General features: G+C 35.9%; 1 non-coding gene and 1 pseudogene across 1 annotated transcript; both read right to left on the bottom strand.

The window, feature by feature from the left end:
- Nucleotides 1–28,067: 28,067 nt before the first annotated feature.
- Nucleotides 28,068–28,166, bottom strand: LOC132310783 (small nucleolar RNA R71; annotated as a pseudogene).
- Nucleotides 28,167–51,723: 23,557 nt separating this feature from the next.
- Nucleotides 51,724–51,848, bottom strand: LOC132310950 (small nucleolar RNA snoR111). The gene has a single exon (XR_009482778.1). It is a non-coding gene; the product is annotated as a small nucleolar RNA snoR111 (small nucleolar RNA).
- Nucleotides 51,849–72,089: the final 20,241 nt, after the last annotated feature.

Here is a 72,089-nt window from a genome sequence, read left to right as displayed (position 1 = left end):
AAGTAGAATGAAGAACACTAGACCAAGTCATACATGTTTCATTTGAGGCACGATGAGAATGGTTAAGGAAGGAAGATACTTGGTTCGCCGAGTTTTGGTTAATAAAAAATTGATCAAACCTTTGAGATAAAGACTTCATTTCGGCGGCTATTTCATTCGAATGGTCGACTTGATATAAGCCAACACTCTTCCTACCTTGTGAATTTCTACCATTCTTGGATGATAATGTTCTATGCAAAGAATTTTCACTCATGCTCTCATAAAGACGCCACACGTCATCCTCATGCCTATCAATGTATGAGCCACCCATGGAAGCATCAACCATACCCTTATAATTATCCGATCAGCTCTCAAAAAAATATTGAACTAATTGCCATTTGGGCATGTCATGATGTGGACACTTCCTAAGCAACTCATTGAAGCATTCCCGTGCCTCATGAAACGTTTCTCCATCCCCATGTGAAAATTCTCGAATTAAGGTTCTCATAGCATTGGTCTTTGAAACCGGATAGTACTTCTTCAAGAACTCTTGTTGCATTTCTACCCAATAAGTGATTGAAAAAGGCCTAAGATTGTTAAACCAATACTTTGCCTTATCTTTTAAGGTGAATGGAAAAAGGTTGAGTCTTAAAACCTCTTCCGGCATGTCCGTATATTTTACGGTGGAACATACTTCAAAAAACTCATCCAAATGCTTGTAAGGTTCTTCACTTGGAAGTTCATGATAGTTAGGAAGCATTTGAATGGTTTGTGGCTTAATTTCATAATGATGTGCTCTAAATGGAGGCAATTGGATGCATGTAGGTGCATTATACTCATTAGGCACATAATGGTCTCTTAAAGCAAGAGGTGGATTAACTACTTGACGTGCAACATGAACACCTTGGTTTTGAATTCCTTGATTGATGATAGGAGGTTGTGGAGCATACATTGGCCTTGGCATTCCATATGGAACTTGGCCTTGTTGTTGTGGTGGTTGGTGAATGAATGGCCTAGGCCTAATGGTACTTGTATGTTCTCATTGTGCACATTAGGATGAAGGATACCTTGTTGGTCTATGTGACCAAGGTCCTTAACATGATCATCATTATGGTCATCCATTGATAGATTGGTTCTATTTGAACTTCCTCTTCCCCTAGGATTTCTAACGATGGATTCAAGATGCAAATCTAAAGGGACAAGAGTGGGTCTCAATGAACGACGTCCATGCATGCACAATGCAAAACACAACAAGCACAAAGAATGACAAACACTATGCCTTCACAACAATGCAATTAGACTTCTTCCACAAACACTTAATTCATACTCCCATGCTTTAACAACAATGATGCAAAGAACAATTAAAAGCAAGCCTCTACGCGGGCCAACGATTTTACTAAGGGATTGAGTAAAGAAAGTCTCATAAAGGTCCTTTAGCACTTCAACTCCAAATTTAAAGCTTAGCTTTGCAATTTTTTTTTTAAATTTTTAGCTTTTTACTTTCTTTGCTTGCTTGAATGCTCCTTTGCTTGCTTCCTCTCCAACAATACACCTAGTCAAGTAAAAACAACACAATAAGTAACCAAAAAGAAAAATAAAAATAAAGTAAAGACACGATCAATAGAGTACTAATCCTAATTGATTCCACAAATCCGACGTTGCCAAATCAAATCAATCAATCCCCGACAACGTCGCCAAAACCTATGGTCGTCATCCTACCATAAGCTTAAAGAGTGTGAATTTTAGGCGAGGGCCAAGAGTTTTACATTTATAAAAGCCATTAATACCTTTCACTATAAATATAGCTAGGGCGAGTAGGGATCATCCCAAGGGATTGTGAGGGTCGAACAAGGTTGTGGAATTACAATTAGGGCTAGTTGGTCGAGTGATCAAACAATTGGTTGGTTGGTTGATTAGACTAGAGAGCAACTAAATTAAACTAAGTGATAACAAAAGAATGCAACTAGGAGTAAGTAAGAGAGAGAAGAGTCTTGGGGTTTAGAGATCACCACCAAGTAATGCATTTCTATACCATTGACAAGTGATTAATGAGGGCAAATAGCGTGTTGCAATATTGGTGTGTGTGTGTGTTTGGTTGATTCAACAAGCAAGGATGACTAGTTAGGCATGTATTGTCTAAGCATCATGTGAAAGGCACAATATATCTAAGCAATGAAGCATATATTGTCTAAACAACATGTGAAAGACACAATAGATCAAAACAAGTCATTGATCCTTTCATTAAGCTCACAATCCAAATACAACACTAGATTAGAGATATATGCTACTTGTATTCAAAAGCTTGGATCATCAAACAACAAGCATGGATTATCCTCCCATTTAACACTATATTACAACTATACTACATCTACACTACTAGCATCAAATTATAAACTAGAGGAGAGGCACAATCCATCAAGGATTAAGTATGAACCATCAAGAAAATCACAAGAGCATTCTTTTAAGCACAATATTTCGACAATCTCTGAATCTATAACATCAATACACATAGAGATGCATCAATAACACAAAATCTAGAGACAAGCACATGAACATCTATTCTAGCATACATAGACATATGGATAGAATGAAATGATCAATTGAAATCATTTAACCACATAAATCATTGAACAATCAAGATTTATGTATATCAAAGTGTCAAAACATTAATTATAATACTAATCCCTCAATAATACACAAGATTAAGATATAGAAGCATGCTTGGGGCTAACTCTAGCCCCAAGAGGATGTCTAGCCACTCATGGTGATGCTCCTCCAACCCTCAAGGGCTAACTCCATGGTTGAAATCTGCTCCTTGGATGATGAAGAGTCTCCAATGGTGTCTCTAGCCTCCTCCTCTTTTCTTCTACATTAAGAATTGCCTCTAAAGTTGTATATACCAAATGCTAAGTATATCCCCAAAAAGTGCATCATATTCCTTTTATAGGTAGGTCAAGTGACACACAAAATGTGCTGGGGTCGTGCAAAGAATATTCTCTAATGATTGGATAGAGGACGGATTGAACAAGCTGGCTTTTTAACTTTTTCACACTGGAAGAAGTTCGATCGATCAAACCTTAGACTTGGATCGATCTAAGATTGCCTTAGATCTATCGAACTTAGGCTGGATCGATCCAACTGGTTGAGCTTTTCGGGAAAAGACAAATCCAAGATATTTTGGGAGATATTTTTGGGAAAAGGACAAAAGTGGTTAGTGGGTGGTACAGCTGTAGATAGGATCAATCATTTGAATAAGGACAAAAGTGTTTGATCAATCGAAGGGTGGTGTTGGATCGATCGAACTTTGGACTTTATGCTTTATGTCAAGGTTTAGATCTATCTTGAAGTACTGAAATTGATCAGTGTTCGATCGATCGAACCTTAAACTTGGATCGATCGAACTTTGCTGCTTCCCACCTTTGGCTTCATTTGCTTCTTTCTTTCTCCACTTTGCTCCTTTCTTTGTTTAATCCCAGAATTGCTTCAATTAAGCTCTTATTTGACTGAGTTAGCTTATTTTCGGGATAAGTGCCTGAAAATGGAAATAATACGAAATCAATCTAAAATGGTAAAGTAAGATAGATAAAGGTACTAGAATGCTTAAGCTTAAGGGGTTTAAATACGCACTTTTCAGCGCTCATCAATTTTTAATTTTAATTCTAATTTTTAATTTTAGTTTTTTATTTTTCAAAAATTTCAAAAAATTAAAAAAAAAAAAAAATAATACTTTGAGGAGAGTTCATCAAAGTTCGATCGATATGAAATCTCAGTTTGATCGATTGAACTAATAAGGAAATGTTTTAAAAAATAAAATCGAGAGTTGTGAGATCGATTACAAAGATCGATCCAACAACTTCCTAACCTAACCCTTGCTTCCCTCATCGTCGCCGTGAACCCCAATCACCCTTTCCATTTCCGGCGAACCTTCGACATCATCTAGCTCGCCCTGAATCATTCTCTCTCTTCATCGCAACTCGGATTTCATCTTTCCCTCTTCGCATCCACTTCTCTCCTTCAGTTGAGGTAAGATTCGAGGCACCATGTTTGATTTCGGCTTAGGTCTCATGTTTACATGCTTTATATGTTGAATCCATGTTATTTTTATGATCAAATCTCCATTGTTGACCTTCGAAGCACTGTATCTCCATATCCATATATATGTGTTGCTTCGTGTGTATATTTTATATATTTTGATGATGTTGATTTCGATTTAGGGAGTATGGGCCTTGTTTGGCTGATGGTAGTTGCTGATTTGTTGTGTTGATGGGCCCACGACCTTGTTCATGTTACCCCCGTTCTTCCAAAGTCACAGATCTGTGACCTTTAAGTTTTCACCTTCGCACAGTTCAATCGATCGAACTTCAATCTCAGATCGATCAAAGTTTTGAGATCAATCTTAAACCTTTTTGTGATCGATCAAACTTTACAGATCTCACACACACACTTCATTCATCATGCCTTATGTTCATGCTATCTCATTGGATGCATTTCATACTTATATTGTTTAGCATGTTTCATATCTTGTCACTTGCATAGATTCATGTCATATATGTTTTGTCTATTTTATTTGACATGCATGTTTCTATTTTGTGCTTTCAATTCTTAATTCTGGCACTAACTCCCCTTGCAAGTTTTTAAATTATTTTTCAGGCTATGACTAAGCACAAGACTATTGCCAAAAGGCAACACGGGCCTCAGAGACATATTAGACCACGGATAAAGGAGCCAGTAGAGCCCTTTCATGCACAGGAGGAGCCAGTACAGCCTACTCCACCTCAGTTACCTACTCATGAGGCTGAGGATGCTCATATTCCATCCACCTCTGCAGCTCAGCCTACATTTACACCATCACCATCTCCATCACATGCTAGAGCTGAGCATTCACCAGTACCATCTCCACCACGCCAGCCAGCTCAGCCAGCTCAGGAGCGTGATAGGCCCGCGCCTAGATATGCACATATGGCAGTGGATCATGAGTCGGTGTTCGACACAGACTTTTTCTCCATATCGGTGCTGACCCGATCAACTTACCACGACATTATTCAGAGGGGCCTTGCAGCTATTCTTGCCCCAGTTATAGAGCCAGTCTACTCGCGGCTGGTACGCTTGTTCTTCCAGAACCTCCAACCGTCCCCGCGTACCACAACAGAGCTGGTCACTACCATAGATGGCCATCAAATCACTATCACTGTGGACTCGCTAGCCTTCTCATGCCATTGTCCACATAGATGCCTTCCGGAGCTACAGGAGTTATATCCGAGGCTATACAGGCCTTCTTATGCCGACATGGCAGTATTTCTTACAGGTCACCATGCTGATGATGAGACTTTTGCCACCCGCACATTCCTTCCAAATGACCTATGGTTCTTCGATTCCGTTCTTTTTCGGAATATATATATGGCCATGCACAAGATCCAGCGGCGAGGAGACTATTTGACAGCTCTCTATGCATTTTATATAGGCCACTGGGTATCTATTCCCGCTCTCATCTGGAGCGTGATAAGGAAGCTATTTGATGAGTATATCAACAAGGAGAAGCCCGGAAGGGCTAAGTCTCTCCCATTCGGCCACCTCATTACCCAGATTCTGATCGACCAGCGTTACCCTATTCATCCTCGGAAGCACCCTGAGAGAGGTTCCTGTCACTTCTTGAAGAAGGACTGCGACAAGAGCTACAGTGCTATCATTACTAGACTGCAGGACCACACAGTAGTAGCTGCAGAGGAGCTAGAGGTTGAGGAGGCAGAGGCAGCAGCTCCGGTAGCAGCAGCAGATCCCACAGCGGACGATGTACCAGTCGGTCCAGCTGCCGAGTATATAGACATCGATTTGGAGTGACCTGCAGATGACACAGAGCAGCACTCTCTAGCTGGGTCGCCAGTACATGAGCAGGAGCAGACTCAGGAGCTTTTTTTCTGATTCATCGCTACCTAAGGCTCCTAGTCAGACCTCTGGCTTTGGAGAGCATCTTCAGGCTCTTGAGGATGTAGTAGTTGCTATCAGAGCTGATATTGTTGCCATTCGAGCCGATGTTGTAGCCCACCGAGCTGATTTTGCTACATTCCGCACGAATGTCATGACTGCACTCCGAGACTTATCTCGCGATATCCGTGGAGCTCGTCGTGCCCAACCTGCCTTCTCCACCTGAGATTTCCAGTTCTTCTATCTTTTTATATTACACCTCTGTGCTCTATAATTCATTTTCATCACTGTATATTATTGACGGCCAGTCTGTCGGCTTTGATCTTTTGATGTACTCTATACCCTATTTTCCTTATATATGCTTTTGTTATGGATGTCATGTGCTATATTCTTAACTCTGTATGTTTGACTCCATCAAGTACATCATAGTGACTTCGGTGAGGGAGCGCTACTCGATTTTAAGGACCACCCTTATACCCCTCTCACTGTTTTATTTCATTTACACTTGTATATCCACTGTGCACTGATTATCCCTTTTTGTTATCTGATGAGTTTATCCGAGTGCCAAATTTCAGGACCACAGTTAATCCCAAGTTTGGGGGGGGCCATGGCACCCAATTTGGATACTTCAGTCCCGATCATTCTTCGCCTTAATTGCACCGGTATACTCTTTCCTTTTGTTCTCTTTGCACATTGAGGACATTGTGTCGTTTAAGTTTGGGGGTAATGGTGCATGTTACAATGTTTGCTTTTAAATACAAAATTTTGAGCATAACTTGTGTACTTGAGAGATTTTCTATGATTGGTCCATATCTAGCTATGATTTTGATCTTTTGAGGACTATATTGCTTAAAATTTAAAAATTGCTTGACTTGAGAGTTCAATACTCCTTGTATGCCTTGTGGATGCCATTTAGGAGTAAATTTTTTCAAAAGATTGATATCTTGCTTGCATTTGTGGTCCACATCATCTTGATTTTGTGATTGTTTTGAGATTCACTTTAGAATTCTACACTAGCACAGGCACACACTAGCATTCATTTGTGGGGTACATGCATTGTTGATTATTGAATTAGTTATATCCCAATTGGGCTAGTAGTGCATTGAAAGATTTCATTCTTGATAAAGGTGGATAACAACCCCTTTTCACTAAATAGTCGGGATTCTAACCTCATCAAGCACTGAACTTCTCGCTCTGAAAGGTGAAAGGCCCAAACTCTAGGTTAATAATTGAATACAAAAAAAGAAAAAAAAAAAAGAAAAAAAGTTGCAAAAGCAATAATAAAGTGAGGACTTCTCCCAAATGGTAAGAAGTGGGAAATGATTAGATGGAGGTTGTCTTGATTTGTAACCTAGTTGATTTGAGCTTATAAGTCCGTAAGGGTGTTTGAACACCTAGTGCCCTAAAGCCGTCTGGTTTAAGAGTCACTGACCTAACGCTCGACCTCATGAATCACTAGAAGGCTTAATAGATCAATTCATTACACCATGCTTCCATCTTTGATCCTATAAAAAAATAAATAAATAAATAAAAAATCGAGTGAAAAGAATAAGCGTACCTAGAATAATAAAGTTTAAATAAAATATCCACTTTTTGTCATGATAATCGATACTAGATTTGTGTGCTAGTTTGAGGGTAAGGATGTGATTAATTCTTTAGTTGGCTTAGATAGCAACATATTTGATGCCGGTCCACTCAAAAGGATTTCAGAGTTGTTTTGATTTACATGATTATTTTCTTGATGTGTGGAGGACCATACTTGCTTGCTTGATGTTGAGATTTTGGGAGATTGCTCGGAAATGTTTGAAACATTGCATACTTGAGGTAGTTTTCTCCCAATGCTTGTTTGCAATATTGGTACCTCTTTTGAAAGAATGAGCTTAATGTTTGTGGGTAACATTTCTGGCAACCCTCACGAGACTTCACTCGTCCACTAGGGGTAACCTAGGGGTTTAAAAGGCCTGTTGCATATGCTAAGTGTAATCGTATTCCCTACGAAAGTGGCGTTATCCATTTATTGTTTTCTAGTTCATAGTTGTATAGTTGTTTATTTCATTTCTTTACTTTCTAGTTCATTGCTAGGGACTAGCAATATTTAAGTTTGGGGGTGTGATGAGCGCTGAAAAGTGCGTATTTATACCCCTTAAACTTAAGCATTCTAGTACTTTATCTACCTTACTTTACCGTTTTAGATTGATTTCATATTATTTCCATTTTCAGGCACTTATCCTGAAAATAAGCTAACTCAGCCAAACAAGAGCAGAAATGAAGCAATTCTGGGATAAATCAAAGAAAGGAGCCTAGTGGAAGCAAAAGGAAGAAAAATGTGAAAATCAACATCTTCGATCGATCTCAGATCAAAGTTCGATCGATCCAACATAATCGATCTCAGCACTCCACGATGGATCAGAGCCATGATGATATTTTCAGAGATCCCAAAAGTTCGATTGATCCAACATCATTCTTCGATCGATCAAACTGCTTTGTCCTTATCCAAATGATTGATCTTATCTAGTTGTACCACCCTACCAACCACTTTTGTCATTTTTCCAAAAATATCTTCAAAATATCTCAGATTTGTCTTTATCCAAAAAGTGCCACCAATGAAGATCGATCCGGCCTAAGTTCGATGGATCTCAGCCATGTTCGATCGATCCAAGTCCAAGATTCGATCGATCGAACTTCCTCTAGTGCGAAAAAGTTAAATTTCTAGCTCATTGAAAGTTGTCCTTTATCCAATCATTAGGGAATATTGTGTGCACAACCCCAGCTCATTTTGGTGTCATTTGACCTACCTATATAAGAATAAGGATTGCTTTTTACAAGGGGGAGCCAATATCATATCATATCATCTCTTGGAGAGCTAGCTTAGAGGAGGAGGAGGCTAGAGACACCATTGGAGACACTTTATCATCCAATGAGCAAATCTCTACCATGGAGTTAGCCCTTGAAGGTTAGAGAAGCACTACCATGAGTGGCTAGACATCCTCTTGGGGTTAGGGTTAGCCCCAAGCATGCTTTCTACATCTTAATTTTGTGTATTATTGAGAGATTAGTGTTGTAATACATGTTTTGGCACTTATATATATATATCTTGTTTATTCAATGATTTATGTAGTTTAATGCTTTCAATTGATCATTTCATTCTATCCATATGTCTATGTATGCTAGAATAGATGTTCATGTGTTTGTCTCTATTTCTTGTGTTATTGATGCATGCTTATGTGTATTAAGGCTATAGATCTAGAGATTGTCAAAACATTGTGCTTAAAAGAATGCTCTTGTGATTTTCTAGATGGTCCATGCTCATTTTTTGATGGATTGTGCCTCTCCCTTAGCTTAATTAGTTTAATTTCATGTCATTAGCTTAATTGTAGTGTAGTGGTAGCATAGTTGTTAGATGAGAGGACAATCCATGCTTGTTGTTTGATGTTCCATACTTTTGAATGCAAGTAGCATATGTCTCTAACCTTATGGTGTATTTGGCTTGTGAGCTTAAAAAAAGGATTTATGACCTGCTAGATATGTTTTGCTTTTCATATGCTATTTGGACAATATATACTTAATTGCTAGATATATTGTGCTCTTCACATGTTGATTAGACAATGTATGCTTAATTGGTCACCCTTGCTTATTAAATCAACCAAACAAACACACACATCAATATTGCAACACACATTTCCCTCATTAGTCACTAGTCAAGGGTGTAGAAAAGTATTGCTTGGTGGTGACCTCTATATCCCAAGATTTCACTCTCTCTTACTTACTCTTTATTGTATTCAATTATTTAGTTTAATTTGCTCTCTAGTTTAATCAACCAACCAACCATTTGTTTGATCACTAGACCTACTAACCCTAATTGTGATTCCACAAGCTAATACAATTCCAATCCCTTGGAACAATCCCTACTCACCCTCGCTACGTTAGTAGTGGTGGTAGTGTTTTTTATAAATTTAAACTTGACCAAAAAGGGTTTTCTTGAACCGCACATTCACTACATCAATTTGGCGTATAGGAACGGCCCTCCATCAAAACATAACCTAGAGGGGGGTGAATATGTTTTATTTGCTCATTTGTCTAATTTTTACTTATTTTAATTTTACCGAAATAAAATTAAAATCGAATCCACAGAGCAAAAATAAAGTTGAAGTAAAGTAAATAAAGTTTAAGAGATGACAGCTGGATTTTTAGCTAGGAAACTCCGATTGGTTGAAGAGACCAATTATTGTTGGAAAAACTTCGTGGATTATGTGACGGGTTAAAGCCGTTCCTATACGCCAAAATTGATGTGGTGAATATGCGGTTCAAGAAAAGCCTTTTTGGTTAAGTTTAAATGTATAAAAACCACTACTACTAACGTAGCAAAAGTGAGTAGGGATCGTCCCAAGGGATTATGAGGATCGAGCAATGTCGTGGAATCACAATTTGGGCTAGTAGGTCGAGTGATCAAACAATTGGTTGGTTGGTTGATTAAAGAGCAACTAAATTAAACTAAGTAATAGCAAAAGAGTGCAATTAAGAGTAAGTAAGAGAGAGAGAGAGAGATCGTGGGGTTTAGAGATCACCACTAAGCAATGCATTTCTATATTATTGACAAGTGATTAATGAGGGCAAATGGTGTGTTGCAATATTGGTGTGTGTGAATTAGGTTGATTCAATAAGCAAGGATGACTAGTTAAGCATGTATTGTCTAAACATCATGTGAAAGGCACAATATATCTAAGCAATGAAGCATATATTGTCTAAACAACATGTGAAAGGCTCAATAAATCAAAACAAGTCATTAATCCTTTCATTAAGCTCACAATCCAAATACAACCCAAGGATAGAGACATATGCTAATTGCATTCAAAAGCTTGGATCATCAAATAATAAGCATAGATTATCCTTCCATTTAACACTACACTACATCTACACTACTAGCATGAAAATAAACTAAGGGAGAGGCACAATCCATCAAGAGATAAGCATGAACGATCAAGAGAATCATAAAAGTATTCTTTTAAGCACAATGTTTTGACAATCTCCAAATCTATAGCATCAATACACATAGACATGCATCAATAACACAAAATCTAGAGAGAAGCACATGAACATCTATTCTAGCATACATAGACATATGGATAGAATGAAATGACCAATTGAAAGCATTAAACCACATAAATCAATGAATAAATAAGATCTATATATATCAAAGTGTCAAAACATCAATTACAACACTAATCCCTCAATAATACACAAGATTAGGAAATAGAAAACATGCTTGGGGCTAACTCTAGCCCCAAGAGGATGTCTAGCCACTCATGGTGACGATGCTCCAACCCTCAAGGGCTAATTCCAAGGTTGAAATCTGCTCCTTGTTGATGAAGAGTCTCTAATGGTGTCTCTAGCCTCCTCCTCCTCTAAGTTTCCTCTCCAAGAGATGATATGAAAATAATGTTGGCTCCTTTTTGTAAAAGCAATCCTTATCTTTATATAGGTAGGTCAAAATGACACCCAAAATGAGCTAGGGTCATGCACACAATATTCCCTAATGATTGGATAAAGGACAACTTTTAATGAGATGGAATTTTAACTTTTTCGTACTGGAGGAATTTCTATCAATCGAACCTTAAACTTAGATCATCAAAAGTAAGTGTGATCGATCAAACTTAGGCTGGATCAATCCAACTAGCTGAGATTTTTGGAAAAAGCCAAATCCGAGATATTTATGGGAGATATAAATTTGAAAAGAACAAAAGTGGTTATTTGAATAAGGACAAAAGTGTTCGATCGATCGAAGGATGGTGTTGGATCGATCGAACTTTTGGAACATTATGCTTTTGGGTCAAGGCTTGGATCTATCTTGAAGTGCTGAGATCGATCATTGTTCGATCGATTGAACCTTGAACTTGGATCGATCGAACTTTGTTGCTTGCCACCTTTGGCTTCATTTGCTTCTTTCTTTCTCCACTTTGCTCCTTTCTTTGATTAATCTCAGAATTGCTTTGATTAAGCTCTTATTTGGCTGAGTTAGCTTATTTTCGGGATAAGTGCCTGAAAAAGGAAATAATACGAAATCAATCTAAAACGGTAAAGTAAGATAGATAAAGGTACTAGGATGCCCAAGCTTAAGGGGTTTAAACACACACTTTTCAGTGCTCAACACACCCCCAAACTTAAATATTGCTAGTCCCTAGCAATAAACTAGAAAGTAAAGGAATGAAATAAACAACTATACGAGTATGAGTCTAGAAAACAATAAATAGATAACGCCACTTTCGTAGGGAACACGATTGCATTTAGCATATGCAACAAGCCTTTTAAACCCCTAGGTTACCCCTACTGGACGAGTGAAGTCTCGTGAAGGTTTCCAGAAATGGTACCCACAAACATTAAGCTTATTCTTTCAAAAGAGGCACCAATATTGCAAACAAGCATTGGGAGAAAACTACCTCAAGTATGCAATTTTTTAACCCTTTCTAAGCAATCTCCCAAAATTTCAACATCAAGCAAGCAAGTATGGTCCTCCACACATCAAGAAAATGATCATGCAAATCAAAACAACTCTAGAATCCTTTTGAGTGGACCGGCATCAAATGTGTTGCCATCTAAGCCAACTAAAGAATTAATCACATCCTTACCCTCAAACTAGCACACAAATCTAGTACTAATCATCAAGACAAAAAGTGGACCTTTTATTAAAGCTTTATTCATCTAGGTGCGTTTATTCTCTTCACTCATTCTTTTTTTTTTAGAGGATCAAAGATGGAAGTATAGTGCAATGTGTTGATCTATTAAGCTTTCTAGCGATTCATGAGGTCGAGCGTTAGGTCAATGACTCCCAAACCAGATGGCTTTAGGGCATTAGGTATTCAAATACCCTTACGGACTTACAAGCTCAAATCAACTAGGCTACAAATCAAGACAACAACCATCTAATCATTTCCCACTTCTCACTTTTTAAGAGAAGTCCTCACTTTTATTGCTTTTGCAACATTTTTTTTTTAATACAATTATTAACCTAGAGTTTGGGCCCTCCACCTTTCGGTATGAGAAGTTCAGTGCTTGATGAGGCTAGAATCCGGCTACTTAGTGAAAAGAGGTTGTTATCCACCTTTATCAAGAATAAAAGCTTTCAATGCACTACTAGTTCAATTGGGATATAACCAATTCAATAATTAACAAAGCATGTACCCCACAAATGAATGCTAGTGTGCGTCGGTGCTAGTGTGGAAGACTAGAGTGAATCTTAAAACAATCACAAAATCATGATGATGTGGACCACAAGTGCAAATAAGATATCAATCTTTTGAAAAATTTACTCCTAAATGGCATTCATAAGGCATACAAGGAGTATTGGACTCTCAAGTCAAGCAATTTTTAAATTTTAAGCAATATAGTCCTCAAAAGATCAAAATCATAGCTAGATATGGACCAATTATAGAAATATCCCTCAAATACACAAGTCATGCTAAAAATTTGAATTTAAAACTAACACTGTAGAGCACTATTCCCCCCAAACTTAAATTGCACAATGTCCTCAATGTGCAAAGAGAACAAAGGAAAGAGTATACCAGTGCAACTAAGCAAGAATGATTGAAACTGAAGTATCCGAAGTGGGTGGCATGGCCCCCCAAACTTGGGATAAACTGTGGTCTTGAAAATTAGCACTTGGATAAACTTATCAGATAGCAAAATGGGATAATCAGTGCACAGTGGTCATGCAAGTGTTAATGGGATAAATAGATAACGAAATGAGAGAGGTATAAGGGTGGTCCTGGAAATTGGGTAGCACTCTCTCACTGAAGTCACTGTGATGCACCTGATGGAGTCAAACATACAGATATGAGAATATAATCATATGACATCCATAGCAAAAATAGATATATAAAATAAAGAAAGTGCAGGTACAACAAAAATATCAAAGCCGACAGACTGGCTGTAAAAATAATACAGTGACAGTAATAAAGTATCAAAAGGAGAGAGGGATCATAAGATAGAAAGGACTGGGAGCTCAGGAAGATGAGGTAGGATGGGCAGGTCTGGCTCCGCGGATGTCTCTGGATAAATCTCTGAACATGGTTGCGACATCCGTGCGGAAGGCAGCAAACTCAGCTCTGTGGGCTGTGAGGTCAGGTCGGATGGTAACAACAGCATCCTCGAGCATCTGCAGACGTACTCCCAAGCCGGGGGTCATATCTGGAGTCTCAGGCATAGATGAATCAGAAGAAAGCTCCTGAGTCTGCTCCTGCTCATGAATGGGCGACCTGGTTAGAGAGTCCTACTCTGCATCGTCTGCAGGGCGCTCTAAGTTGATGTCTAAATGCTCGGCAGCTGGATCGACTGGTGCATCATCCGCTGTGGGATGTGCTGCTGCTGCCTCTGCCGGTGCCTCTGCCTGTACCTGTGCCTCTTCCAGCTCCAACTCTGCTGCAGCCAGTACCGCGTGGTCCTGCAACCTGGTAATAAGGGAGTGGTAGTTCTTGTTCCAGTCTTTCCTGAGGAAGTGACAGGAACCTTTCTCGGGGTGCTCCCGAGGATGGATGGGATAGCGCTGGTCAATGAGAATCCGGGTGATGAGGTGGCTAAAAGGAAGAGACTTAGCTCATCCGGGCGTCTCCTTGCTGATGTACTCGTCATACAGCTTTCTCATCATGCTCCAGATGAGTGCGGGAATGGACACCCAGTGCCCAGTGTAGAAAGAGTACAGGGCCGTCAAATAATTGCCCCTTCTCTGAATCTTGTGCCCCGCCATGTAGATATTCCGGTAAAGGATGGAATCAGTAAACCATAGGTCGTCTGGAAGGTATGTCCAGGTGGCGAAAGTCTCGCCACTGGCATGGTGACCTGTGAGGGAAACTGCCAGGTCGGCATATGAAGGCCTGAATAGCCTCAGATATGTGTCCTGAAACTCTGGAGGACATCTATGTGGACAGCGGCAAGAGCGGGCTAAAGTGTCCACTGTAATAGTGATCGGATGGCCATTGATAGAAGTGACCATCTCGGCTGTGGTACGCGGCGATGGTCGGAGGTTTTGGTAAAATAACCGAACCAGCCGTGGGTAGACCGGCCCTGTAACGGGGGCAAGAATAGAGGCTAAGCCCCTCTGAATAATATCCTGGTAGGCGGATCGGGTCAGTACCGATCGAGAGAAGAAGGCCGTGTCAAACTCTGACTCATTGTCGAGTGTCATGTGTACATATCGAGGCGTGGGCCTATCACGCCGTAGATAAGCTGGCTGAGCTGGCTGAGGTGGTATATGTGAATGCTCAGCTCTAGTCTGCGGTGGAGATGGTGATGGAGTGAAAGCAGGATGAGCTATAGAAGTGGATGGTATGTGGTCATCCTCAGGCTCATGAGATGGTGGCTGAGGCAGGGTAGCATGTGGTTGCTCCCGCTGTGCATAAGAGGGCTCTGCGGGCTCCTCTGTCCGTGGCCTAGTATGGCGGGTTGGCCCGTGTTGCTTGTTGGCAATGGTCTTCCTCTTTACCATGGCCTGGAAAAAGAAAAAGAAAAACATGCAATGGGAGTTAGTGCCAGAGTAAGAAATTTAAAAGCACGAAATAGAATCATGTATGTCAAGTAAAATAGACAAAACAAATATGACATGAATCTATGCAAGTGGTAGAATATGAAACATGTTAAACAATGTAAGTATGAAATGCATCCAATGTGGAATATCACAGGCATTGGGCATAGATATGATAGCATGAACATAGGATATGATGAATGAAGTGTGTGTGTGAGATCTGTAAAATTCGATCGATCATAAAAGAAGTGAGATAGATCACAAAAGTTGGATCGATCGAAAGTAAGTGAGATCAATCTTACTACTTTGATCGATCGAAGACATGAGTTCAATCGATCTCTCCAAATCGATCGGAGATATTAGTTCGATCGATCGAACTGTGCGACGATGAAAACCCAAAGGTCACAGATCTGTGACCTTAGAAGCATGGGGCCCACACGAACGTGTTCGTGGGCCCATCAACACATTAAATTAACAATTTCTAACACCTAAGCATGGCCCATCCTTCTAAATCGAATCAAAATACAAAAATATATATGCATATATACAAATATATACAAATATTCTTCAAGCTTCAACCATGGAGGATTTGATTATGAAAATGACATGGATTTGGCATATAAAGCATAGATACATGAGATTGAAGCTTGCAATCAACTATGGTGCTTTGGATCTTACCTCAACCGAATGAGAGAAGTGGATGCGAAGAGGGGGTGAGATCCGAAATGCAAGAGAGAGAAAGAGAGTCAAAGCTCATTGTGTTTCGCCAGAAAACACGCCGGAGATGATAAAGATGGTTGAGGCTCACAACGGCGCAGAAAGGGAGTGAGGGATAAGGTTTGAGAGGGTTGGATCGATCTAAGGTATCGATCTAAAAACCCTCGGTTCTATTTTTAAAAACATTCCCGACAGAGTTCGATCGATCGAACTCAACTGTGATCGATCGAACTTTGATGAACTCTCTTCAAAGTTTTTTTTTTTTTTTTTTTTTTTTTTTTTTGAATAAACACTTAATAATTAAAAATTAATTAAGATATTTTGGGATTTTTGAAAATGTAATAAAATAAATGAAAATAAAATAAAGTAAAATGAAAAAAAAATAAAATAAGGAAAAAAAAAATAAAAATGAAAATATTTTTGGATTTTTGAAAATTTGAAAAGTCAAAATAAAGTTAAAATAGTGAAATGAAGACTGAGATAGATCGAAACAAGAGTTCGATCGATCAGACAGAGAGTAAAAATATGGAGGTTTTTGGTTCAAAAATTTGGCTAAGTGTTGGAACATGAGATCGATCGAACTGGAAAGTTAGATCGATCGAAGAACTTTCAGATCGATCTTGGAATGTTTCGAACGATCAGACAGAAAGGTGATTTGGATGCAGGTTGGTGCAGGCTCAAAATTTTTCTAAGTGTTGAGTTATGAGATCGATCGAACTTGGAAGTTGGATCGATCAAAGGTCTCTTGATCGATCTTGGAGTTGGTTCGAACGATGGGACAGAGAGGTGATTTGGATGCAGGTTTCTGCAGGTCGAAAAATTTTCTAAGTGTTGGATGTAGAGAATAGTTCGATCGATCGAACTCAAGTTTGAGATCGATCGAACTTTGCAGAATGCTCAATAATGACATAAAAGCTTATGCAATCCTCACCAAAGTTCCTTAAAATGCATATGAACCAAAAAAAAGTATCTAGACTTCGCAAGAAATGAAATGAAAGCTAGAAATGGGGAAGGAATAGGGTTTTGACACCCTATGAATGCTTTTGCTAGTCTTTAACGTCTCTAGCAAGAAATTGGGCTCTTTTAGCCCGGATTAAAGATCTTATAATGCATCCCCTCCTTGTTGGGGTGATAGATGCTTTGAACTCCATCCAACAAATGGTTCTTTAAAGAACTTGTTAGATTAAGCTCAAAAGAAGTCTTTGGTCCCTTGTCTATGCAATTACAACCTTTGGGCTTCCATGCCCTTTCAAAGAAAGAATTTGAAACAAGACTTTTAGAATGCAAGGTTGAAGATGATCCTTTGGAAGTTTTGGTTTTACACAAAAGCTCATTTCCTTAGCATTGAAGATCATGACATTCATCTACAACATTAACTTCTCCTTCATATTTGTCAAATGAATTGGGTGTAGGATTAAAGATATTCAACTTCACCTTCATGTGGCCAAATGAAATCTTCATTATCCCCATCCTACAATTGATGTTGGCATTAGCGGTTGCCAAGAAAGGATGGCCAAGGATAACGGGAATTTGGCTCTTATGATTGGGAACTGGTTCCGTGTCTATGACAACGAAATCAACCGGGAAGAAGAATTTGTCAATCCTTATCAAAACATCCTCAATTATACCCCTAGGCTTCTTAATGGATCGGTCGGCAAGTTGCAAAACTACCGACGTCGGTTTCAATTCACCTAAGCCCAATTTGACATAAACCGAGTATGGAAGAAGGTTAACACTTGCTCCTAAGTCAAGAAGCCCCCGATTAATGATATGATCACCAATAATGCATGATGTAATGGGTGAACTGGGGTCCTTAAACTTTGGAAGAGTGTTATGTTGCAAAATTGAGCTTACTTGTTAGGTCAAAACCACTTTTCTTGGTGCTTGGCTCTTGTTCTTCCGCTTTTGGGTGCACAAGTCTTTCAAGAATTTGGCATAAGCCGAAATTTGCTTGATTGCATCCAATAGTGGAAGATTAACTTTCACTTGCCTAAACTTGTCCATGATTTCATTGGTTTTTGCCTTTTGCTTGTCTTTTGAAATGGATCCTTGTAAGGCATCCGGAAATGGAACCTTTGGTTCAAATACTTTTTCAAAATTTTCTTTTGAACTCTCTTCAACACAAGAAGTTTTCAAATCATTTTTCAATAAAACCTTTTCAACATCATTTTTCAAAACTTCTTTTTCAAACACATCTTTTAAAACTTTCTCATTTACAAGATCATGTCTATGCAATGAAGGAGCAATGGGATGTGAAACGGGATGGGTGACAACTTGAGGTTGCACCGGTTCACTCTCTTCATTTGACATTCCAACTTGATTATCCACAATCCTACCACTCCGCAAGGTAGTCACCGCATTAACATGTTCAATGGTGTGGCCTTCCGATGAGGAATGGGTTTCCACAACACATTGTTGCTTAGGTGGGGCATTTATAGGCATTTTTCCCTTCTCTCTTGCATTGAGAGTGCTTGCTATTTACCCTACTTAGGTTTCTAGCTTTGCAATAGATTGAGAGTGAGAATGAAGCAATTAAGTGTTAGCCTCTAAAGTGCCCAAAGCATTCAAAACTTTCTCTTCAAAGGCGGGACTTCTAGTATTACCTTGGGAATATGATTGGTTAGGAAAATGAGAATGAACAAGTTAATTCCCTTGTGATTGATAGGGTCTATAACCTTGGGATCCTTGGTTTTGAAGTGGAGGTGGAATGTACTTCCCTTGAAAACTGCATTGGGAAGGGTTTGAGCCCTCTCCTTGGTTTTTCCAAGAGAAATTCGGATGATTCCTCCAACTTGGATTATAATGAGTACCATAAGGATTGTTCCATTGGTTCACAAAAGCCGCATTGACTTGTTCATTAGGTTCACTTTGCACTTGTCCGTGAGGACAATGAGAAGTAGAATGAAGAACACTAGAACAAGTCATACATGTTTCATTTGATGCACAATGAGAATGGTTAGGGAAGGAAGATACTTGGTTTGCCGAGTTTTGGTTAATTAAAAATTGATCAAACCTTTGAGACAAAGACTTCATTTCGGCGGCTATTTCATTTGAATGTTCGACTTGATGTAAGCCAACACTCTTCCTACCTTGTGAATTTCTACCATTCTTGGATGATAGTGTTCTATGCAAAGAATTTTCACTCATGCTTTCATAGAGACGCCACATGTCATCCTCATGCCTATCAATGTATGAGCCACCCATGAAAGCATCAACCATACCCTTATAGTTGTCCGATAAGTTCTCAAAGAAGTATTGAACTAATTGCCATTTGGGCATGTCATGATGTGGACACTTCCTAAGCAATTCATTGAAGCGTTCCCATGCCTCATGAAACGTTTCTCCATCCCCATGTGAAGATTCTCGAATTGAGGTCCTCATGGCATTGGTCTTAGAAATCGGATAGTACTTCTTCAAGAACTCTTGTTGCATTTCTGCCCAAGAAGTGATTAAAAAAGGCCTAAGATTGTTAAACTAATACTTTGCCTTGTCTTTTAAGGTGAATGGAAAAAGTTTGAGTCTTAAAACCCCTTCCGGCATGTTCATGTATTTTATGGTGGAACATACTTCAAGAAACTCATCCAAATGCTTGTAAGGTTCTTCACTTGGAAGTCCATGATAGTTAGGAAGTATTTGAATGGTTTGTGGCTTAATTTCATAATGATGTGCTCTAAATGGAGGCAATTGGATGCATGTAGGTGCATTATACTCATTAGGCATATAATGGTCTCTTAAAGCAAGAGGTGGATTAGCTACTTGAGGTGCAACATGAATAACTTGGTTTTGAATTCCTTGATTGTTGATGGGAGGTTGTGGAGCATACATTGGCCTTGGCATTCCATATGGAACTTGGCCTTGTTGTTGTGGTGGTTGGTGAATGAATGGCGTAGGCATGCCTAATGGTACTTGTATGTTCTCATTGTGCACATTGGGATGAAGGATACCTTGTTGGTCTATGTGACCAATGTCCTCAACATGATTATCATTATGGTCATCCATTGAAAGATTGGCTCTATTTGAACTTCCTTTTCCCCTAGGATTTCTAACGATAGATTCAAGATGCAAATCAAGAGGGAGAAGAGTTGGTCTCAATGAATGACGCCCATGCATGCACAATGACAAACACTATGCCTTCACAATAATGCAATTAGACTTCTTCCACAAACATTTAATTCATACTCCCATACTTTAACAATAATGATGCAAGACAATTAAAAATAAGCCTCCAAGCGGGCCGACGATTTAACTAAGGGATTGAGTAAAGAAAATCTCACAAAGGTCCTTTAGCACTTCAACTCCCAATTTTAAAGCTCGGCTTAGCAATTTTATAATTTTTAGCTTTTTGCCTTCTTTGCTTTCTTGAATTGAATGCTTGATGGCTCCTTTTCGTGCTTCCTCTCCAACAATGCACCTAGTTAAGTAAGAACAACACAATAAGTAACCAAAAAGAAAAATAAAAATAAAGTAAAGACACGATCAAAAGAGTGCTAATCCAAATCAATTCCACAAATCCAACATTGCCAAATCTAATCAACAAAATCCCCGGCAACGGTGCCAAAATCCGTTCCTATACGCCAAAATTGACGTGGTGAATGTGCGGTTCAAGAAAAGCCTTTTTGGTCAAGTTTAAATTTATAAAAACCACTACCACCACTACTACTAACGTAGCAAGAGTGAGTAGGGATCATTCCAAGGGATTATGAGGATCGAGCAATGTCGTGGAATCACAATTAGGGCTAGTAGGTCGAGTGATCAAACAATTGGTTGGTTGGTTGATTAAAGAGAAACTAAATTAAACTAAGTAATAGCAAAAGAGTGCAATTAAGAGTAAGTAAGAGAGAGAGAGAGAGATCTTGGGGTTTAGAGATCACCACCAAGCAATGCATTTCTATATTATTGACAAGTGATTAATGAGGGCAAATGGTGGGTTGCAATATTGGTATGTATGAATTTGGTTGATTCAACAAGCAAGGATGACTAGTTAAGCATGTATTGTCTGAAGATCATGTGAAAGGCACAATATATCTAAACAATGAAGCATATATTGTCTAAACAACATGTGAAAGGCACAATAAATCAAACCAAGTCATTAATCCTTTCATTAAGCTCATAATCCAAATACAACCCAAGGATAGAAACATATGTTAATTGCATTCAAAAGCTTGGATCATCAAACAACAAGTATAGATTGTCCTCCCATTTAACACTACACTAAATTTACACTACTAGCATGAAAATAAACTAAGGGAGAGGCACAATCCGTTAAGAGATAAGCATGAACCATCAAGGGAATCACAAAAGCATTCTTTTAAGCACAATGTTTTGACAATCTCCAAATCTATAGCATCAATACACATAGACATGCATCAATAACACAAAATCTAGAGACAAGCACATGAACATCTATTCTAGCATACATAGACATATGGATAGAATGAAATGACCAATTGAAAGCATTAAACCACATAAATCATTGAATAAACAAGATCTATATATATCAAAGTGTCAAAACATCAATTATAACACTAATCCCTCAATAATACACAAGATTAGGATATAGAAAGCATGCTTGGGGCCAACTCTAGCCCCAAGAGGATATCTAGCCACTCATGGTGATGATGCTCCAACCCTCAAGGGCTAATTCCAAGGTTAAAATCTGCTCCTTGTTGATGAAGAGTCTCCAATGGTGTCTCTAGCCTCCTCCTCCTCTAAGCTTCCTCTCCAAGAGATGATATGAAAATAATGTTGGCTCCTTTTTATAAAATCAATCCTTATCCTTATATAGGTAGGTCAAAATGACACCCAAAATGAGCTGGGGTCATGCACACAATATTCCCTAATGATTAGATAAAGGACAATTTTCAATGAGATGGAATTTTAACTTTTTCGTACTGGAGGAATTTCGATCGATCGAACCTTGAACTTGGATCGATCGAAAGTAAGTGTGATCGATCGAACTTAGGCTAGATCGATCCAATTGGCTGAGCTTTTTGGAAAAAGACAAATCCGAAATATTCATGGGAGATATAAATGGGAAAAGGACAAAAGTGGTTCGTGGGTGGTACAGCTGTGGATATGATCAATCATTTGAATAAGGACAAAAGTATTCGATCGATCAAAGGATGGTATTGGATCGATCGAACTTTTGGAACTTTATGCTTTTGGGTCAAGGCTTGGATCTATCTTGAAGTGCTGAGATCGATCATTGTTCGATTGATCGAACCTTGAACTTGGATCAATCGAACTTTGCTGCTTGCCACCTTTGGCTTTATTTACTTCCTTCTTTCTCCACTTTGCTCCTTTCTTTGATTAATCCCAGAATTGCTTCAATTAAGCTCTTATTTGGCTGAGTTAGCTTATTTTCAGGATAAGTGCCTGAAAAAGGAAATAATACGAAATCAATCTAAAACGGTAAAGTAAGATAGATAAAAGTACTAGGATGCCTAAGCTTAAGGGGTTTAAACACGCACTTTTCAGTGCTCATCATTATGCAGTCTAGATTAAAATGATCCACTATGTTTGAAGCAAAGTAAACTGGATTTCGACTCAGTCTCACACCCTTATCGTTCTTCCAAAAACCAATTGCTAGTAATCCCTGGTTTTATGAGTCCCCCGTGCAACAGCTCTCGACCTCAGGCTTACGATCTTGATCTCTGTAGAAGGATTACTGGTAGCTAGATCAAACAACACTCCATAAATGCTTTGCCTCTTCAAAGTGTGATCAAATCGCCAATTTTCTTTAATTCTAAATTTGATGAAGAACAATTAAAATCTTGCTTCTCAGAATATCTTAATCTTCAATTATTCTCTAATTCTGATCAGATAGAGAACACCACTCCTAAATAACTGATGTGTATATGTTTGTGCTTTCAAAAATAAAATTAGAAATATTTGATTTGATTTTCTGAACAAAAATATCTCTCAAAGGCTCTAAAAAGAAATTCTGAATTTTTGTTCCAAAAAACCATAAAACCCTAAGTGAGAAAACATGTTTTATAGACTCTTGAAAACCTAATTATACTTGGAAAACAAGTCAATCTCGTGCATAACCAGTATGGTAAAAGTCTATGCAAATTAGGAAGTTTAAACAGAGTAGGAGACAAAGTTACTAAAAACATCTGCTGAACTTGAACTGGTTCAGATGCCCTTAAACTAGTTTAAGTTGGCTTTAAGAAAGCCAAATTTAACACTTGAACCAGTTTAGGGGTACTTGAATCAGTTCAAGTTGGCCAGACTTGAATAGAAAGGTTTACACTTGAAATTTTTTTGGCAACGCTCAATTTTTGAAAACATGGAAGTCTTGTAAGGGTCCTAACCCCTAACCTACCTTCATTGTTCTGATCATCACAGAGTGTATCGAAATCCAAACATGGTCACTTTTTCAATTCCGCTTCCGATGATGAGTCTTGATAAATCAAAACTAAAATTTACAACTCGATTAGACTTATTTTGAGAACGAAATCTACCAATTACAAATTTACATCTCATAATCTCTCCTTTTGGCAATTTCGTGATAAAAACCCTAAGACAACATGTAATATACTGAAGCAGAAAAAGTAAATTACAATGATTTTCTAAAAATAAAAACAAAAAGCGGAACTCTTCTTGAACCATATGAAGCTTCATCACTTGTATTTTTCTCTCCATGTAATCTGTGAATCAGCTCAACAAAACTACCTGTGAAGCTTAATTAGATTTTATTTCAAATTAGATTTTATTCACGTGCAACACACATGCTATTCTCTTTATGAGATAAAATATATATATTCTTTGGAAGATTTGAAATGGAGATATTTGAATTTTAGGCAAAATTTGAAAAATAAGATATTTTACAAGAAAGAAAATGAAATTAATGAGGTTACACAAGAAAGAAGCAATAACATATGTCTAAGTCTCTACTTGAACTTATATATAAGAGACTCATGCGCAGTCTTGAGTGCTCGATCTAGACCCTGACGATGGTCTTGAGGCTTGAGGAGTTAGGGTTTCTATTCATTCTTAAGGACTCGATTAGATCCTAAAATTTGCGGTTAGGGATTATCTTTATTTTTGAGTGCTCGATTTATGCCCTGACGATGGTCTTGTGACTTGAGGAGTTAGGGTTTCTCTTCGTTCTCGAAGGCTCGATCCGATATAGACGATGGTCTTGAGGGTTCTATGGTTTTGAGGGTTCCATTCAATTGGTCTTGAGGGTTAGGGTTGGACTCTTAGGGTCATTTTGAGGGCTCGACCTAGATGATGCTCTTGAGGGCTTATGGTTTTGAGGGTTCAATCTTTTGGGGATCGATCCAAATATAAGTTGCTTAAATATGAATAAAAGGTAAAACAATCCAACTTAGGCAATGCATATGCATTTAACATTAAGGGTTTTTAATGAGCCAAAATAATATGATATGAAAAATATATATTAACCCTTTCTATTGCTCAATCCACATGATGGTCTTATTGGAATCAATCCAAATGAATGTTTCTTGATGGTTTGATTTATATGATAATCTTGAGGGTTCTACTTACATTTTAAAAAAAAAAAATTTCATAAATGCAGTATATTTAACTCATTTGTTTACCATTTATCAATCTAACTCTTTTTCAGTATTAGTAATTTTGTAAGGTGGTAGGTTGTTTTTGGCATTTTTGGTACGTATACTCTAATTTTTGAAGAAAAATGCATGTCAACATTTGCTCAATTTACCCTTTATGATTTTATTTCAAATTAGATTTTATTCACTTATAGTGCGCGTGCCTTATCCTTAATGAGAATATATATACATATATATATATATATATATATATATATGTATATATATATGAAAAGTGCATATTTAAACCACTTAAGCTTAGGTATTCTAGAACCTTTATCTATCTTATTTTACCATTTTGTATTGATTTCGTGTTATTTCCATTTTCAGGTACTTATCCCCAAAATAAGCTAACTAAGCCAAATAAGAGCATAATTGAAGCAATTCTAGGATGAATCAAAGAAAGGAGCAAAGTAGAGCAAAATGAAGCAAATGGTGGAATTTCAGCAACTTCGATCGATCTCAAAAAAAGTTCGATTGATCCAACTTTCATCGATCTCAGCATTTCAAGATGGATCTGAGCCATGTTTGTCCCTGTTCAAAGATCTCAAAAGTTCGATTGATCCAACTTCCTTCTCCGATCGATCGAACATTCTTGTCCTCATCCAAATGATTGATCTTATCCAATTGTACCACCCTGCCAACCCCTTTTGTCCTTTTCCCAAAAATATCTTCCAAATATCTCAGATTTGTTTTTATCCAAAAAGGTGCCGCCATTGAGGATCGATCCAACTTCAGTTCGATAGATCTCAGCCATGTTCGATCGATCCAAGTCTAAGGTTCGATCGATTGAACTTCCTCCAGTGCGAAAAAGTTAAATCTCCAGCTCACAAAAAGTTGTCCTTTATCCAATCATTGGAGAATATTTGTTGTACGACCCTACCTCATTTTGGGTGTCATTTGACCTACCTATATAAGGATAAGGATTACTTTTTACATCATATCATATTGTAACACATCATATCATATCATACCTTAGAGAACTCTTAGGGAGGAAGCAAAGAAAATGAGGAGGCTAGAGACACCATTGGAGAATCTTCATCAACCAAGGAGCAGATTTCTTCCATGGAGCTTGCCCTTGAGGGTTGGAGGACATCATCCATGAGTGGCTAGATATCCTCTTGGGGCTAGAGTTAGCCCTAAACATGCTTTCTACTTCTTAATTTATGTATTTTTGAGGGGATTTGTATTGTGATTCATGTCTTGACACTTATATATATATATATATATATATATATATATATATATATATATATATATATATATATATATATATATATATATCTTGTTTATTCAAAGATTTATGTGGTTTAATGCTTCCAATTGATCATTTCATTCTATCCATATGTCTATGTATGCTAGAATAGATGGTCATGTGTTTGTCTTTATTTCTTGTGTTATTGATGCATATATATGTGTGTTGATGCTATAGATGCAGAGATTGTCAAGACATAGTGCTTAATGTCATGTTCTTGTAGTTTATTTGATGGTTCATACTCATTGTTTGATGGATTGTGCATCTCCCTTAGTTTAATTAGTTTAATTTCATGCCATTAGCTTAGTTGTAGTGTAGTTGTTAAATAGGAGGACAATCCATGCTTGTTGTTGATGTTCCATAGTTATGAAAAGCAAGTAACATGTATCTCTAACCTTGTGATGTGTTTGGATTGTGAGCTTAAAGAAAGGATTAATGGCTTAATTTGATATGTTGTGCTATCCACCATGTTGTTTGGACAATATATGGTTAATTTGTCATCCATGTTTGTTGAAACAACCACACACATACTCCATATTGTAATACATGTTCTTCCCCTCATTAATCATTCATTAAAGGTGTAGAAAAGTTATGCTTAGTGATGATCTCTAAACCCCAAGATCTCTCTCTTTTATTCTTTCTATTGCATTATTGCTTACTTTAGTTTAATTTGCATCTAGTTTAATTCAACCAACCAACCACTATTTTGATCACTCGACCTACTAACCCTAATTTTGATTCCATAACCTAGTACGACACTCAATCCCTTGGGACGATCCCTACTCACCCTAGCTATATTTTTAGTGAAAGGTAGTAGTGGCAATTTCTAAATGTAAAACTTGGCCACATTTGCATATAAACTCTTGAGTTTGCGACGACGGCACGCACTCGTCAAGTTTTTGGCGCCGTTACCGGGGATTGATTGATTGGTAACGTCGTATTTATGGAATCAATTAGGAATTAGTACTCTTTTGATCGTGTCTTTACTTTGTTTTCAATTTTTGTTACTTATTGTGTTTGTTCTTGTTTGACAAGGAGCATTGAGCTTAGAAGTAAGCAAAGGAGCATTCAAGCAAAGGAGCTAAGCAAGCAAGGAAAAAGGCTAAAAATTAAAAAAATTTGCTAAGCTAAGCTATAAATTTGGAGTTGAAGTGCTAAAGGGCCTTTGTGAGCTTTTCTTTACTCAGCCCTTAGTTAAATCATCGGCCCGCGTGGAAGCTTGTATTTCAATTCTTAGATAAATCGTAAGCCCGCGTGGAGGCAAATTACTTTTCTCGCATATTTTGTTAAAGCATGGGAGTATGAGAACATTGTATGTGGAGGAAGTTTGTTGATCATTGTAGTGAAGGTCAAGTGTTTGTTGTTATTGCTTATTGTGTTGCATTATGCATGCATGGTCGTAGATCATTGAGACCCACTCTTGTCCCTTTAAATTTTCATCTTGAATCCATTATTCGAAATCCTAGGGGGTGAGGTAGTTCTAGTCAATCCATTTCATTAATGGAAGGACACAATAAGGACTATGTGGAGGACTTCGGTCATATAGACTAACAAGGTATCCTCCACTCCAATGTGCATCATGATAACATGCAAGTTCTATTAGGCATGCCAAGGCTATATGTTCATCCACCACAACAACAAGGCCAAGTTCCATTGGGAATGCCAAGGCCAATCTATGCTCCACTACCTCCCATCAATCAAGGCAACCAAGGTGCCCATGTTGCACCTCCAATTGCTAATCCTCCCCTTGCTTTAAGAGATCATTATGTGCCTAATGAATATAATGCACCCACATGCATTCAATTGCCACCATTTAGAGCACACCACTATGAAATCAAGCTACAAACCATTCAAATGCTTCCTAACTATCATGGACTTCCAAGTGAAGAACCTTACAAGCATTTGGATGAGTTTCTTGAAGTATGTTCCACCGTAAAATATACGGACATGCCAGAAGAGGTCTTAAGGCTTAAACTTTTTTCATTCACCTTTAAAGATAAGGCAAAATATTGGTTTAACAATCTTAGGCCTTTTTCAATACCTTCTTGGGCGGAAATGCAACAAGAGTTCTTGAAGAAGTACTATCTAAGACCAATGCCATTAGAACCTCAATTCGAGAATTTTCACATGGGGATGGAGAAACATTTCATGAGACATGGGAACGTTTTAATGAATTGCTTAGGAAGTGTCCACATCATGACATGCACAAATGGCAATTAGTTCAATATTTCTTTGAGAGCTTATCGGACAATTACAAAGGCATGGTTGATGCTTCCATGGGTGGCTCTTACATTGATAGGCATGAGGATGACGTGTGGCGTCTTTATGAGAGTATGAGTGAAAATTCTTTGCATCATACTTTATCTTTGAAGAATGGTAGGAATTCTAGTGGTAGGAAGAGTGTTGGCTTACATCAAGTCGACCACTCCAATGAAATTGCCACAGAAATGAAATCATTATCTTAAAGGTTTGATCAATTTTTTATCAACCAAAACTCGACGAATCAAGTATCTTCTTTCCCTAACCATTCTCATCATGCATCTAATGAGACATGTATGACTTGTTCAAGTGTTTTACATTCTACTTCCAATTGTCCCTATGGACATGTGCAAAGTGAGCATCATGAACAAGCAAATGATGTTTTTACTAATCAAGGGAACAATCCTTATGCAAATCATTACAATCCTAGTTAGAAGAATCACCCGAATTTCTCCTAGAAAAACCAAGGGGAGGGCTTAAACCCTTCCCAAGGCAGTTTTCAAGGAAAATACATTCCACCTCCACTATAAAGCTAAGGTTCCCAAGGTTTTAGATCATCATATCAATTATAAGGAAACCAATTTTCAAATTCTCATTTTCCTAATCAACCATCATATTCCCAAGGAAATGTTAGAAGTCCTGCTTTTGAAGAAAAAGTTTTGACCGCTTTGGGCACTTTGGAGGCAAACACACAATTACTTCATTCTCACTCTCAATCCATTGCACAGCTAGAAACCCAAGTAGGGCAAATAACTAGCACTTTGACTGCAAGAGAGAAGGAAAAATGCCTGTGAATGCCCCACAAAAGCAATAATGTGTTGTGGAGACTCACACAATAGAGCTTGTCAATGCGGTGACTACCTTGAGAAGTGGAAAGATTATGGACAACCAAGTGGGTATGTCCAATGAAGAGAGTGAACCGGGGCAACCATAAGTTGACACCAGTCATGTTTCATATCATATTCGTCCTTCATTGCATATGCATGACCATATAAATGAGAATGTGTTGAAAAGTGATTTGAAAAGTGATTTTGAAAAGAAAGATTTACAAAATGATTTGAAAACTTTTTGTGTTGAAGAGACTTCAAAGAAAAATTCTGAAAAGGTTTTTGAACCAAAAGCTCCATTTCCAGATGCCTTAAAAGGATCCATTTCAAATGACAAACAAAAGGCCAAAGTCAATGAAATCATGGACGTGTTTAGACAAGTGAAAGTCAATCTTCCACTTTTAGATGCAATCAAGCAAATTCTGGCTTATGCCAAATTCTTGAAAGACTTGTGCACCCAAAAGAGGATGAACAAAAGCCAATCACTTAGAAAAGTGATCTTAACTGAGCAAGTAAGCTCAATTTTGCAGCATAACACTCTCCCCAAGTTTAAGGACCCCGGTTCACCTACCACTTCATGCATCATTGGTGATCATATCATTAATCGGGCTCTTCTTAACCTAGGAGCAAGTGTTAACCTTCTTCCATACTCGGTTTATGTCAAATTACGCTTAGGAGACTTAAAACCAACGTCGGTAGTTTTACAACTTGCCGACCGATCAATCAAAAAGCCTAGGGTATCATCAAGGATGTATTGATTAAATTGATAAATTCTTCTTTCCCGTTGATTTCGTTGTCATTGACACGGAACCGGTTCCAAATCCTAAGAACCAAATTCCCGTTATCCTTGGCCGTCCCTTCTTGGCAACCGCGAATGCCAACATCAATTGTAGGACGGGGATAATGAAGATCTCATTTGGCCACATGAAGGTAAAGTTGAATATTTTTAATCAAACTCCCAATTCATTTGACAAGCATGAAAAGATTAATGTTGTAGAAAAATGTCATGACCTTAAAAGTGAAGGAATTAAGCTTTTGTGTGAGACCAAGGTTTCAAAAAGTCCATCTTCAACCTTGAAACCAAAGAAAGTTGTTTCAAAATCTTGTTTTGAAAGGGTGTAGAAGCCCAAAGATTTTCTTGACCAAGGACCAAAAATATCTTTTGAGCTTAATCCAACAAGTTCCTTAAAGAACCATTTGTTGGGTGGAGTTCAAAGCACTTATCACCCCATTAAGGAGGGGATGCACTAGCACGACATTTCGTAAGGTGTCAAAACCCTATTCCTCCCTCATTTCTATCTTTAATTTCATTTCTTGCGAAGTCTAGATACTTGTTTTTGGTTCATATGCATTGCTAGGAATTGTGATTAGGACTGCATGCGCTTTTATGTTGTGATTGAGCATTTTGCATAAGTTCGATCAATCTCAGATGAGAGTTCGATCGATCGAACTTCAACCTGCATCCAAATCACCTCTCGGTCCCATCGTTCGAACTTGTTCTCAGATTGATCATAAGTCCTTAGATCGATCCAAACTTCAAGTTCGATCGATCTTGAGTTCCAACACTTAGAAAAATTTCTGAACCCAAAAACCTGCATATTTTTAGCTCTTTGTCAGATCGATCGAACATTTTGTTTAAATCGATCTCTATTTTTCATCTCATTGCTTTGACTTTGTTTTGACTTTTTAATTTTTAAAATTCCAAAAATATTTTTATTTTTATTTTATTTTCCAAAAATCCCAAAAATATTTTATTTTATTTTAATTTTTCAAAAATCCAAAAAACTTTTATTTTAAATTTTTAATTTTCAGTTTTAAATTTTAAATTTTTTTAATTTAATTTAAAAAAAAAATTTAAAGAGAGATCATTTCAGTTCGATCGATCTGAGGTCTCAGTTCGATCGATCGAACTGGTTCGGGAAAGTTTTTTTAAAAAAAAAATAAAATGAAACCGAAGGTTTCAAGATCGATTTCAAAGATCGATCTAACCCTCTTCCAAACCCTATCCCTCGTCACCGCTGCACCCCATCTTCCCCATCTCCGGCGAGCTTCATCTCATCCCGAATCACTCTCTCTCCTCTTGGATCTCAGATTTCGCATCTCACCCCTTCGAGTTTCCACTTCTCTCTCGGTTTTTAGGTGAGATCCGAATCCATCCTTTTGATTCAAGCATTCATATACTTCATACATGCTTTAAATGTTAGATCCATGCTCTTTTAATGTTAAAAACCTCCATTAATGAAGCTTTGACTCACTTTGTATATATATGTATATAAGTGTATATATATTTTATTAGATTTTGTATTTTCAATTTGATTTTGGGAGTATGGGCCTTCATTAGGTGAATAGGATTGATGATTTGTTGTGTTGATGGGCCCACGACTATGTTCGTGAAGGCCCCGTGTCGTCCACGTCACAGATCTGTGACTGTCCATGTTCTTCGCAGAGTTTGATCGATCGAACATATTTCTCAGATCGATCGAGTGAGATCGATCGAACTTAGCTACTTAATTTCTCAGATCGATTATGAGAGATCAATCACACAATTTTTGTGATTGATCAAACTTCACAGATTTCATATACACATTCCATGCATCTTATCTTGTGTCTATGCTATCTCATTCATGCCCAATGCCTGTGATTTTCCACATTGGATGCATTTTACACTTATACTGCTTAGCATGTTCACATCCTATCACTTCCTTAGATTTATGTCATTTATTTGTTTTGTCTATCTTACTTAACATACATGATTCTATTTTGTGCTTTAAATCCTTTATTCTGGCACTGACTTCCCTTGCAAGTTTTCAATTATTTTACAGGCCATGGCTAAGCGCAAGACCATAGCCCGCGGACATTATCACCGCCGAGGTAGGCCGATTTTTGATGACGAGGCCGGTCCTTCTCATGCCCAGGACCCCATACAGGAGGAGCCAGCTGAGCCCACACAGTCTCCCCATTTTGACAGTAAATTACATTCTGATGCTGGCGCATCTCCTTCCCACTGTGACGTTGAGGCTGAGCATATACCATCTCCACCACCACAGCCAGCTCAGCCAGCCCAGGAGTTAGACCAGCCATTACGCAGATACTCACGCCTTCCAGTGGCGCATGAGTCAGTCTTCGATACAGATTTCTTTTCCAGATCGGTGCTTACCCGATCAGCTTATGAGGATATACTCCGGAGGGACCTTGCAGCCATTCTTGCCTCTGTCACATACCCGGTGTACCCAAGGCTAGTACGGATGTTCTTCTAGAACCTCTAGCCTGCCTCGCGTAACACAGCGGAGCTGAGGACCTCCATTGATGGCCATCTGATTTCTATCACTGTGGACACATTATCCAGATCATGCCATTGTCCACATGACTACCCTCCCAAGCTACAGAAGACATATCCCAGGCTATACAGGCCTTCATATGCAGATATGGCCGTTCTTCTCACAGGTCATTATGCCGATGGCGAGACCTTCGCCACCCGTACCTATTTACCAAATGACTTATAGTTCTTTGACTCAGTCTTGTTCCGCAATGTCTTCATGGCCGGCCATAAGATTCAACGGAGAGGCGACTACTTGACAGCTCTGTACGCTTTCTATTTAGGGCATTGGTTATCTATCCCTGCGCTCATCTGGAGCGTGATGAGGAAGCTCTACGATGAGCACATCAGCAAGGAGAGGCCCAAAAGGGCTAAGTCTCTCCCATTTGGCCACCTCATCACCCAGATCCTACTAGACCAGCGCTATCATTTCCATCCACGGGAGCACCCTGAGCGAGGATCCTGTCACTTCCTGAAGAAGGACTGGGATAAAAGCTACAATGCTATTATTAAGAGATTACAGGAGGACGCAGCAGAGGCGGTAGAGGAGCTAGAGGCTGAGGAGGCAACAGCAGCAGCAACAGACCCAGAAGCGGACGACGCAGCAGTCGATCCGACTACCGTACACATAGACATTGATTTAGAGCAGCCTACCGAGGACGCAAAGCAGCACTCTCCAGCTGGGTCACCCATTCACGATGTGGAGCAGGCTCAGGATCATTATTCTTTCCATCCAGCCACACCTGAGGCTCCAGCTCAGACACCCGGTTTTGGAGAGCGTCTTCAGGCTTTGGAGGATGCTGTTGTATCTATCCGCGCTGACACAGTCTCTCTCCGAGAGGATGCTGTCTCCATTAGAGCTGATATTGCTACCCTCCATACGGATGTCATGACCGCATTCAGAGATCTATCCAGAGACATCCGCGAAGCGCGACCTGCCCGTCCTACCTCTTCTTCCTGATCTCTCTATCCCTTTCCTCCTGTTATTTTATATATCTGTGATACTTGTTACATTTTTGTCACTATATATTATTTTTGCAGCTGGTCTGTCGGCTTTGATTTTATGATGTACTATGCACTTTATCCTGCTTTATATATATGATTTCTTTATGGATATCATATTCTTATATTCTTATATCTGTCTGTTTGACTCCATCAAGTGCATCTCAGTGACTTCAGTGAGAGAGAGTAGTGCCCAAAATTTTCAAGACCACCCTTATACCTCTCTCTATTTTCAGTTGCTATCCCATTTACACTTGCATGACCACTGTGCACTGTTATTATCCCTTTTGTTATCTGATGAGTTTTATCCAAGTGCTAATTTTCAGGACCACAGTTAATCCCAAGTTTGGGGGGGCTATGCCACCCATTTTGGATACTTCTATCCCAACCATTCTTTGCCTTCATTGCACTGGTATACTCTTTTCTTTTGTTCTCTTTGCACGTTGAGGACACTGTGCTATTTAAGTTTAGGGGTAATGGTGCTTTGCATTGTTTGTTTTTAAATTCAAAGTTTGAGCATGTTTTGTGTATTTGAGGAATTTTCTATGATTGGTCCATGACTAACTATGATTTTGATCTTTTGAGGACTATATTGCTTAAAATTTAAAAATTGTTTGACTTGAGAGTTCAATACTCATTCTATGCCTTGTGGATGCCATTTAGGAGTAAATTTTTTGAAAAATTGATATCTTACTTACACTTATGGTCCACATCATCTTGATTTTATGATTGTTTTGAGATTCATTCTAGGATTCTACAGTAGCACAGACGCACACTAACATTTATTTGTGTGGTACATGCTTTGTTGATTATTGAATTGGTTATATCCCAATTGGGCTAGTAGTGCATTGAAAGCTTTCATTCTTGATAAAGGTGGATAACAACCCCTTTTCACTAAGTAGCCGGGATTCTAGCCTCATCAAGCACTGAACTTCTCGCGCCAAAAGGTGGAGGGCCCAAACTCTAGGTTAATAATTGAATTGGAAAAAAAAAAAAAAAAAAATGTTGCAAAAGCAATAAAAAAGTGAAGACTTTTCCCAAAAGGTGAGAAGTGGGAAATAATTAGATGAAGGTTGTCTTGATTTGTAGCCTAGTTGATTTGAGCTTATAAGTCCGTAGAGGTGTTTGAACACCTAGTGGATCGCTAGAAAGCTTAATAGATCGACACATTGCACCATGCTTCCATCTTTGATCCTATAAAAATAAAAATAAAAAAAATAAAAATTGAGTGAAAAGAATAAGTGCACCTAGAACAATAAAGCTTTAATAAAAGGTCCACTCTTTGTCTTGATGATCGGTACTAGATTTGTGTGCTAGTTTGAGGGTAAGGATGTGATTAATTCTTTAGTTGGCTAAGATAGCAACACACTTGATGCCAGTCCACTCAAAAAGGATTCTAAAGTTGTTTTGATTTGCATGATCATTGTCTTAATGTGTGGAGGACCATACTTGCTTGCTTGATGTTGAAATTTTGGAAGATTGCTTAGAAATGTTTGAAACATTGCATACTTGAGGTAGTTTTCTCCCAATGCTTGTTTGCAATATTAGTGCCTCTTTTGAAAGAATGAGCTTAATGTTTGTGGGTATCATTTCTGGAAACCCTCACGAGACTTCACTCGTCCACTAGGGATAACCTAGGAGTTTAAAAGGGTTGTTGCATACCCTAAATGCAATCGTGTTCCCTACGAAAGTGGCGTTATCCATTTATTGCTTTCTAGTTATAATTGTTTAGTTGCTCATTTCATTCCTTTACTTTCTAGTTCATTGCTAGGGACTAGTAATATTTAAGTTTGGGGGTGTGATGAGCGCTGAAAAGTGCGTATTTAAACCCCTTAAGCTTAGGTATTCTAGAACCTTTATCTATCTTATTTTACCGTTTTGTATTGATTTCATATTATTTCCATTTTGAGGTACTTATCCCCAAAATAAGCTAACTCAGCCAAATAAGAGCTTAATTGAAGCAAATCTGGGATGAATCAAAGAAAGGAGGAAAGTAGAGCAAAATGAAGCAAAGGGTGGAATTTCAGTAACTTCGATCGATCTCAAGAAAAGTTCGATCGATCCAACTTCCTTCTCTGATCGATGGAACATTCTTGTCCTTATCTAAATGATTGATCTTATCCAGTTGTACCACCCTACCAACCACTTTTGTCATTTTTCCAAAAATATCTTCAAAATATCTCAGATTTATTTTTATCCAAAAAGGCACTGCCATTGAGGATCGATCCAACTTCAGTTCGATAGATCTCAGCTATGTTCAATCAATCCAAGTCCAAGGTTCGATCGATTGAACTTCCTCCAGTGCGAAAAAGTTAAATTTCCAGCTCACAAAAAGTTATCCTTTATCCAAACATTGGAGAATATTTGCTATACGACCCCAGCTCTTTTTGGGTGTCATTTGACCTACCTATATAAGGATAAGGATTACTTTTTACATCATATCATATTGTAACACATCATATCATATCATACCTTAGAGAACTCTTAGGGAGGAAGCAAAGAAGATGAGGAGGCTAGAGACACCATTGGAGACTCTTCATCAACCAAAGAGCAGATTTCTTCCATGGAGCTTGCCCTTGAGGGTTAGAGGACATCATCCATGAGTGGCTAGACATCCTTTTGGGGCTAGAGTTAGCCCTAAGCATGCTTTCTACTTTTTGATTTATGTATTTTTGAGGGGATTTGTACTGTGATTCATGTCTTGACACACACATATATATATATATATATATATATATATATATCTTGTTTATTCAAAGATTTATGTGGTTTAATGCTTCCAATTGATCATTTCATTTTATCCATATGCCTATGTATGCTAGAATAGATGTTCATGTGTTTGTCTTTATTTCTTGTGTTATTGATGCATGTCTATGTGTGTTGATGCTATAGATCTAGAGATTGTCAAGACATAGTGCTTAATGTCATGTTCTTGTAGTTTATTTGATGGTTCATACTCATTGCTTGATGGATTGTGCCTCTCCCTTAGTTTAATTAGTTTAATTTCATGCCATTAGCTTAGTTGTTGTGTAGTTGTTAAATGGGAGGACAATCCATGCTTGTTGTTGATGTTCCATAGTTATGAAAAGCAAGTAACATGTATCTCTAACCTTGTGATGTGTTTGGATTGTGAGCTTAAAGAAAGGATTAATGGCTTAATTTGATATGTTGTGCTATCCACCATGTTGTTTGGACAATATATGGTTAATTTGTCATCCATGTTTGTTGAAACAACCACACACATACTCCATATTGTAATACATGTTCTTCCCCTCATTAATCATTCATTAAAGGTGTAGAAAAGTTATGCTTAGTGATGATCTCTAAACCCCAAGATCTCTCTCTTTTATTCTTTCTATTGCATTATTGCTTACTTTAGTTTAATTTGCATCTAGTTTAATTCAACCAACCAACCACTATTTTGATCACTCGACCTACTAACCCTAATTTTGATTCCTTAACCTAGTACGACACTCAATCCCTTGGGACGATCCCTACTTACCCTAGCTATATTTTTAGTGAAAGGTAGTAGTGGCAATTTCTAAATGTAAAACTTGGCCACATTTGCATATAAACTCTCAAGTTTGCGACGACGGCACGCACTCGTCAATATATATTTCTTTTGGAAATTTTCAAATGGTGATAATTGAATATTAGAAAAGACCACAGAAGGCCATATTCTTGTGCAAAAATTAACTAGTAAAACCTTAATTTAGCTATATAAACTTGTTCAGATGATAAGTGTGCAACTCACAGCAATATATCAAGTATATAGGCTCATATCAGAATGTTAAACCAGTAAAAACAAGCACAGATGGAGGTTTGAGACATCAAACTCAACTACAGCAAGAATATGTATATGAACACAGGTTCTGCAATTGTGAAATGGTAAAATAAACTAGACTCAACTTCTAGATACCTTTAAAATAGACTCAAGCCATGATTGGACCTCTAAACTAGCTCTCAACAACAACAAACCAGCAAATCCACAACCTTGAACATCATTTTCAAATGTTTACACACACCATATGGACCTCTACATTGAATTAGCTCACAAATTGATCTCAAAACTCATATTATATTCATTATTATTGGTGTCTCGAGTGTATGTCACAATGTAGCTCACAATGGTTCTCACACAAGGATTAGGATGCTCATTACTATAACAAAAAATATATATAATACAACTATCTGTAATCCTGACCTAATAAGGAAATCCACATGGCAACTTCTATCAATCATTTTCAAAAGAATATTTTGACATTCCTTGAGTGAAATGACTACAATGCCCCTAGTACATCTCACTATTTTGTCCTATAGTGAGAATATAATCTGATAACTTGTGTATGTATATATATCAGCAAGATATATCAAGCTTAATCACTAAGCAATGCATAACAGACCTTATCTTCTCACACAAGGACCACATGACACGTGTTACATAAGTGTTCATTATCTGTGAAGACCAAAATACCCATGAGAAGGACAGTTGTCAATATATACAGAAATCTATAGCTACAGTTGTGTACACTCAAACAAATTGAATTTATGTGTTATTCAATACAATTTAGTATCTCAAACAAGTGTATAATGATCTAATATATTTATGAAAGACATAAATTTCCCTGATAGTCTCTATAGCCAAGTATCACCTGCTAAATAAGAAATGCCACACAAATTGGCCTGTAAATGGACTGTCAATACAATGTACCTTCCTCAAGTAATTTGAAATGAACCATACTGCCCCTGTAAATGTGATACCCCTGGATTTCTAGATGCGGGTTGGCCAGACCCACGCCCGAATACCCTAGGATATCAAAAACAAATCGGTAATAATCGAACACAGAATACAAATATGATAACTAAGAACAGATAAACTGCTGAAAGAACTAAAATGATGATCCATTAATAAAATCCTCAGAATAAATTTTTATTAAACAGTAAAATATTCTAATACATCCCATCCTCCACTATACAACTCGGGAATCCATACTATATGGACCCTTAGAAAATTTCAAACTGAATAAGTAACAGTGATAACTGTCTATAACAAAAAACTGGACATAAATAAATCTCCTATATAGAATCGGGAATGAAGTAGACTGATCCCTTCTCAGCACGAACAAACTTTACTCCTGACGAATACCTGAAAAATAATAGTGGGTCAATCCCACAAACAATTTCTACTCTACTATAGTCCAAGTAAAGATCCGATACACGTATACATCCTAGTAAACTCAACAATAGCTAAGTAGTCCATCTATATATATACACACTATAGGACGTTCACTGGACTATAGGTCTGTCTCAACCTGAATAGAAGGCAACATGTAAATCGCACATAAAATAGGCATGTGTACCTAGACCTACCAGGGCACCCAAATGTCTACTATATCTAGTTATCCATCGTAGGCAATATACGCGCCCTAACTATGATCCCGAGACTCAAGCTCATATCATGGCATCATAATTATATATATAAAATCCATTCTATCAATTATAAGTAATCCTCCATCATTAATCCTCTACAAATAATCATCTATAAGCTATTCGACTTGTTTAGCTAATCTGACTTGAATATAGGTAGGACTTAACATTCTTTTGGTTAATCCATCCCTTTATAAAAATATAGGTAGGACTTAACTAATAAGTTAACCCGTCCCTAGAATGCCACTGTCCCATACCGGTGCATTACATCCATACAATCTAATTATTAATGAAAGAAATAAAATAATACATCAATAAATCCGAGAATAAGCATAATAATAATCAGATATAAAGAATCATATTATGTAGCCAATATATGATTAAAATCATATAACCTCCATTTAAATTGCTAAAATAGTTTTAAGCAATTATATCATTCACACAATCCAATAATTGATGAAATAAGCAAAATAAAACATCAATTAAATCCAGAACCAAGCATAATAAAATCAGACATTAAACTGAATATATTATACTACTAATGCATGATAAAAATCATACAACGTCCATTTAACTTGCTAAATTAACATTAAACAATTAAATTATCTATTTATAATTTGCAAATTATTTAAATTTCATATTGTTCAAGTCCATGACATAGTATTATAAATTATGCATTATGAGTATATAACATGTCCATTGTAGTCATTTACAACTCTTAAATTGACCTACACAACCCTGAAATACCCCCAAAACCAAGTACAGTAGCCAAAACCAACGCACAGGTGAAGTCCTAGTAGTAGAGCAGCCTTTATTTTAAGTAGACCCGCCTCTACTCAGAGTAGAGTTGCCTCTACTTCGAGTAGAGCCGCCTCTACTCCTGCTATCCTCCATCTTTTTCGTCTCCGGCGATTTTATGACATTCCGATCGCCCCCGTTAAGGTCCCTAAAGGTCCCAACGAAGTCCCATGCAGCTCTAAATAATTATTTGAATATATTATATATCTTAAACACCAATTAAAACAAGTTCTCATGTAATAAAATTCAAGATTTAGTAAGAACACAAAATAATATATAACTCAGTTTTAATCCAATTCAAGCATGCATAAGATCAATTAGTGTCTATTTAAACCCTGGAATTAACCTAGGCATGCATAGAACATGAAGTCTAAGGGAAGGAGTAAGAGAAGAATTTGCCTCAAGAGTTTTGAATTAAAACCCTCTCTTCTTCTTCCTAGGTTTTCCAACGACCTTGGTTGCCGTTGAACCCTCTCTACTACTTGGTCCTAGTCACGAACAGTCCTTCCTTCTTTCCTTCCTTCGATCGGCCCAAACCCTTTGGCCTAACTTCCTCTCTTATCTCTCTTTCTCTAATTTTTGCATCTTTGTATACTCTCTCTGCCTCCTCTAATATTATGTACGTAAAACAGCCTCCACAGACTATGCATATGGTTATATTATATGAGTCACACAGGCCAACCCTAATCCTAGTCCCTAACCAACTCATTGTTCTAACTTAGAGGAAAAGAGGAAAAAATAAAGGAAATAATATAATTACTATATTAATAAAAATAACTATTAGTCTGCTTGACATATATATATATATATATATATATATATATATATATATATACCCAATGCTTGACATTTCTTTACCCAATGAATGGTTTCTTGAAAATGAAAACCATCCAGTTAAAATACAAAATGATGTTAGTCACCTTGATAGAGTTCAGGAATTTATTGACGGAACAGTCAGAATAAGTTTTGATGAACAACGCCTTCTGACTCGATCTCGTCCCTCTACTTCTTCCATTAGGTCTGATGCACATCTGATGGACAGAGAAAGTGAAATTCCTCCTCTAGAAAGAAAAAATTCTAGATTCCGTCCACAACCACAGGACACCAAGTTAAAAGGAATTCAAATCGAAGAACAAGTTGTTCACCCTTGCTATGTTCCTCCTAAACATAAATCTGAGCTTACCTCTCCTACTCCTTCTGATCTTATAGGCAAATTTAACACAATAAACCCCCAGTTAACTACCATAAGTAAACCTTTTAGATATAATCTTTCAAAATTACATGATGAATACTCTTCCCCCAATAATAAAGAAAACCATATATATATATATATATATATATATATATATATATATATATATATATATGTATCAATTTGATTCCTCCATTAATATTAATACTAATTGTAATAATAATATCCTTATATATAGATATATATACCCATCAATGTATATAGATATATGTAACCAATGCCCATGGGTTATAATCCTTACCCATTTAAGCTTCATTCAGGTAGTCCATGTGACCCATTTATTTGTTCCATTACTACTATTCAAATCCATGTCCTTTAATTTAAATAAAATAAAACAAAACCACTTAGACAAATAAAACATTTCATTACCACGTAATTACAAACCAACACACAATTAAGTCACCTAGATCACAACACACAAATACACACAACTCAATTCATACCAACAATTTATTCAAATAAATAATGTAAGCACACAATTCAATTAAAATAAGTAATTCAATTAAACAAATAAACAAATAACCAAATAATCAATTAAACAATTAAAAATTTAATTAAAACAAATATACAAATGTTGAGACTATCCTTTTAAAATTAGGGGTATTACAGTAAACCACTATAATTCACTGAGCACACCATAATCAAAGATAACTCTCAGAGATGGGCCTGAAACAACTTTATAACTTTTAAAAGGAAAACCCTAATCAAAGGTGGGACCAACACCATTCAACCAAATTCAATGAATATCCTTATTTAGATTCCAGTTATTTTAATTCTGCAAGTTAATTTTGTTGCATTTTATTTCCCATTCAATTTCAATTCTGCTGTTTCATTAAAATTATTTTCATTTAAGAATTGCAATTTTCTTCAAAACCCTTTAAATTTTCTTGGATCCAAGGCAGAAAAGAACCTAGCCAAGAGTTCATCATATTCTCATTCTTGCAAAATCGCCTGAAGTCAGCAACCAATAAAAAAGGGATAGTTTGTGTTCACAATTTTGAGTTATATATATATATATATATATATATGTATATATACTCTGGCATGCCTACAAACTCCATCAGCTGTGTGACCCAAATTTAGTGCGAATAGTAACGCCTTGGTCCCCACCTTCATAGATAATACGCTCCATATAGTTAGTCTTGCCCCTATTGAAAGATGTGAATAGAAAGTGTATAGGATGGAAGACCATAACAGATATATAAGAATTTTCTCTCTCAAATCTAATATTGATCTAAAGTAACGCAATGATTAGACTTTGTCAAGAGGTTGGATTCCTTCATTTTCTAGCTGCCTACGGAGTTTGTTGATGCTTCCCCTGGTATGTTTAACCTAATTATTTTTATATCAATGTGTCTTATGTATGTGCATAATTTCATATTTAAGTTTACATGTGATATCAAAGCCATTCCCGCACATCATAAGATCCATTTTGATTTATATAAAATTAATCTATTTTGTAGATTGAATGGTAATTATGTTATTTAATAGGTTACCTTTTAATAACTTGGGGGAGATTTGGTATGTTTTTTAATTTGTAAGGTTATATACATATACATGTTTTATATTATATACATCTATATAGGATCTAATTGAAAAACATGTGCAGACAAGTTTGCATCATATTCTCTCTTCTTTATCATATCTCAAGTTAAAAATTTGGATGAAAACTCGTCAGTCACTACTTTACTGTAGGGTTATTATTGTATATGTAGCCCTGGGGCGATGATTGTAGGGTTATTATTGTATATGTAGCCCTGGGGCAATGATTTTGGTTTACCACGTACATATGTAAATTTATTTTTTTATTTTTTTTTATTTTTTTGTGATTTATGTGATTATTTTAATAGATCGTAAGAATACATAAACCATTTTCATCCCAATACTACCATCAAAATATATATATTGATGTGTTTGGTGTTTATGGTTTCTTTCTGATAAAAGTCCCTTTAAAATCAGTCGTAGATTACAATGAGACGTTTCCTCCGGTATTATTTAGTTTGTTGTTTAACATACTAACCATGATCTTATATATGTAAAGTATCCATCCAAATCCATCAATCTCTCCGAGCGTTGAAAAGTGCTTATTTAAACCCCTTAAGCTTAGGTATTCTAGGACCTTTATCTATCTTATTTTACCGATTTGTATTGATTTCGTGTTATTTCCATTTTCAGGTACTTATCTCCAAAACAAGCTAACTCAGCCAAATAAGATCATAATTGAAGCAATTCTGGGATGAAACAAAGAAAGGAGCAAAGTAGAGCAAAAGGAAGCAAAGGGTGAAATTTCAGCAACTTCGATCGATCTCAATAAAAGTTTAATCAATCCAACTTTCATCGATCTTAGCACTTCAAAAATCTCCAAAGTTTGATCTATCTAACTTCTTTCTCCGATCAATCAAACATTCTTGTCCTTATCCAAATGATTGATCTTATCCAGTTGTACCACCCTACCAACCGCTTTTGTCCTTTTCTCAAAAATATCTCTCAAAATATCTCAGATTTGTTTTTATCCAAAAAGACACCGCCATTAAGGATCGATCCAGCCTAAGTTCGATAGATCTCAGCCACATTTGATCAATCCAAGTCCAAGGTTCGATCGATCGAACTTCTCCAGTGTGAAAAAGTTTTTCCAGCTTACAAAAAGTTATCCTTTATCCAATCATTGAGGAATATTTGCTGTACGACCCCAGCTCATTTTGGGTGTTATTTGACTTACCTATATAAGGATAAGGATTACTCTTTGCATTAAAATCACATCATATTATCATATCATATCATACCTTGTGGAACTCTTAGGGAGGAAGCAAAAGAAGATGAGGAGGTTAGAAACACCATTGGAGGCTCTTCATTAACCAAGGAGCAGATTTCTTCTATGGAGCTTGCCCTTGAGGGTTGGAGGACATCATCCATGAGTGGCTAGACATCCTCTTGGGGCTAGAGTTAGCCCTAAGCATACTTTCTACTTCTTGATTTATGTATTTTTTAGGGGATTTGTATTGTGATTCATGTCTTAACACTTATATATATATATCTTGTTCATTCAATGATTTATATGGTTTAATGCTTCTAATTGATCATTTCATTATATTCATATGTCTATGTATGCTAGAATAGATGTTCATGTGTTTGTCTTTATTTCTTGTGTTATTGATGCATGTCTATGTGTATTGATGCTATAAATCTAGAGATTGTCAAGACATAGTGCTTAATGTCACGTTCTTGTGGTTTATTTAATGGCTCATACTCATTGCTTGATGGATTATTCCTCTCCCTTAGTTTAATTAGTTTAATTTCATGCCATTAGCTTAGTTGTAGTGTAGTTGTTAAATGAGAGGACAATCCATGCTTGTTGTTGATGTTCCATACTTATGAAAAGCAAGTAACATGTATCTCTAACCTTGTGATGTGTTTGGATTGTGAGCTTAAAGAAAGGATTAATGGCTTAATTTGATATGTTGTGCTATCCACTATGTTGTTTAGATAATATATGCTTAATTTGTCATCCATGCTTGTTGAAACAACCACACACACACACGTTGTTGCAATACATGTTCTTCTCCTCATTAATCATTCATTAAAGATGTAGTAAAGATATGCTTAGTGGTGATCTCTAAACCCCAAGATTTCTCTCTCTTTTATTCTCTCTATTGCATTATTGCTTACTTTAGTTTAATTTGCATTTAGTTTAATTCAACCAACCAACCACTATTTGATCACTCGACCTACTAACCCTAATTTTGATTCCCCAACCTAGTACGACACTCAATCCCTTGGGACGATCCCTACTCACCCTAGCAATATTTTTAGTGAAAGGTAGTAGTTACAATTTCTAAATATAAAACTTGGCCACATTTGCATATAAACTTTTGGGTTTGCGACGACGACACGCACCCACCAAGAGTTTTAGAGAGAATGAGTAGGTGAAGATGAAGAGGATGGTATGTGTGCAAAAACTTGTTCGACTTTGACAAGTCAACTAATTATTGCTCAACATTTACAAACTCAATTGAAAGAATGACAGAACTATTGAAATTAATAGTTGTCAAGCAAAAAACTGTCTCTCTTTATTCGAGGTCTTGCATTACTTGTGCCAAAAGAATATCAATCATAATATATTTATCCTTATCATACATGATTTGCTTTCCTTAAATAATAATCCTTCTTTTGATGGGATTAGACTAAAGATGGACTTATTGGTAACAAGGGCCTGGAAATCTTAGGGTACAGACCCCTTTGGTATGTTCAGCCTGTTACATTGGGTTGGGCCAGCCCAATCCTTCTGATTCAAACCCATCTTGAAGGTTGAATAGTCTTTATATTTGTGGTGGACCCTTTTTGTGATGACATGTTGTCCTTTTATTGGTAAGAGAGTTTTTTCCACCCACAGATGGTCACTTCACTTAAAGGGTTATTTTGGAAATTTTAAAATAATAATATTTGTTTTTAATAGAATAGTAAATAATAATGTCAAATTTGATATTTCAAAACTCATTTAACTGGTGGAACATAAATATGGAGTCATATGATAAGTGTTGTTAGTTTGAGGGTTATTTAATTCTACTAATAATTTTATTCACATTTTTGTTAGAAAAGAATTTATAGTAGGGATTTAAACCTCCAAAACAAATAAATAGATAAATAAATAATACCATATCTTCATCTTTCACAATTTCCATGGGGAGCAATTTCTTTAATGAAGGAATTCTTGGTCACCCTTGTTAATTAAACAATTACATCTTTACTTGGTGCTAATTGAAGAAATGTCAAAGGTTGATATACAAAATAACCCACTATAACTGATAGTTCCTTTATTTAGCATCTTTTATGATTCCACTAAAAATGGTAGTTCCTTTATTTAGCATCTTAATGATTTTGTGTGTACAGTAGTGAGAGAGAGAAAGGTTAAGGCTGTTGATCAAGTTCGAGGTATTGCTTAATTTTCATATCTGCCAAGTTGTCTATCTCTAAATATATCTTTCTCACTCTACCTCTATATAAAAACAAGGCACTCCCAAGGTTACCGGTTAAAACTTTAAATCAATAAGTCGTTAGCTTTTCCTCCAGGCGAATTATTCCAGTTCTGTAATAGACTTTTATGGGGGTTGTGTGTGAGTATTTATCTAACAAAATAATAATAATAAATAAATAAATAAAAATTTTAGATTGACATAAAAGAAAAGAAGAATTGACATTACCTTTCAAAAAAAAAATATTAAACAAATAAAAATTAATATTAGTTCAACTAGAAAAATTACACTTACAATAAGTTTCAATTCCTAAATAACAAAGTGTTGTATTTAAACAGTTTGTTTTCTTAAAAAACTCATCGAGCGGTATTTTTATTTATCGGTGTATTCTCATTTATTGTCATCGGGTCTTTTCTTTAATGGTAGTTGCAGGAAAGGAGTAGCTGAATTTGGAAAAAAGTCAGAACTTTACAGTAAATGTTCAAATAATAACATTTTAAATTTCATAAGAGAATTTCACCCCCCCCCCCCCCCCCCCCCCAAAAAAAAAAAAAAAAAAAAAAAAAAAATTTGATATCATACAATTGAGTAGTCAGCAACTTTTTGGTTATCAGAAACAAAATTAATATACTTGGAAAATTTTAGAATATAAATAGAGTAATGCTATTGCCGAGGCGATTTCACAGCAACACTCACGCGCTCCCTATTTTCAACTGCAAGTTTTTAACTGCAAGATGTGTTATTTTTGAGATTCGTAGGGCCCTAAGGCCTCGTTTGGATTGAGGGATTTGGAGGGTTTTGGAGAGAAAAGAAAGGGAAGGATAGGGATAGGTGTGTTTGGATGGAGGGTTTTGGAGAGAAAAGAAAGGATTGGGAAGGATTTGGAGGGATAGCCTATCCCTCCAAATCTCTCCTAAACAGTAAAACCAAATCCCTCCAAAATTGACAAGATTTGGAGGGATTCGGAGAGAAAGGGAGCTAATGACCTTTGGAGCCCATCCGGAAAAGTCGCCGGAAGTTGCAAAGATCATCGGAAAATTCGTCGAAAGTTGCAGAGACTGTCGGAAACTCGCCGAAAGTTGCAGAAATCGTCGGAAAAGTCGCCGGAAGTTGCAGAAATCGTCTGAAAATTCGCCGGAAGTTGCAAAGATCATCGGAAAATTCGTCGAAAGTTGCAGAGACTGTCGGAAACTCGCCGGAAGTTGCAGAAATCGTCTGAAAATTCGCCGGAAGTTGCAGAGAACGCCGGAAAATTCGCTGGAAGTTGCAGAGATCGTCTGTTGCAGAGATCGTCTTTTGATTTTGGTAGATTTTGTAGATTTTGTAGTTGGCAGTTGGAGAGAGAGACAGCCGATATGGGTTTTGACCTTCTATTTTTGTAGATTTTGTAGTTTGCAGCTGGGGAGAGAGAGAGAGAGCAGATGGGTTTTGATCTACTAATTTTGGTAGATTTTGTAGTTGGCAGTTGAAGAGAGAGAGAGAGCTGATATGGGTTTTTGACTATTTTTGTAGATTTTGTAGTTGGAGAGAGAGAGAGAGAGAGAGAGAGAGACGGAGGGATCTGTGAGATCGGGAATAGATAGATGGAGGAGGCTGAAATGATTTTGTGTTCTAACCCTACCAAAAAGGGTAAAGGGTAAGATAGTAATTTTATTATTATCAATTCTTTTCTTTTCTCTCCTTTTTGTTATCCAAACAACAATATTATCAATTCTTTTCTTTTCTCTCCTATCTATCCAAACATGAATATAAACATTTCCTTCCCTTTCTTTTCTTTTCTTTTCTCTCATAATCCTTTCTTTTCTTTTCTCTCCAGTGTATCCAAACGAAGCCTAAAGAAACAGAAGTTTCTCTCTCTCTTCTCACAACGTTTTCTCTTGGTGAACCCAACTTTATCCTTCCCTTGTTTTACCCTCAACTCACTTCCTCTTTCTCTCTCTCTCTGTCTCTTCTTTGCTTAAGCAATGGGATTAAAAGCTGAAAAATTTGAGATAATTTATCTGTCAGGCACAGGCTGAAGGATGGCACTTCTGGGTTCAAAACCCACTTCCAATCTCGATCCGTCGCAGCCCAATTTACCCTTCCCATCAAACAAATTCTCTCTCCTTTCTCTCTCTTTGTTTTTCTTTTTGTTTTAATCAGTCATCTATCTTTGGGTGAAAAAAAAATCTCTCTTTGTTACCCTCTATTTCTCAAACTGATAATATTTTTGGCCTCCCTTTCCCGTCTATGAACAGCCACTAACCACCGCCACAATCTCCACCCTGACAACCACCACTGTCAAAACCCACAAAAAAAAAAAAAAAAAAAAAAAAAACCACAGCAACAAATCCAACACCACCATTGACGCCATGGATTCTTTTCCCCGATCGAACAATTTTAAAGTAAAAGTAGATTTTTTTTTCTTTAATCAATTTGGTTTGAATCTGCTTTTTATTTCCTCTGAAAGATGGAGAAATGTTATAGAGAGAAAAAAAAGGCGTTGGGCTGCTCGGGGAGGAATGAGAAGGAGAAGGAGAAGGATGAAAATGAGTTGCACGGAGGGTAGAGAGAGGAGAGAGAGAGAGAGCTTAGAGCGCACTTGTGTAGGACACTAAAATTGTATAAACTTTTGTTTTGACAAGTTGACCCATTAAATATAGGTCTCATGTCTAATTAAATTATTTAATTAGTCTAAATTAAATTCACTTAAATTATTTAATTAGTCCAGCCTAATGATTTAATAAAAAAAGATGATTTAATAAAAAAAGATAATTATTTCCAATAAAATATATTTGGAATAATTATTTTATAGATAATCATCACAACATAGCCGGTCCGGCCCAATTATGATTTTGTCCTTATCAGTAGAGGACACGTGTCATCATCCTATTAATCCAAGAAGCCTATAAATAGAGGCCTGGAGGAAGAAGGAAGGGGTCCAGAAATTGAAAAGGTCCAGAAATTTAGAGAATCAGAAATCCAGAGAGTTGGAAATTTTCCAGAGATAAATACAGAAGCCCTGTCGACATCCATCCCGAACATCCAAACCTGAAGGTGAAGAATAACAAGCACATCAAATCGTGCCCTTTTTTATCAAATTCAACAAATCTTCTGAAGGCAAAGAATAACAAGCGCAACCAAAGCTGTGCCGTTCTTCCACAAACTCTTTGAAGACGAAGAATAACAAACACATCCAATCCAAAGCTGTGTCATTCTTCATTAAATTTAACAAATTCTCTCTAAAGGCGAAGAACAACAAGCACATGCAAAGCTGTGCCGTTCTTCATCAAATTCAACAAATTTTTTCTGAAGGCAGAGAACAACAAGTACATTCAAAGACGTGCCGTTCTTCCTCAATTCAACAAAGAACAACAAGCACATCAAAATCATGTCGTTCTTTCCCTACGATTTAACAAGTTCAAAGAATTATCAAACAACACTGTTCGAGATCAAGCTTCGTGAGCCCTCGATAAAAAATCATTGGCAATCTTCCTCAACTACAAATACTTGAAGAAGATTGTCAACAATCCGATTTAAGATCAAGTTCCAAAAGCCCTTGAATCCAACCAACAAAGGAGATCGAATCAGAGGATATTTTCTTTCTTTTGTAAAGAATATCTCAGAGAATTGTACTTAATTTTTATAAATTAATAAAATTATATTTGTTCCTTATTTTGTTCTTTTATTTGCAAACCTACGAAATATGTGTGTACAGCTCGCAATAGCACTACTCATATAAATATACTTAGTACAACACTTACGATTCCTTACTTTCGCAAAATTTTTAAAAAGAAGTAATCAAAAAAATTAAAAATCACTAATATTCATCACCATTTTTGGGTAAGTATGAGTCTCTTATATATAAGGAAGAGACGATGATGTCATTCCCCAAAAAAAAAAAAAAACAAAATTTGATATCATACAATTTAGTGTCAGCAACTTTTTGGTTATAATTAAGAAACAAAATTAATATACTTGGAAAATTTCAGAATATAAATATACATGGTACAATATTTACCATTCATTACTTTAGCAATTTATTTTTTATTTTTTATTTTTTTGGGGGTGAGTATTAGCAAAATTTTAAAAAGAAGTAAACCAAAAAAAAAAACAAATCACTAACATTCATCACCATTTTTGTTTGGATTTAGTTGTTGGATAGCTGACCCAGTGATGATTTATTGCAGAGAAACACTATGAGAGAATATCCAAATCTAAAAAACATTTATATAGAGTCTCCTGCATTATAAATATCACTGAAACAATTAATTAATTCACTGGGCATGCAAAGAATAACTGACTTAATCAAAGAGAATAAAATCCTTAACAAGATATTTAAAATGCATGCATGCAGTCAATGAGGAGTAATCAAATTGGAATGTGCTCAAAGCTTCTTCTTATTATTATTTTGTATGCATAGACACGCAGGCAGAATTAATTATACAATCCCAAACAGAAGATATATATAATTAATTGTCGAAGGCTTCTTTATATTTTTTTTCGGCTCCTTCAAGTTCTTCGTCAGTTCTTTCTTGTCCCAAGTTGGCTTCCTTTAGCATTGCCTTGACCTCGTGAAGTGTAGTCACGATTTCGTTCGCATTGGGGCTGACCACCTCCTGAAATGCTTTGTCGTTCTTGATTGAAGAAAAGCATGTCTTACACTTGATCATTTCTTTGTAGCAATCATTCATCATATCTCTCACGTTCTGGTACCAACTTTCGTTCTCATAGTCCTCCCGAGCTATTCTAAAATTTCTTGAGGTGGCGTTGAAGGTATCCTTGCACACATTAAGGCAAGAGGCTTCCTTCTCGGTTATACCTCCCCCCATGCCGAGACGCTTGTAGCATTCAGTCACACCTTGCAACCCTTCTCCTTCTCCGTTTTGCAATAAATCCCGGAATCTCTTATGGTTGAGGGGAGTTGCAGCAGCCTCCATTGAGAAGCATGACAAGAGGACCAGAGAGGAGACAGCAACCACCAGGAGTTTGTTGACGAGCTCCATTATTGTACAGTGCTGATCAATCACAAAGAAGAAGTTTTGGGATGGAGATCAAAGGCTAGAGGAGGGGTGTTTAAATAGGGGAAAATATTGCATGGCTTGTCTCTGATTAATGGCTATGCAAGAAAATAGCCCTTTTTATATGTAACTTAATTTGCTTTAAAATAGGTTAAAACCATGTGGTTCTTCCTTGGCCATACTATTTCATTGTATAAGTTACAAAAATTCAACTCTAACTATTTATTTATTTATTATTATTTTTTTTTTTTTGAAAAATTCTAACTATTTATTTACATATACTATTTCAAAGTTCAAACAATTATTCCTTATAAATCGCTCCTATTTGTTAAGTATAGCATTTTTTTTTCCTTCAAATTAATTTTTTTTTTTGAAATTCTATTTTATTTTTAAGTTCGTTTTTTAACTCTTTTCTTTTTCTAGTTTTCTCTTTCCTCCGACTCTCTCTGGTCCTTCCCCTCTTCCCATTGCAATTTTTATTCTAAAAAACTAAAAAATAAAAATAAAATTAGAATTCCTACTTTTATAATGGATAACACAAACTCTTTCTAAATATTTATATCTATTTTTTATATTTATACTATGGGAAGCTAAATTAGTACTTTCATTTTTTACAATTGCACTTCACTTGTATTTTTCTTTAAAAAAAAAAAAAAAAATGACAAGAAGCTCCAGAAGCTCTAGAAATTGAAAGATATGATGAACCCACAATCAGATTCAAAGTACATCAGCATATACACAGAATCCTCAAGGAAAGATATTTTCTCTCCAATAGGTTCAAAGTGAAGAAATAATTTGAATCATCATCTGCACTATCTCTCATAGATTTTTCACAATTTCAATTCTAAAAAATAGAAATATCAAGAAAAAAAAAAAAACAGAAAAGGAAAATAATGAAAGTGTAAGAAAATGTAGACGAGCAACAATCGAATCGTCAATTTGATTATATGATGACTGAAATGATATCTCGCAAAGGGGAGCATATATATATATGTGTGTGTGTGTGTAGACTAATTTATACATACACATATCAAATCCCTAAATTGCAAACCAAATCCCTAAACTGAAAACCCCAAATCCCTAAACTGAAAATCAAATCCACAGCAAAACTCATACAACCAACAAAATACATAATCAAATCTTCGTACCATACTTATCCAACCAACCAAATCTATAACCAAATCCACAAAGAAAACAAAATCCATAACCAAAAAAACTTGCTACAGAAAAAAGGAGTGTGATTTGTGTTTACCAAAACAAAATATGAGCAAGAGTTGGATCTAGAGGAGATAAGTGTGCGCAATGATCTTGCAGAGAGAAGCGGTGGAGAGGAGAAAGAAGTCGTAGAGAGGAGAGAGAAGCAGAGAAGCCGTAGAGAGGAGAGAGAAAAGAGGTGTTGCAGAGCCCATTTTGGAAGAGGTGTAAAAGGTGTTATGTCCGAGAGCCGCTTTCGTTTTTTTTTTTTTTTTAAATGCACAGTGTTCTCCGCATTGCTTCTCCCTGTTTTCAGAAACTCCCAAAACAACATTTTGTTGTTTTCACAAAACTGATACTCATTGATCTCAATTTTATGAAAACAGTTTTCATAAAATAGGTTCCAAGTAGACTTAAAAATTAAAGAATTGTTTTTTGCAACTCCCAAAATAGAAAACTGTTTTGGGAGAACCATTCCAAGCTTAAATTTATTATTATTATTATTTTGGGTTTTGGGTTGGGTTTGAGTCGAGCCAGAGCCCAACCCGAATATGTCTGGGTTTTGACAAAATCCAACCCGAACATGAATTCGATTTGTGAATTTAAAGTTCAAATTTCAAAATTTCGGGTTGGGCTTGAGTTGGCCTGGGTTAGCCCACCAAAGTTGCAGCCCTACCATTTTAATTTGTGTAAGTATGAGTCTCTTATATGTAAGGAAGAGACGATGATGTCATTCCCCAAAAAAAAAAAAAAAAAAAATTACACTTACATTAAGTTTCAATTCCTAAATAACAAAGTGGTGTATTTGAACAGTTTTTATTTATTTATTTATTTATTATTATTTTTTTTTTTTTGGGGTAAGTATTAGCAAAATTTTTAAAAAGAAGTAAACAAAAAAAATAAAAAATAAATCACTAACATTCATCACCATTTTTGTTTGGATTTAGTTGTTGGATAGCTGACCAAGTGATGATTAATTGCAGAGAAACAGTATGAGAGAATATCCAAATCTAAAAAACATTTATATAGTCTCCTGCATTATAAATGTCACTGAAACAATTAATTAATTCACTGGGCATGCAAAGAATAACTAACTTAATCAAAGAGAATAAAATCCTTAACAAGATATTTAGAATGCATGCATGCAGTCAATGAGGAGTACTCAAATTGGTATGTTCCCAAAGCTTCTTCTTCTTATTATTATTTTATATGCATAGACACGCCGGCAGAATTAATTATACAATCCCAAATAGAAGATATATATAATTAATTGTCGAAGGCTTCTTTATATTTTTTTTCGGCTGCTTCAAGTTCTTCGTCAGTTCTTTCTTGTCCCAAGTTGGCTTCCTTTAGCATTGCCTTGACCTCGTGAAGTGTAGTCACGATTTCGTTCGCATTGGGGCTGACCACCTCCTGAAATGCTTTATCGTTCTTGATTGAAGAAAAGCATGTCTTACACTTGATCATTTCTTTGTAGCAATCATTCATCATATCTCTCACGTTCTGGTACCAACTTTCGTTCTCATAGTCCTCCCGAGCTATTCTAAAATTTCTTGAGGTGGCGTTGAAGGTATCCTTAGCACACATTAAGGCAAGAAGCTTCCTTCTCGGTTATACCTCCCCTCTATTGGGAAACGTGCAAGTTTTTAAAACTTTTGAGGGATTTGTAATCATGGATTTTGATTCATCACATAGAGACAAGTTTTATGCAAAGACAAGTAAAAGATGATGTGTAATTCAATAAACAAATTGAATACTTACATCAAAGGTCTGAGTAAACCTTTTAATCTTTCCTCTAAAGTGAATGTTCTCACTTATTGTAGATCCCTTTAGCAATATCATTTCTCCTTCTTCTTGATTCTAATCTTCCCTTTAGGAATCACCAATATGTCTTGATGAATGACCTTGGACTCTAGGCTTGTGGTAGCCTCCTTTAGAAGAGAAAACAAAACCCTAAAATCTAGAGAGAGAAAGTATATTCCTTTTTCTTGTTCTTAAAGTCACACCTAAAATATACATGAACTCATGTATATATAGGCAAAATAAAAATAAGAATAAGGAAACAATAAATCATTCTCTATCTCTAATTCAACTTTCTCAATTCTAACAGGACTCCAATATCAACTTGGGCTATTGGTGACAATTCTTTTGGACTTACTATTTTCTTGGCTCCTATAAATTAATAATTGGTCCGGTCCATTAAACCATGGACCCAATTCAATTAATTCATAAATTAATTTCTACTCCACTAAAAGAAATTAATTGCACTCCAATTAAATAGTAAATAACCTCTAAGTCAATGTTGCACTTTGACCCCTCTATACTTAATTATTTATTGGATAATTAAAGCCATCAATCTGACAACATAATTAATATAATTATTTTGTTACCTTTGATTATTTCCGGCTCGATCACAATAAAATATTTATTTGACAAAAAATAATAATTTACTAAATAAATATATATAGAAAACATTTGTCTAAAACATACAAATGCCTTCAAATTTAATTTGTGATCAACCATAATCAAAACAAAATAAATACAAATAGCACTGATGCAAATATTGAGAATATAGATCTCTAACTATTAATTACATAACTACCCAAAGTGTGGATCTAAGGATCCCGAGGTATCCGCCGAACAAATCAAAGTAATTATTAATTAATAAAAGAATTTATACTTCTCTCATACTTGAGAGTCAAAAGCCATGACTGTGATAGAGAGCAATTGCATATGATAGCTCTCGCAATATATCTCAATCTATCGTGGACTCGGTTCAAGTCTTAACTAATTAAATGTCCATCCATAATTATCGACTTTAAACCATTTATGATTACTAATTTATAACATAGTATTAATTGTCATTACATACATATATAAATATATTTTGTAATCAAGTGGACACAATCAATTCCATAATGAATCGAAAAATAATACATTCCATTCACCAATTGTATAATACTTTAATAATAATATCCAGATAAGAAACCACGACTTTTACAATCCAAAATTAGAATTTGCTATGCTAGGGCACACATATCCTAACAGCTCCCACTTGCACTTATAGCCAATTCGAATCACATCTAACTCCCATGTTCTCCATATGACGATCAAACATCTTGATCGGTAAAGCCTTTGTGAATGGATCAGCAAGGTTATGTTACAATGCAATCTTGGCCACAAGTATATCTCCTCGCTTTACTATATCACGAACCACATGATGTTTTCTCTGAATGTGTCTTGTTCCTTTATGAAATTTTGGGTCCTTGGTTTGGGCTATAGCTGCACTATTGTCGCAATGAAGCGTCATAGGCTGATCTATATGCTCCACAACCTCCAGTTCAATTAGAAAGTTTCTCAACCAAACAGCTTGTTTTGCTGCCTCAGAGGCTGCAATGTTTCTGCTTCGATGGTTGAGTCAGTAGTACAACCCTACTTGACACTCTTCCAACTAACTGCCCCTCCATTGAACTTGAACACATATCCAGATATAGATCTCCTGGCATCTGGATTTGATTGAAAATCAGAATCCGTATATCCGACTGGAACCATATCATCACCTCCATAAATGAGCATTAGATTCTTAGTTCTTCTAAGGTATTTTAAGATATTCTTCACAGCTGACCAATGATCAAGTCCAGGATTGGACTGATATCTACTGACAATCCCTACAGAGTAGCAGATGTCTGGTCTGGTACAGACCATGGCATACATGAGACTACCAACTGCCGAAGCATATGGTACCCGCCTCATTTGCTCAATTTCCTTATCAGTCTTGGGAGACTGGTCATTAGAAAGAGCCAACCCATGTCTAAATGGCAAAAACCCTTTCTTAGAGTTTTCCATTCCAAACCTGATCAGTACTTTGTCAATGTAAGACTCTTGAGACAAGCCTATTTTCTTTTTAACCCGATCTCGCATAAGCTTGATCCCAAGAATATAGCTTGCTTCTCCAAGATCTTTTATCTCAAATTTATTGAACAACCACCTTTTAACTGATGACAATGCTTCTACATCATTACTAATGAGTAAGATGTCATCAACATATAAAACGAGAATCATGATGACATTACCCTATTTTTTCTTGTAAACGCAAGGTTCAAACACGTTTTGTTCAAAGCCAAATAATTTGACTGCCTGATCAAAACAAATGTTCCATGTGCGTGAAACTTGCTTAAGTCCATAAATAGACCTATTCAACTTACATACACAGTCCTCACGACCTTTAACCACGAAACCATCTAGTTGCTTCATGTAGATTTCTTGTTCAAGATGGCCATTTAAAAATGCCGTCTTAACATCCATCTGCTATATCTCATAGTCATAATAAGCACTAATGGCCAAAAGAATGTGAATAGATTTAAGCATTGCAACTGGTGAGAATGTATCCTCATAATCAATACCTTCACGTTGAGTGAAGCCTTTGGCAACTAGTTTAGCTTTGAATGTCTCAACATTCCCATCCATTCCTCTCTTTCGTTTGTAGATCCACTTACAACCAATGGGCTGAACCCCACTAGGAAGTTCTACAATATCCCAGACTTTGTTAGAATACATAGATTACAACTCTGATTTCATGGCATCTTTCCAACGATTCGCATCTATATCGGTCAACGCTTCCGTATAGCTTACTGGGTCCGACTCATGCTTATCGGGGACGGCCTCATAGACCTTACCCAAAAGTGTGAGTTTTTCGGGTTGGATGATAGTCCTCCACTACGCCGAAGGACCGGTGCAGGAATCAATGTACTAGATGATGGTAATTCAACAGGGACTTCTTGTGTCTCATCATTCTCAGTATTTATATTAGGTGTGTCCACAGGGGGTATATCTGATGTGCCAACCATCTCCTCTAACACTATCTAGCTACTAGGTCTGTGATTCATAATATAATCCTCCTCTAGGTAAACAGCATGAGTGCTGACAATAACCTTATTATCCCTGGGATCATAAAATAATCCACCTCTAGTGCCCTTAGGATAGCCAACAAATAAATATGCATCTGATCTTGCTTCCAACTTGTCTGCCTGTTTCTTACGCACGTGTGCTGGACACCCCCATATATGTATGTGATTTAAACTAGGTTTATGTCCAAACCACAGCTCATATGGCGTTCCTGAAATAGACTTGGATGGAACACAGTTTAAAATATACATCACTGATTCTAAGGCTAATCCCCAAAATGATAGAGGTAATGTAGCAAAACTCATCATAGATCTAACCATATTAAGTAAAGTTCTGTTTCTCCTTTCTGCCACTCCATTCTGTTGAGGGCAGTCAAGTGCGGATAACTGGCACACAATACCCTCATTGACCATATGATCCTTGAACTCCCCCAAGAGGTATTCACCTCCTCGATCAGATCGAAGTGTTTTGATAAGTTTACCTAATCTACGCTCCACTTCCGCTTGAAACTCACGAAATTTTTCATAAGCTTCTGACTTGTGTCGCATTAGGTAAATATATCCAAAATGTGATTAATCATGAATGAAAGTGATGAAGTACTCAAACCCTTCTCTCGCTTGGGTGTTCATGGGACCACACACGTCTGTGTGCACCAACTCTAATTGTTCTTTGGCTCTATATCCTTTGGATAAGTAAGCCCTTCGAGTCATCTTTTCTTCAATACAGGATTCACAAGTTGGCATAGGCCCCTCTGCCTCACAAGGTAATAAACCTTCTTTAACCAACCTTTGAATCATATTTTGATTGATGTGACCCAATCGTAGATGCCAATGATACAATGAGTTTGGAGAAACTGCTCTTCTTTTAATAGTCAATCTAGATGAAGTTGCATTTAATTCATAATTTTGCATTTGATATGAGCTAAGAGTTAAAACATATAGACTATCTTTCAATGCACCAGAAGTTATAACACAACCATTTAATTTAATTAAAACATTTTTTCCAAAAGTAAAAATATAGTTTTTACAAACCAACGAAAAAACTGAAATTAAATTGCGCCTAACATTTGGCGCACAAAGACAATCTTCTAAAATAAGACTCCTCCCACTATCAAACTACATATGAACCACTCCCACTGCTTTAGCTTCCACCTTGGCATTAGATCCCATATGCAAGTATATCTCTCCTTCATTGAGGCTTCTGGACTCCTGGAATCCCTGCAATGAATTGCAAACATGATTAGTGGCTCTAGAATCTATGCACCAGGAATCTATAGATTCAACCACATTACATGCCTCAACAATGAATATACCTTTTCCTTTGCCTTGTGTGCGAAGTATTGGGCAGTTAGGTTTCCAGTGACCCGGTTGATCGCAATGGAAACAGTTTCCTTCGCCTTCAACCCACACTTTCTTCTTTCCCTTATCCTTTTGGATTACTTTGTTTGGCACAACCACAGTTTTGGCACCATCCTTCTTTTTTTTCTTGCCCCTCCTCTTGGGCCTAGAAGTGGATGGTCCAGCAGACTGAGTGTAATTGATAGATGCACCCTTGCTTTTGATTATCCCTTCAAAGGTTACCAACTCATTCAAAAGTTCAGCGAGTGTGTACTCAAGCTTATTCATATAATAATTAACCCTAAAAGAGTTAAATGAGTCTCGCAATGAAGCGATAATCATGTCAACCTGAAGTTCACCATCCAAGTTGCATCCAAGGATCTCCAGTTCATTTAAAAAACCAATCATTTTTAAAGCATGTTCCCGAACTGAAGTACCTTGGACCATCTTAATGGTTATCAAATTTGTCATAGCATTTTGGCGTGCACTCTTACCAATTTGCCCAAACATTTCCTTAAGGTTAAGCATGATGTCTGCAGAAGTGAGATATTGAAGATGTTGACTTTGGAGTACATTCGAGAGTAAAGCAAGAATGTAGCACCTAGTCATCTCATCTGCTTTATTCCATTTCTTAAAAACTTCATGCTACTCAAGAGGATCCTCAGGCAAAGGTGGAGAAGGTCTAGGAGTAGTAAGCACATAATTCAACCCCTCATATGTGAGTACAATATCTAGTTGCCTTTTCCAATCGATATAATTAGGTCCAGTTAATCGATTTTCTTTTAGTATGTTTGCAAGTGGACCGAATGGACTAGCCATGGTAAATCTGAAAATAAAAGCATTCATACAATAAATAAAGTGAATAATAATAATCATGCAAGAATAAAATAATTAATTAATTGTGGGTCCCTTAACCACATTGCATGAAAAATTGGACAATCAATATGTCAATAACTTATCCGGTTAGCGGAATTCATTATTGCTTATTGACGAGAACAACTCATTATTTCCATATCTCTTTAGACAATGCCTTATCTATTTATAAAATAATTCCCGATTAGATTTAGCCTTTCTAAAATCACCTAGTATAGACCACTCCGTTGGGGAGCTAATACTATTGATTTTAGATTGAGTGTATAACGTAATTAATGCTCCAACGAAAAATCAAATATTAAATATATTGCCACTAATAGCTTAGACTCTTTAAATCATGCGTAGGGCCTTATTTTTAAATATCTAACTATAATGGTTATTTAATAAATATATTTTCATGAGACAACCATTCTTATAATCTAAACTCTTCAAATCATGTGTGGAGCCTTATTTTTAAAGATCTAATCACAATGGTTGTAATTACGAAGGCCATGGGGTAATGTATAAAAATCCCCGTTCCCACTCAATTTTTAATAATATAAAACTAGGGTTTTCAATTCATGATTTAATGCATGCAAAATGCCTTGATTTTAATCCAATTAAATTTAGAAAATATATGGATTTTAAATGATTCACTAATATTTAATTTGAGGCAAAAAAAATAATTTACAAAAATAATTTTTCTGTTTACCAATAAAAGCCCTCAAATTAATTAGCAATCTAATCCAATTTATCTTCATAATTTAATTAATATAAATCAAGCCATTTAGTTAAAAAATCATGGATCCAATGCATGAACAATTATAATCAGCATTAAATTATTCCATGCATCAAATAACAGACAGAAGCAATATAAATGGCCAATGGATTCAGCTTTTAACATTTAAAAACTATTCTTGCTGTACGGACGTCCTTTAACAGTCTGTAAACACCCATAGGAAGCTTGTACGCATCAGGAGAAGCAAAACGCTGCTTGGAGGGAGCCCGGAGGACCCCACACGCGCTGGCACGCGCCTAGGGAAGCTGGTAGGTGAAAACACGCGCCTCACGCTCCCTCACGCGCCCCTACGCGCCTGGGGCGCGTTGTAGTGCGTAGGACGCGCCTCCACGCGCTTTCACGCGCGTGGAGAGTAAGTGACTTGGGCTGGCGCGTGAGATGCACACGCTAGCATGTTTTTTTTTTTTTTTTTTTCAGCTCCTGCGCGTGAGATGCACACGCCAGGCCCACCGTAGGTGCACCCCACCTGATCCCAGCCTCCTCCGACGCCTCTTCTTGCCGCCGGCGATGATCCGGTCACCGGAAAAACGCCGAAAAATTCCAGAAAATACGGAAAAATTCCAGAAAATTAAGTTAAGCCTCAAAAAATTCCAGAAAAATTCTGAAAAATTTAGAAAAATTCCAGAAAATTGCTGAAGCATAATTTAATCCTTTCGGACCTTCTTGAAGTTTCATAGCATCCTTTGATGAATATTACATGACTTTAATAAATACTTACAATTTGAAATACAATGGAAAAAATTAAATTACATCATTGAATTTTCAAACGGCTAAAACAAAGCCTTAATTACATTCATCCAAAAATAAAATTACATTCAATATACCTATAAGCTTCATCCATGGCCCAAAATTAGATCATCATCCATTCACAATTATATATACATCATCATGTATTAATATATTAACATAATAAATCATACATCAACATACATCAATAAATATATATATGTATATATGATTTGGATCCATGAACATGATTTTTATAAACACATGATCTCTAGTAATGAATCAAACCATGTACTCTGATACCACTATTGGAAAATGTGCAAGTTTTTAAAACTTTTGAGGGATTTGCAATCATGGATCTTGATTCATCACATAGAGACAAGTTTTATGCAAAGACAAGTAAAAGATGATGTATAATTCAATAAACAGATTGAATACTTACATCAAAGGTCTGAGTAAACCTTTTAATCTTTCCTCTAAAGTGAATGTTCTCACTTATTGTAGATCCCTTTAGCAATATCCTTTCTCCTTTTTCTTGATTCTAATATTCCCTTTAGGAGTCACCAATATGCCTTGATGAATGACCTTGGAATCTAGGCTTGTGGTAGCCTCCTTTAGAAGAGAAAACAAAACCCTAAAATCTAGAGAGAGAAAGTGTATTCCTTTTTCTTGTTCTTAAAGTTACACCTAAAATATACATGAACTCATGTATATATAGGCAAAATAAAAATAAGAATAAGGAAACAATAAATCATTCTCCATCTTTAATTCAACTTTCTCAATTCTAACAGGACTCCAATATCAGCTTGGGCTATTGGTGAGAATCCTTTTGGACTTACTATTTTCTTGGCTCCTATAAATTAATAATTGGTCCGGTCCATTAAACCATGGACCCAATTCAATTAATTCATAAATTAATTTCTACTCCACTAAAAGAAATTAATTGCACTCCAAATAAATAGTAAATAACCTCTAAGTCAATGTTGCACTTTGACCCCTCTATGCTTAATTATTTATCGGATAATTAAAGCCATCAATCTGACAACATAATTAATATAATTATTTTGTTACCTTTGATTATTTCCGGCTCGATCAGAATAAAATATTTATTTGACAAAAAATAATAATTTACTAAATAAATATATATAGAAAACATTTGTCTAAAACATACGAAGGCTTTCGAATTTAATTTGTGATCAACCATAATCAAAACAAAATAAATACAAATAGCACTTATACAAATATTGAGAATATAGATCTCTAACTATTAATTACATAACTACCCAAAATGTGAATCTAAAGATCCCGAGGTATCCGCCGAACAAATCAAAGTAATTATTAATTAATAAAAGAGTCTATACTTCTCTCATGCTTGAGAGTCAAAAGCCATGACTGTGATAGAGAGCAATTGCATACGACAGCTCTCGCAATATATCTCAATCTATCGTGGACTCGGTACAAGTCTTAACTAATTAAATGTCCATCCATAATTACCGACTTTAAAGCATTTATGATTACTAATTTATAACATAGTATTAATTGCCATTACATACATATATAAATATATTTTGTAATCAAGTGGACACAATCAATTCCATAATGAATCGAAAAATAATACATTCCATTCACCAATTGTATAATGCTTTAATAATAATATCCAGATAAGAAACCACGACTTTTACAATCCAAAATTAGAATTTGCTATGCTAGGGCACACAAATCCTTTAACTCTATTTTATTTTTATTTTTCAAATTCTATTTTATTTTTAAGTCTTCGTTTTTAACTCTTTTTTTTTTTCTAATTTTTTCTTTCCTCTGACCCTCTGTTGTCCCCATTTCCACTCTTCCCATTGCAATTTTTATTCTAAAAAACTAGAAAAGAAAAATAAAAATAAAATTATAATTCCTACTTTTACAATGCATAGCACCAACTCTTTTTAAATATTTATATCTATTTTTTTATATTTATACTATGGGAGGCTATATTAGAACTTTCATCTTTTACAATTGCACTTCACTTGCATTTTTCTTTTTAATTTAAATGTCAAGAAGCTTCATACACTCATTAATGCATCATTCTTTATTCTATAATACCATAAGTAGTTTCTACAATAATAAACATTATTATAGAAACTAGGCACACCTTGCGCCCCTTCTCCCATGCCGAGACGCTTCACAAAATAATGTTTATTATTATAGATATAAATATTTAAAAAGGGTTATTTTCTTGCATAGCCATGTTAATGTTAATGTTTATGGGTGCAAAAAATTTCTTGAGGGGTGTGTGTGAGTACCAATTTGACGAGCCCCTTTCCAAGTATTTAGAAAACGAACTTTGTAATGCGAGAGGTTACTTCGCAAGGTCAAAATATGAATGTGGTTTTGAAAGCCTTTCTAGTCAAATTTACATTTATAAAAATCACTACTACAACTAATGAAGCATAGCGAATAGGGATTATACATGTTGGAATTTAATTTCGGCTCTAATGTACCAATTGATTGCAAAGAGAGAGATTGGTTGATTAAACTAAGATGCAAGAAAATTAAAATATAATTAAAATAAACTAAGTTAAGTTAGGGATTTAAGAGATGAGGGGTGAGGACTTGGAGTGCATTAGAATTGCGACCAAACTCGTTCACCAAACCACACACTTTCAACTAATTTGGGGAAAACATTCTTGTGAACAAAATGCGACTACCAATTGCAATATTAAGCATGGACTATCAAATTTAATAATGAATTGTCTACCTAACCGAAAAATAAACTAAGTGCAGCACAACCCATCAATTCTAAGTATGAACCATCAAACTAGTCACAATTGAAGCACACATCAATCTAGAGAATCATGGAATTTGCAATAATAAGCTATAAAATATCAAATCAAGTAAAGATTATCTATCTACCTATAAGTATGAATTGAATTGTAGAACAATCCATCAAGCATAAGCATAATCCATCAAATTAATTGACAAATCTATCTAATAAAAACCATATCTAGCCATCACTAGATTCTCAATCAACCACACATAGACATACAATTAATATAGAAAAAGTAGTGTAGAGATCAATTCCAAAATAATCATAAATAAGAATGTTGGGAAACGTTCAAGTTTTAAGAACTTTCTGAGGGATTTTCATACACAGATCTTGATTCATCACATAGAGACAAATTTTATGCAAAAATAAAATATGATGTATCATTCAATTAATAGATTGAATACTTACATCAAAGGTTTGAGTAAACCTTAGATCTCTCCTCCAAAGTGAACGTTCTTACTTATTGTAGATCCCTTTGCTAGGTGCCTTCTCCTTGGATCTCCATCTTCTTGGTAATAGTTTTGCCTTTAAGAATCACCCATAAGCCTCCATGAATGACTTTAGAAATCTAGATTTGTGGGAGCCTCCATTAGATGAGAAAGCAAACCCTAATATCTAGAGAGAGAAAAAATATATATATTCCTTTTCCTTATCTTCCAAAAGTCTCTCCTAAAATATACATGAACCCATGTATATATAGGCAACATAAAAATAAGAAAAGAAAATAATAAATCATTCACCATCTCTAATTCACATATATCAAATCTAATAGGATTCCAATATCAAGTTGGGCTATGAGTGAGAATCCTATTGGGCTTATTATTTTCTTGGTTACAATGAATTAATAATCGACCCGGTCCATGGATCCCGAAGTGTCGGTCTAAGGATCTCGAAGTATTAGCCGAACAAATCAAAGTAATTATTAATTAATAAAAGAGTATATACTTTTCTCATGCTTAAGAATCAAATGCTATAACAGTGATAGGGAGCAATTGCATACGACGATTCTCGCAATATCTCTTAACCTAATGTGGATCCAGTTCAAATCTTAGTTAATAATGAGTCCATCCATAATTACCGACTATGAAATATTTATGATTACTATTTATATTTATGTATTGATCGCCATCACATACATATATAAATATCTTTTGTAATCAAGTGGACACTGTCAATTCCATAATGAATCAAAACATAATACATTGAATTCACCAATTGTATAAAGCATAAATATTTTAGATACGTCAGGAACATATGTCACTTTAATCCGAACAGGAATTTGATATGTCAGGGCATATAAATCCCAATAGCTCCCACTTGCTCTCATAGCTAATTCAGATTGCATCTAACTCCAATGTTATCCAGGTGATGATCAAAACTATTGATCATAACACCTTTGTTAATGGATCCACAAAGTTGTGTTCTAATGCAATGTTATAGCCACGAATACATTTTCTTGCCGGAAAATATCATGTAGGACATGATACTTTCCTCTTAGTGCACCTTATTCCTCTACGGAACCTTGGGTCATTGGTTTGGACTACTTCTATACTATTATCGCAATATAGCTCAATAGGCAGGCTAGTATGCTCCACAACCTCTAAATCAGTGAGATTAAACCAAAAGGCTTCCTTTTGTTGCCTTTAAGGCTGCAATGTACTCCACCTTCAGATTTGAGTTAGCAGTTGAAATCTGCTTAACAATCTACTAATTGATTTCCCTTCCATTGAGTGAACATACACTAAGTCATGGACCTTATATAACTGATTTAAAATCAGAACTATCATACCTAATTGGAACCATAACATCACATCTAGAAATGAGTATGAGATTATTGGTTCTCTTAAGGTACTTTATGATATTTTTCACAACAGACCAGTTATCAAGTCCGGGATTGGACTGATATCCACTGACTATCCCTACAATGTAGCAGATGTCCTGTTTGGTATAAACTATGGCATATATGAGACTCCCATATGCAGAAACATACTGTTCCAGTCTCATTTGCTCAATCTCCTCTACTAGTCTTGGAAAAACTATTTACTAGAGAGAGCAATCCATGTCAATAATGCAAGAACTTATTCGTTGAGTTTTTGCATACCAAACCTGGTTAAAACTTTATCAATGTATGATTATTAAGATAAGCTTATTTTCCTTTTAACCTAATCTTGCAAAAGCTTGACCTAAGAATATAGCTTACATCTTGAAGATCCTTCATTTCAAATTGAACAACTGCCTATTTACTGATGACTAAACTTCCACGTCATTCTAAATGAGTAGGATGTCATCAATATAGAATTAGAAAAATAATGACATTACCCTACTTACACATGGTTCATCCATTAAGAAATCTTCTGGTATCTCTTATAGATTAACTTGCCTTCCATAGGTATCACCCCACTAGAAAGTTCTACAAGATCCTAGATTTTTTTAAAATACATAGATTCCAACTTTGATTTCATAGCAATTTGCCAAAATGATCCATATCCATATCAGTTCACGCTTCCGTTTAGCTTACTGAGTCCAACTCATGTTTAACAGGGATGTCGTAAAGGTCTCACCTAAAAACATGATTCTGTTAGATTGGATGATAATCCTCCCACTACAATAATATACCAGTGTAGGAATCTGTGACCTAGATGATGCTGACGCATCAATAGGGAATTCATATATTATTCTCAATCTCTATAATAAGTGTGTTCACATATGGTACATCTGGTACTCAAACCATATTCTTTAACATTATGCTACTAGATATGTGATTCATAATATGATTCTCCCATAGATAAACAGTGAATGTAAACAATCAACTTTTATCATTGAAATCATAAAATAATCCATCATAGTGTCTTTAGAGCAGCCATCAAATCAAGCATGCCTATAATATGTTTCCAACTTACTTGTCCATATCAAGCGCACATGTGCAAGACTACCCCATATGTGCATGTGATTCAAACTAAGATTTAGTCAAAAACACAGCTCAAACGGTATCCTTGAGACAGACTAAGATGGAATGCAGTTCATAATGCACATCGATATCATTAACGCTAAACTCTTAAATGAAAGAGATAACGTAGCATAACTTATCATAGATCTAGCCATGTTAAACAGAATTCTGTTATTCCTATTTGACACCTCAATTCATTGAGGGTCAATTGCTGAAAAACTAGTGCACAACACCCTCATTGACCATATAGTCTTTGCACTATCCCAAGAAATACTCATATCCACGATCAGATCGAAGTGTTTTGATAAGTTTACCTAATTTTTGCTCCACATCAGTCTTGACACTTTCGGAATATACCTAAAATTTAAGTCTTCTGTCGTATTAGATAAATTTATTCAAAACACGAGTAATCTTGCTTGAATGTTCATAAGACCACACATGTCTGTATGTACCGACTCCAATTGTTCTTTATGTCTATTTCATTTGGCTGATATTAAGCCCTTAGGGCTATCTATCCTTCAAAACAGGATTCACAAGTTTGGTTTAGGCTCCCTTGCCTCACTAGGTTATAAACCTTCTTTGACCAATCTTTAAATCTCATTTTGACTGATTACAACCCATAAATAGACACTAAAAATATAATGAGTCAGGAATAACAAATTTTCTTTTAACATTCAATCTAGAAGATGTAACATTAGTTTCTATATCCTGCAAATATTAAAAGCTTATGGTTATAGTATATTAACAGTCTTTCAATGCACCAAAAGCAATCGCACATCTAATCAATTTTATAAAACCAGTTTTACAAAATAACAACACAGTTTTTATAAACTAAAAGTGAAACAAGAATGAGATTGCGTCTAACATCTGTGCATAAAGATAGTTCTCTAATACTAATATCCTCATATTCTTTTATTTTAGATGTAATACTCCCATTGACTTAGCTACAACCTTGACATCAGGTCAAAAGACAAATATATATCCATATCATCGAGGCTTTTGGATTCCTGAAATCCTTGCAACAAATTGCAAACATATTTAGTAGCTCCAGAATCTATCAATCAGGAATTAATATATACAACCACATAACATGGCTCAATGATTACATATACATTTTCCTATGCCACATCATTGCTTAGACAGTTCGTCCTTTAGTGTCTTAGTTAACGGCAAAAGAAATAGTTTCCTTCGCCCTCAACATACACTGCCTTATTCCCTTTAACCTTTTGGATACCCATGTTTTGTGCTATCCTAGTCCTATTATCATCCTTCTCATTTCCTTTGCCCTTCCACTTAGGCCTAGAAGAAGAATAGAATAGGTTAGATTGATAGGAACGCCCATACTTTTGATTATCCCTTCATATGTTACCAATAAGAATATTAGTGAGTGTGAACTAAATAAACTCAAACTAGTTCCATATTTAGTTCACTCTAAAAGAATCAAACCAGTTTGGTAATAAGACAATAATCATGTCAACTTGAAACTTACCACCCAAGTCAGCCCTATTGACCTCCAGTTTAATTTTTAAATAATAACCAATCATTTTCCAAAATTCGATCTCATACTGAAGTTCCTTAGGCTATATTGATGGTGTTCAAGTCGGACATAATACTTAGGCATACACTCTATCTAATCTCACTAAAACATCTCATTGGATATCTTAAAGTAAAGAAATTAGGTATAGGAGTATTAAATACATTTTGTACCCTTACGTTGTGAATAAAATATCTAAGTTCCTTTCCAGTCAATATTAATAAGGTCCAATTATATTGAATATGTTAGCAAGCAGATTAAATGGATTAAATATAATTAATCTGAATATAAATGAATTCATATAATATGCAAGGTGAATTATTAATACTATCATGCATACTTAAAATTAAAATGAGTTCGTCAACCACATAGTATAATAAATCTCAATAGAATAAGATTTCATTATCACTATTGGTGAACCTTCCCTTTTAATTAATGTGGGTCCCTCAACTCCGTAGCAAAATAAATCACACAATCAATACATTTAACTTATCCTGATAAAGGAGTTCATTATTACTATTGTTGGGATTCATTTGCTATTAAGTGAGCACTTCCATTAAAATAATAATATGTGGGTCCCTTAACCACTACATGAAAAATCGGATAACCAATACGCCAATAACTCATTCGGTTGGCGAAATTCATTATTGCTATTGGCGGGCAAATCCCATCATTTCCATATATCTTAAGACAATGTCTTGTCTATCATATGAAATGATTCCCAATTTTGTTTAGCCTTTCTAAAATCACCTAGTGTAGACTACTCCGTTGGGGAGTTAACACTATTGATTTTAGATTGAGTGTATAACGTTATTAATGCTCCAATGAAAAATAAAATATTAAATATCTTGTCATTATAATCTAGACTCTTTAAATCATGCGCAGGGCCTTATTTTTAAAGATCTAATTACAATGAACATTTAATATTTTTATTTTCATGAGACAATTATTCTTGTAATATTAAGGCTCTTCAAATTATACGTGGGGCCTTATTTTTGAAGATCTAATTACAATAGTTATAAAAATGAAGGCCATGGGGTAATGTATAAAAATTCCCGCTCCCTCTCAAGGGTTTCAATTTATGATTTAATGCATGCAAAACGCCTTAATTTTAATCCAATTAAATTTAGAAAATATCTAAACTTTTAAATGATTCACTAATATTTAATTTAAGGCACACTTTAAAAATAATTTACAAAAATAATTTTTTGTTTCCCAATAAGTGCCCTCTAATTAATTAGTAATCAAATCCAATTAATTTTCATAATTTAATTAATATAAATCAAGTCATTTAAATAAAAAATCATGGATCCAATGAATGAATAATAATAATTAGCAATTAATTATTCCATGCATCACATACATAAATAAATGACAGATAAAGCAAATTAAAATGGCCAATAGATTTAGCTTTTAACATTTAAATGCTCTAATTATTGTGCGAGGGTTCATCATAGGCTTTACCTACAGGAGGCTGTAACCCGACCCCACGCGCCATCAGACACAATTGGACACCTTAAAACACATCTGACGCGCCTGCACAAACTCGAGAAGGTTCCCAGCGCGTGCCACGTGCTCCCACGTGCCTGCACGCGTTGATGGGGCCTTGTTGCGCGTGTCACGTGCTTGCACGCGTGTGTTATACGCGTCTGGAAATGGCAAGCGCGTTCCACGTGCTGGCAAGCGCCTTTTGGGTCTGGCTACATCTGCGCGTGAGCTACACGCGCCTGTTGATTGGAAGCGCCTTGAGCGCACTATAGGCGCGCCGCACTGGATCTTCTTCACCGCATGATGAAGAACTAAGGGCTGCCGGTGCGGGCACATGTGCACCGCGCCGCACCGGATCAGCCTCCCCTATTCTATTGCTGCTCTTGCCGTCGGCGACCCTCTAGTCGCCGAAAAATTGCCGAAATTACAGAAAATTAAATAAAAATTCCCAGAAAATATTATTTGGCCCAAAAAATTCTGAAAAAAATTCAGAAAAATTCTAAAAACTTCCAGAAAATTCCTGAAGCCAAAATAAACTCTCTTGGACCTTCTTAAAGCTTCATAACATTCCTTGATGAAGATTACATGGTTTTAAATTATTTTACAATTTGAAATACAATGAAAAAAAATTAAATTACATTATTAAACTTTCAAATGGCTAAATTAAAACCTTAATTACATTCATCCAAAGATAAAATTGCATTTAATTACCCTACAAGCTTCATCCATGGCCTAAACATACATCAATATCATCCAATCACAAATATACATGCATCATGATCATATATTAATATATACAAATGCATATATAAATTTGGATCCATGAATGATAATATTAATTAAAAACATGATCTCTAGTAATGAATCAAACCATTATCTGATATCATTATTGGGAAACGTGTAAGTTTTAAAACTTTTTGAGGGACTTTCATACACAGATTTTGATTCATCACATAGAGACAAGTTTTATGCAAAAATAAAATATAATGTATCATTCAATTAATAGATTGAATACTTATATCAAATATTTGAGTAAACCTTAGATCTCTCATCTAAAGTGAACGTTCTTACTTATTATAGATCCCTTTGCTAGATGCCTTTGCCTTGGATCTCCATCTTCTTGGTAATAGTTTGCCTTTAGGAATCACCAATAAGCCTCCATGAATGATTTTGTAAATCTAGACTTGTGGGAGCCTCCATTAGATGAGAAAGCAAACCCTAAAATTTAGAGAGAGAAAAAATATATATATTCCTTTTCCTTGTCTTCCAAAAGTCTCTCCTAAAATATACATGAACCAATGTATATATAGGCAACATAAATATAAGAAAAGGAAACAATAAATCATTCTCCATCTCTAATTCACATATCTCAAATCTAATAGGATTCCAATATCAAGTTGGGCTATGACTGAGAATCCTATTGGGTTTATTATTTTCTTGGCTACAATGAATTAATAATCGGCCTAGTCTATGGACCCATTTAAATTAATTAATTAATTAATTTCTACTCCACTAAAAGAAATTAATTGAACTCTAATTAAATAATAAATAACCTCTAAGTTAATGTTGCACTTTGACCTCTCTATGTATAATTAGTTATCGGATAAATAAAGCCATCAATCCGACTACTTAATTAATATATTTATTTTGGTACCTTGATTATTTCTGGCTCAATCACAATAAAACATTTGTTTGACAAAAAATAATAATAATTTAAATAAACAAATATATAATAAATAATTTTGTCTAAAAATACACGAAGGCCTTCGAATTTAATTTGTAATCAACCATAATCAATACAAAATAAATACAAGTAGCATTAATGCAAATATTGAGAATATAACCCTCTAACTATTAATTACATAACTACCCAAAGTGTCGGTCTAAGGATCCCAAAGTATCCGCCGAATAAATCAAAGTAATTATTAATTAATAAAAGAGTCTATACTTCTCTCATGCTTAAGATTCAAATGCTATGACAGTGATAGGGAGCAATTGTATACGACAGCTCTCGCAATACATCTCAACCTAACGCAGATCCAGTTCAAGTTTTAGTTAATAATGAGTCCATCCATAATTACCGACTATAAACTATTTATGATTACTATTTATATTCATGTATTGATCGCCATTACATACATATATAAATATATCTTGTAATCAAGTGGACACTATCAATTCCATAATGAATCGAAATATAATACATTGAATTCACCAATTGTATAAAGCATAAATATTTCGATACGTTAGGAATATATGTCACTTTAATTCAAATAGGAATTTGCTATGTTAGGACATATAAATCCCAACAAAGACAACATATAATCATATAGAGAATCAATAGAAAGAATTAATCCATAGAATTCAAAGGAGAACCCAAGATTGATTAAATTCACAAGGTTAAAACACTAATCACAAGATATTATTCCCCAAAAAGTATGAAAAAGATAGAGGTTTAGATCACAAACTTGGGGCTCATCCAAGTCCCAAGGAGAAGTCTAGCCAATCATGGAGGAGGTAGGTGTGATCTTGACCCTCAAGGGCAATCCCCAAACATGGCTCCATCTTCTTTCTCTTCTTTTTTGTCGAATTCTAGAGAGAGAGTATGTTTAGATTTTGAGATGTGTTCTTGGTGCCTCCATGATCAACGGTCGAAATCAATTATAAATCAACCC

The sequence above is a fragment of the Cornus florida genome, unplaced genomic scaffold (assembly GCF_030987335.1).
Source record: "Cornus florida cultivar Cherokee Brave unplaced genomic scaffold, ASM3098733v1 CherokeeBrave_3.0.0_Hap2_Chr05, whole genome shotgun sequence".
In the NCBI taxonomy this organism is placed as follows: Eukaryota; Viridiplantae; Streptophyta; class Magnoliopsida; order Cornales; family Cornaceae; genus Cornus; species Cornus florida.
This window is presented reverse-complemented; position numbering and strand designations above follow the sequence as displayed.